Source organism: Dioscorea cayenensis, chromosome 20, assembly GCF_009730915.1.
Source record: "Dioscorea cayenensis subsp. rotundata cultivar TDr96_F1 chromosome 20, TDr96_F1_v2_PseudoChromosome.rev07_lg8_w22 25.fasta, whole genome shotgun sequence".
NCBI classification, from domain to species: Eukaryota; Viridiplantae; Streptophyta; class Magnoliopsida; order Dioscoreales; family Dioscoreaceae; genus Dioscorea; species Dioscorea cayenensis.
In genome coordinates, this window is record NC_052490.1 from 28,613,402 (window position 1) to 28,685,490 (window position 72,089).

Genomic DNA, 72,089 nt, shown 5'->3' on the forward strand with positions numbered 1-72,089 from the left:
AAGTTCACAATCATTGCAATGGAAAGACTCTATATTGGACCCTTGGAACAATGAAGGAAACATTAACTTAAGAACACTAAAGGAAGGATGACCTAAACGACGATGATAAAGCCAAATTTTATTGTTGTTTGACATGACCGACTCTGAGAGAAATGTAGTAGATAGGGAATCTTTGACTTTAGCTCTTACACTTTGATTTTCCAGATAGTAAAGAACATCCCTCTCACTTGCATGTCCAATCTTCCTCTTCGTGCCCTGTTCCTGAAAGACACAATGTGATGGAAAGAACGTTACACTTCAATTGGAGTCGTTGGTGAGTTTTTTTAATAGAAACCGAATTTACAGACAATCTCAGAACATGAAGAACATTTTTAAGGGTGAGGAAATTATTGATATAAATGTCTCCTTGTCTTGCTATGGTGGTAACTGATCCATCAGCAATAGTTATCTTTCGGTGGCTAGAGCATGGTATATAGGATGTGAAAAATTTAGAGATGTAAGTCATGTGGTCAGTGGCTCCAGAGTAGATCACCCAAGTAATTTTTTCTGAGACACTAAAAGAACAAGAAGAGGAAGAAATACATGAAAACTCCAATGAACAAGTACCTGCCGTGGAAGGTTTCTCAAGTGCCTCCAACAGACTTCTCAATTTGTCAATTCCTTCCTTGTGAAATCCTTGTGTTGGATCATGTGAACCTGAACCTCCTTCATCATGTGGTTGAATGCTCGCAACATGTGTTTATCCTCTGTCATTGTTGGTCCAGTTGGGTCTCCCGTGAAGCTTCCAGCAACGATCTTTGGTATGGCAATGTTTTTTGCAGTATGTGCAAAACAGTAAATCCCTATTGAAAGACTTGGGTTGATGGGCTGGAACAAAAGGTGAAATAGGGTTGGTTTCTTTTCCTTCAGTAGCTTTCACAACTTTGGACACCATGGCAGATCCGTCTCCTCCATTAGTTTTCATCATAACATTTCTTCTACCTTCCTCAGCACGGATGATCAAAATTGTTTCATTTAATGAGGGCAAGTCTAGTTTCCCAAAAATCTATACTCTGCATTGAGACCAGCAAGGAAATCATAGATACATTCCTTCTCAATAAATCGCTTTAAAATCGTTGCATCTTCACTACAGCGCATCCGAATTCATTGATAGTGGTCTATCTCCTGCCACAGGCCTTGCAAAAAACTCAAATATTCTGTGACGGTTCTTGCTCCTTGTTTGGCAGCTTGAATCTTTGTCTTAACTTCTTAGATTTGGGCAGCATCATTAACCTTGGAATATGTTTGTCGGATAGCATCCCAAATTTCTTAAGTGGATCCGAGAAACATGCATGTATCGCTGATCTCTGGTAGTATTGAATTCCATAACCAAGAGATTACCATTGAATATTGTTCATCCCATGCAGAAAACTTCGGATCATTCTTTGAAGGACTTGTGCCTATTAAATGGCTTAATTTCCCTCGACCCTTCAAGAAAGTCCGAACAAGCTGAGACCATTTCAAATAATTCTTTCCGTTCAATCGATAAGCTGCCTGAATACTTTGCAAGTCTCTGGACTGGACAGCGAATACACTCTCTGTTATAGGAGCATCAGATGTTATTGTGGTTTCCATGGATTCAGACATGATTAAGAGAAAATCAAAAAGATTGACCAGAAAGAAGAGAGAATGGACAAGTGGAACGGAAGAAAGGAATTCGGCCAGACAAGAAAAGAATGAACTTGAGAAAAAAACTCTCAAGAAGAAACCTAAATCTTTGATACCATGAGGAAAAAGAATGAGAGAAAGGCTCAATTTGATTCATGCAAAATTAGATTACAATAGGTTAAAATAGGAGGTTTATATACACATATGACAGCCTAAGAATCGGCAACAAAATCTCCTACAAATCTGGAAATAGACTGTTTGAATTCACAGCTAATCAAATAGTCAAAATAGGAAAATATTCTACAATAAAGCTTTCCCAAAATAGTCCACATAATTTGACAAAATTTATATAGAAAAAGCCTTTGATACTATTGAATGGAATGCTATTCTTGCTACCATGCATAAAATGATGTCTCCTCAGCGTTGGATTGGTAGGATCAAGGCCTGCATTTCTTTTGCTTCTTTCTCCTTCCTTGTTAATGGCTAGCAAACTTGTTGGATTATTAGTTTTAGAAGGGTTAGACAAAATGATCCCCTCTCCCCTTTGCTATTTCTTCTTGTCTCTTCTAAGATTTAAAATAAAACTAGAATTAACTTCAATTGGAGAAAAAAAACTTACAAAGTTATGGCTGATTCAGTATAGATGCGTCCTTAAATTCAAGGGCAGCTTCTATAATGAGAATTGAGACACAAAACCTAGATTGCTAACCTATCATGCATATTGAATTTCAAAATTTGCAATGCATCAAAAAGATAGATTTTGAACTTAGCTTTCAAATAGAACAAGAATCAACTAAATTGGAAAAAAGAATTAGAATGCCACGGTGTTTTGGTATAGTCGTGGCCGTAAACCCAATGACAGCTTCCACAGTGGGACTTGAGGCACCAAACCTAGATTGCTTTCAGTGATTTTTAACAAGGCCTAAGCTCTGAATTTAATCCCTGGTTTCAATAGTTGTCTCCCTAGAAACTTTAATCACCTGACCTTTGCTGATGACTTTATTCTCATTTCCAAAGCTACTAGGAAGACTACTCGAAACTGTCTCTTATGCCTAAACCTTTATAGGGATATTATGGACCAAAACCCCAACCTCGACAAATTTGAAATTTTCTTTCCCTCTTGGATCAACAAAAGAATCTCTGCTTCTATCTCTAAGATTCCGGGCATCAAAATTGGCCAATTCCCCTTTACCCATCTTGGTGTGCATATTTCCCCTAGAAAACTTCTTGTCAGCCAGCTTAATTTCTTAACCAATCTAGTCCAAACTTCCATCAACTCTTGGAATCATTCTTCGATCTCTACTGCTAGCTGGGTAATCCTCCTTAATAGCTCCATCTTTTCCATCCCAAATTACTACCTCTTTGTGATAAACTTGCCTTACACAATTTTAGACAACATCTCTAACATGGCTCAAAATTTTCTTTAGAGTAGGATTGGCAATAGAAGTGTCTTCCATACTATAGGCAGGTCAAATACTACACTCAATAAGCCTGAGGGGGGGTTTAGGAGTGAGGAATCTCAAATTGATTAAGCATTCCTTAATGGCTAAAAACATATTTTCCATCTTAAACTCTGAAAACAAGCTTTGGATCGATATTTTCAATATCAAGTATAGGGGTTTGACTGTTTGGAATATAAATCCTAAAATTCCTTCTCTGCTTCTTATAAAACTATTTACAATTCTGTGGATCGGATTTCCTTTAAACAAACTTTAAAATCAGTTCTTGTAAATTTCTTAATACAAATCTTTGGAATGACCCCTTTATCATGGGCCTTCCTATTTCGAAAAAACCTATTTTTTTAAACATGACTATTGATTTGAGAGCCTAGTTTTCTCTGATCTTATTGATGGTAATAGATTATGTCATATTTCTTTGGAAAATATTTGTGGCAATAATCTAGATTGGGAGTGGATTCAAAAAATCAAGATTGATTTAAATAACAACAATTACTAGATTTGGGGTTCCCATTCTTTCAAAACCTCTATTGCTTCCGTTGTCTATGATCACATTAATCATCCTTACAACAGTGAGGAAATCTGGAATAGTTGGCATATTAAGTCTGGTATTGTTGTAAAATCCAACATTACTGGAGAAATCTTTTCAGCAGGTTGGGTCTTGCTAATAATACGGTTGGTAACCTTAGTGATGGATCCTGACTCAGTACTAAATTCAAGACTTGGATTGAAAAAACTTTGCCAAAGCTTTAATCGCTACAATAGCTTGGCTTATTTGGAAGGAGAGATGCAATATTGTTTTCAATTCGGGGAGGCCTAAACTGGATTCCATTCTCTCAAGGACTTGGTGTTTATGCGAGGACTACTTCAAATCCATTGGAAAACATTACAAGGAGTGCCTTTACAACCTTTAAATAACATCTGCCTTTACACTGATGCCTCTTGGAAGCCTTCTCCTAATGACTCTGGCATAGGATTCCTGCTATCACTAATGCAGGCTTAATTCTTGCTACAGGATCCAAAGGAATTAAAATTGACACTCCAATTTCAGTTGAAGTGGCAGCAATAAACCAAGTAATGGAGATTTGTAGAGACAAAGGATGGAAGCTGGACAAAATTTGCAGTGATTGTCCTGGGGTTCTCCAGATTGTGAAGAAATTACTTGCATAGCTTGGAGATTCAGCCCGGAGATTCAAAAGTTGAAGCTAAACCTGGTAGTCCACCCAAGTGTTTGCTTAGAAACTATCGATCGTAATTCCAATATCATCTCTGATAATCTTGCAGCTCGTGGAAGACAAAACCCGCAGCTCTCTCTATATTTCAAGGGAATAGATCACCCTCATTGGGTTGAGAAAAGCTGTGCGCAGATGACGCTCTCTTTTTAATGCTCTTTATTTCATTCTCTTTTGTTTTTCTTAGCTTTTAATTAACTCCTCTATCTACCTCAAAATAAATAAATAAATAAATATATATATATATATATATATATATATATATATATATATATATATATATATATATCTTTTGAAAACAGTCTTCTCTTTTTTATAATGCCTTTCAAACATGGTTCGAATCACATAGCATAAATATCAAACACTAAAACTAAGCACATAATTCCTTAATCACACAAACACTCTTAAAGAAATGATAGCAAAGACACCCTCTTTCCCTCTCCCTCCTTCATCTCATCCTCCCCCAAATACTCTTCCGTATAAACCACCCTCAATCTCCCTCTCATCATCTCATCTTTCACCATCCACCTTCTCACTTTCCCTGAAGTAGTCTTTGCAACACTCCCACTCCTCACCAAAGCCACAACCCCAACTTCCACTCCTTCTTCTTCCCATATATCTCCCTTTATCCTTCTACATATGTTTCTCAACTCATCACCATTTCCATTCTTTTGAGCCAACTCAGCCACCACCATGATCACCACACCACTCTTCCTTGGAATCTCCACACCAAAAGCAACAATACATCCACCTCTCAACCACTTTGCATTGCTCTTATAAGCTATAGTTTCCAGATAATGTGGGTGTATCCATCTTTGATCAACCTTAATAACATCAGTCACTCTACCCATTATATAAACATACCTATTTTCACCTTTTATAACTCCCCTATCACCTGTTCTCAGGTAACATTTGCTTATCCTTCCTTCAATCCTTGCATGGAACACCTCCCTAGTCATGCATGGATGCCCATGATAACCTACTGCATTGCTTGCTGATGAAACCCATATCTCTCCTTCAACCCCATCCTCCACAAGCTCTCTTGTTTCCTCATCGACGACGATGATATCAATATCAGCTGTTTCATTTGATGAGAATGATCCTAGTTTCGCTGAAGGTAGTAATTTCTTGTATGATTGCATGTTAGGGAAGTGATTATCTTGATCTGCATGGGAATCCCACGACGTGGAGACAAAGGTGCAGTTCTCTGCAAGGCCATAAGATGGAGAGATTGAAGATGGCTTCAAACCAACTTTGGAGAACTCATTGATGAAGTCTTCAACTAGAGATTTATATATAGGTTCATTGATGAGAATCAAGTTACGTAAACTAGAGAGTTTGAGTTCAAGCTTGAACTTTCCATGGTTTATATTCCCTCTCTTTGCAACAAGAGGCAGTGCAAAGGAAGGGACTGGAGTGCATGTTGCCTTAAACTCAGTTATGAGTTCAAGCCAAAGCCGGGGCCGGTTCAAGAAGTTGGCCGGAGAGGTGAGCACACATGTAGCTCCAGTGATGACGGTGAGCAAGAGGAACATGAGACCACAGTCATGGTATTGTGGCAACCATGAAACGATGACACTGCTTGGTTGAAGATCATAAGCTCTTCTTGCTGTTCGGACGTTATGTGCGGCTGCTCCGGCTGTCACTAAGACCGGTTTTGGTACTCCGGTGGCACCCGAAGTGTACTGGATTAAGTACACATCTTCTTCTCCACATCCATCATGGTCTGAAAAACTTATATTGTTCTCTAATTCATCAGAAGAGAACCATTGGAGGTTCTCAAATTGAGGGTATGATGACAAGGAGGAGATGAAACTAGGGTTGGCTATGGCAGCAACTGGTTTGGTTTGAGAGAGTGCATGGAAAAGATGGAAATGGGAAGGCCCCGGCTTTGCCGACATGTTTGGAGGTATGATCGGCACGGCGATGAGACCGGCACGTTGGCATGCAAAGAGGATAGTGATTAATTGGATGCTAGGTTTGCAGAGGATGAGGATGGTGTCACCTTTGTGAAGAGTTTGAAGGAGATGAGATGAAATGGCTTGGACTGAAGAGTTGAGCTCAGAGTAAGAGATTGATGAGCTTGTTAAGGACTCATTGGTGTCCTCAACCCAAACGAAGGCTGATTTAGACTTGAAAGATGGTTGGTTTGCCCATATTGGAAGGTAGAGGTGCACTACTGGTTGGTCTGGAAAACAAGGGTCATAGTTCTCACAAGCCATCTTCTTAGTTTTCTATGTTTACATGTGTGTATAAATCTATATCTACATCTATCTATATATATAGAGAGAGAGACATGTAGGATAATAGGGACGGCTAAGTATTAGCATTGAAGAAGAGAGGAATAATACTGAAGTAAAGAAAAGAATATGCTCTAGTTTCTAGATATATAGTAATTTGTGACAAGGTGCATGAAGATGGCTCAATCAGTCCTAAGTCATGGAATGCATGGTAGTGTTTGGATTAATGTTAGTTTTACGGTTGTTTTTGGAGGAACTACTGGAACTATATATATGAGACATGCAAGTAGAGAACTAGCCACGTAAACAACGAGAGGTTGCATGTTTCTTTTTGTTTGGTGTTATATCTTTTATGCGAATTAAAGGAAAGAATATACATAGAACATTCCTTAGTAACATGAGGTTTATAACGTTGGAATTATCAATTTTTTCGTCGCATATATATTTCCTTCAAACCAAAATGCATGATATTTATTTATTATTATGATGGATATATAGATAACCATGCCCTCCATCAAACAAATTAAGGTCAACATACACTAAATGTCAATGATGAATCAAACGCCAAATCATTTATGAATTAAATAATACCAAATATTAATGTTGCCAAACACTAAAAAAATACACAATGATTTCTCCCGGATGATTAGCAATTTAATTAGTTCCTAATTGGTTGTGTACCATTGGATTGATTATCTAGTGCTTAATGATCTAACCCCCCATTATCCAAAACTCGATCATTCAACTATAATTAACAACACAATCATTACATCCAAAAAGGTTTTTTTTTTTTTTTTTCTAAATTTTATAACTTGAAATATACTGAATTACTTTAACTTCTTTAAAATCAATGTCAAGAAGCAACAACTTTTTAGTTTATCAAAATTTCACAGAGGTCTAGTGCAATATTGGAATGTTTGCGTTGTGGATAAGTCTTTATTAATGAGAATCACCAAATGGTGGAATTTATGAATATTAAGGAAAACATTAGCATTATATATCTACAATAAAATTATGAAATATAAAAATTGAAAAATCTATATTATATATGTAAGACATGAAAAAAGATACAATAAATAATATTGTTAAACTAAAAATTTGGGGTTCTAATTTGAATGCTCGCATTTTAATATTTATTTATATATCTCATAGATTTTAAAAACTTTGATTCATTGGTTTTTATCAACAAAATATAAAAATTAAAAAGACAATCATATATTTTAAATCAAAATAAAAATTTTAAATTTAACTTAATATGCTATTTTAAAAACATAGGCAATTATGTTTCATTTTTAAGACATTTTGAGCTGTTCTTATAATTTTAATTTTTCAATAATTGTAGTCATTTATTTGAATAAGGAATAATAAAAGCTTTTATTTTATGTTTTCGAAATATACATGCCAAATAATTAATTAGTGATAATTTTGATTACATATGGAAACAAAAATATAAATATAAATATAAAACAATCTTTGATGAATAAATAAACTACTACATTAATAGAAGAACTTAATTTTGGTAATTTTTTTTTAATGATACTTATAAACCTACCGATGCTAACATGAGAATTAAACATCAACATTTTTTATATTTTTCTCAATTTCACTTAAGCCAAATACTTCATATTGTTCTTGAGCATTTATCTAGTAATAGAGCAATTAAGGAACAATTTAATTTCATTTAATTACCTCATTGCTATTAATTTAGACGTGTCTTATTCTTTGGTTTACATTACCTGGTTTGGGTTATACCCACCACCAATTGGGCCTAATGTATGCGGGCCAGCATTATATTTATCTCAATCATAATAATAATAATAATAATAATAATAATAATAATAATAATAATAATAATAATAATAATAATACAACACAAAGGAAGACGAAAAATAAAAATTTATAACAACAAGAGAGATTTCAAAGAAAAAGTTTTTTATGATTAATGAAAATTCTTGTATTTAAAAAAAAATTTAAATTCGAGATTGATTACATTTTATTGGAGAAATTTAATAATAAATTGAAATGTTGCTTTTATTCTCGAGTTCTTTTATATTTTATTTTCAATAACCAAGAAATTATTTTTTATTTCTAGTTTCCCAAATAAATCTTAGTATTCATTTTTATATATCTTTACTTAAAAAAAATTATGTTTATTTTTTAAAATTTTTATTGATTGATTCCTTAATTAATTCTTCTGGTTATCCAATCCCATCACTCAAAATATATGTCTATGAGACTGTGACCCAACCTTATATAACAACTCTCCATCATAGATCCTTGCATGCTTCAAGGTATGGCTACCCTTTTAAATACCCTAACTACATGCTAAACCTATCTATACATAAATAAAATAAATAAATAAATAATTATATATGTGCTACCACCTTTCCATTATTAGCAACCTACATTGCTATATATATATATATATATATATATATATATATATATGTATTACATTATAAATGTCTAACTACCTAGGCTCTCTATGCACTAAGTACTCCATAGTTTATAAATTCATCTAATCAACATCTCTTGCTTCCCTTTTAATGGTCCTTATAAGAGTTTGCCAAGTCATCTTCATAATCACTTCAATAACTGTACTTGGTTCCAAAAAGTCATAACTAGCTTTCTTTTTTTTTCTTTCTTTCTTTGCTTCTAGTGTTGAAGAAGAAAGGATCATTAATTATTATTGGAATTAATTAAGAATGAGATAGGGATAATTAAGTAGGGTGTTACTTAACTTTAAGAAGAAATATATGGCCTTGAGTTTAAGATAAAGTAGAACTTTTTTCAATGATTTAACTCCCATGCATGCTTGGTCACCAACTTGCCAAACAGATGGCCGACATTCAAAGTTTTCCACTTCACTGTGTGTGCTTTGGCTCCATGGACCATTCTTGCAGCTTTTTTAGACTAATCTTTTTCTTTTTCTTAATTATTTTTTTATTTTTTTATTTTTAAGGGTTAAAGCCACTTTTGGACTCTTAAATTTTGGTTATGGTTCATTTGGTGCTTTAACTATTTATAATTTTGTTCATTTAATTCCTTTGTATTTATAAACTCACGTAACTGTGTTGTTATTATTATTTTTTTAAGAAGAAGAGAAGTGTTTGCATAGTTCAAAGAAAGATGCGTAGAGCTATTGTCTCATGTGCAATGTTTTTAAAACTGGGCCGGTTAATCGGACCGGATAGCGAACTGGTCTTATATTTTAGTCACGGGTCAGTCGGTCTGACCGGATGACCCATTCTGGTCAGAACAGATGATGTCATAAATAATATATATATATATATATATAATAATAATAATAAATTTTATCATATTTTTAATCATAATTATCTTAAATATTTATTTTAATATCATTATGATTTTATTAAAATTGTTGAAGATTCAAATAATTAATCTAAATAAAGCTCAACAAATACAACACCCTAAACTTTTTATTTCTTAATCTATTAATCATAAATGAATGATGATCACTACATAAGTTAAACCACTAATTAAATTACGAATTATGTGAGGATGAGACAAGGCATGAACAAAAAAAATTCAAAACAAAGCTAGAACTTAGTATGCTTAATTTAATTCTCATTTTTTATCATCAACACCATTAAAATAAAAATATGAAATAAAATAAGTCTTAAATGATCTATACCTCTTAAACAATTTACAAGTTTCTTCTTTTGTTTATTTTTTCATACCTCCAAACTCCAAAGTTCTAAGAATCCAAACAATATTTTCGACAAATCAAGACTCAAAGAGCATTATGAAATCAAGAAAAAAAAAAATACAATTCATGCCCTAAGTCCTTTCTTACAAAAAAAAACAAACAAACAAACAAACAAACAAACAAAAAAACAAAAACAAAATAAAAAAAATTGAAAACCGGGTTCCATCCAGTTTTGGTCCGACCGGCTGGTTCGCCGGATTTGGCCGGGTTTGACCGGTTCAAAATTTGGTCAACAATTATTCTAAAACCGGACTGGGCTATGGGCTGGTTCCCAGTTTTTCATGTCCAACTGGTCGATCTGGTTCGGTTTTAAAAACATTGCTCATGTGGGCTCACTTTTGACTTAATGGGATGAGTTCAAACTATGAGATTTATTATTTATTTATTTATTTATTTATTTATTTATTATTTTTTATTTTTATTTTTTTTACTTTGAATTCGTCATCTTTCTTCTTTCCCAAGATATCCTAAAATGATGCCACTAACTATGTAAACTGGATGACTTTGATCACATCGCTTGACACTTGTGTTATAGATTTGATCACAAGTATGGTGTAGGTGTTGGATAATATGGGGAAAAAAAAAGAGTTACATGGTTTAAATATTAAAAATCAAATAATTTAAACAAGTTTAGATTTTAAAAATAATATTTTTATAAATCAACAACCAAAATGAATAATTGACAAAAACTGTAAATACTGGATTCAACTCTAGTTTAAAAAGTATCAATATTGGTTAACATATTAAGTAAAAATATTTTTTGTATTTTTTTGTTTGTCTGTTTGAAATTTTTAATTTGATTTCTTATTGATTTATAAAATGGGGTTTAAGAAAGAATGGATGATATGTGTGTCAGTGTTGGCAAGGTAACCTAGCAAATATCTCAATGAAAAGTATTATGAGTAAAGTATATATAACAAATATATAAACATTAAAAACATCAAATTTAATACTTTTTAAAAAATATTGACCCTTTTTTTCTTAAAAAATAGGTTAAAAAGTAAAACAAATTAAAAAAAAAAAAGTTATATGATGGCTTCAAAATTATTTTGATAAAAAAATAATTAAGGTGTTATATATATATATATATAATGTGGTTAGTGTATGTCAAAAATGTGCACAAACGTGAACTAAATTCAACAAACACCTATGTCTTCATAAACATTTGTACCTTCATTTTGTATGAGTTTTGGGATTCAATTTTGAATCTTTTTAAAATAAACATTTTATATGAAAAATTCAGTACCAATATGCTAAAAGACAATTAGCTCAAAGCATTGTATTTAAAAATAAATTTTAAAAATATACTCAAACCCACCAAATTCAAAATATGATGATATAAACTCAACCTTGATAAATTACATGCATTGACGGATACTCTTTTATCATTAGAAATGTCAATTTTAGATCCAGCCTCCCAAACTGATTTAATATTATAAAAAATAACAATTTAAATTATAACTAGTCAAAATTAATATTAACAATAGACATTAAACTTTATTCATTATTAATATGTGATTTTAAAATTTAAAACTTATCACTTATGTCATAAAGTATCTTAGACCAAAATGATTATAAATATTCAAGGACCACCTCTATCCTGATAGCTTGATCATTATCTGCATTTTTCATAGTTTTCATCACCTCTTAATCCACAAAATAAAATAAATAAATTATAATTATTACATTATATATTAATTAATGTAATAATAATAATAATAATAATAATAATATAAAAGTGAGAAAAAGAAGAGACAATTAGTGACGTCTCATTGCACGAACTTTGAGGAAGTGATATGTCTGAACGGTCAGGGATGAGCCACGTGTCCACGATTAGCACTGTCTCCTCGGTGCTCTCTCTCTACTGCATTGTACGGTCCCAAAAAAAAACACACTGTTCCTGTTCCTTTACTTTATTTTAAATTAATTAATTAATTAATACTAATCATAATAATTAAATTTAATTTAACACTCCATGCACGTCTTTATTAGTTTAATCACTCAATTTTAAAAGACGTAGATGACTTCTCATCCAATTAGATTAGATTACATTTCTTGGAAATTGGAGCAATTGGTAACCACACATGATGACCAAGCTTTTATTTTTTAATATCATCATTTATTTCCCCAAATGGAAATCAACCATGGAGTATATCATATATATAATAAATAAATAGTGAGTTATTTGTTTGGTTTAATTTGGGTTCTTCAATGCAAGTGCAACTGATTTGTATTATATATGGAGTATCAATTTGCTAATATATATATATATACCCCTTTAAAATGTTTTTAATTGTTTAATATAATTAGTTTATTATTGATTTAACATGGTAACCACTTCGCTAATCACATCAAAGACAATCAAATTCTTTTTTATATTTTTAAGGAAATTAAAAAAATGTGATTTTAATTTTTCTCAATGAGGTCATTGCTTGTCTTGGTTGTCTTTTGTCCTTTCACTTTCCACCAAACCACCATTTCTATGCAACTTCATTCCTTTCAAAGATAGTGAATCTGATTCCTTATTTTATATATATTTATATATATAAACATATTTATAATTTCAATTCCTTGTTCCTTGTGATTAAACACAGCGTGTTGTGCATGGTATCTTATTAAGACATGCTATCAACTCAAGACCAAACATAATCCATCAAAAGATCTTATCCGTACAAACTTGCCTCATCATCTTAATAATCTTAATTAAGGTATAATTATAAGTAATAATTAATGAAATACATGAAACTTTTTCACTATTTAAGTACTTTTACAGTGGTAGATGATGGATGTCATGGGGATAAATATGTGACCATAAATAATTAAAATAACGAGTGATTATATGTAGAAGACTGATTTAGAAACATTTCAAAGATGCTAGATTATTATGTTATATATTTTTTACTATATTAAATTAAAAAACATAAATAATTTTTAAATTATATATAAAATATTAAAAATATATTTTTGATGTCTATCATTATCATAGGTATATTAATATCGAATATCTTACATATAGTATTTATATTTTATTAAAGAAGGTGCAGAATAAGAACATAAAAATTATTGAGTCTAATTGTGATTGTGCTATAAATAAATCAATATTTTGATTTCAACACATACAAGATAGAGAGACCTTCTGATTTTCAAACGGCATGTTTCAAATTAATTTTGTTAATTAATATTAAATTAATAATTATTAGTCTGACATATGATTATAGTCTACATAGCGTAGCCTGCCATAGCTTGACATGTTAGCTTCCATATCATTATATATATATATATATATATATGAAAATATCTAGATGCAATATTACATGCCATGTTAGAAATATATAAAATTAATGTTTAACTGTCTTAATTATGACCGGCCTGGCCTGTGTTTGACCGCGCGCTTGAATTGCCACATCATGCCAAAATAAACTACATATCATCTAAGAAAATATTAATTTAATATTAATTAATAAAAAATATATTATCATGTAATTAGTGATGAAATTAAATAGAGGGAACAATTTGCAGTTTAAGAATTCAAGTTCATTTTTTTTTCAAATCCAAACACTAAAATATACTTTCAATAGTTGATGGTCGATTTGTGTACTGTCACCCCTTTTTTATTTTTTAGTTTTTAAAATCATAAATAAATCACAAGTAAAATTCAAATTTTCATTTTTGACTTAAAAAAAGCAATGAAATACAAATTATTTTTACAGGATTGATATTTTCACCCTTTCATATGGTCATATTCTCGCTTTTATAATTTTTTTTCATAATCCATACATATATATATATATGTGTACTATACTTCTAGTTTCAGAAACTATATATATATATATATATATATGTGGCTTACCAACCAACCAATAAAAGGGTTTTGTGAATATTTTATTTCGAAGAGAGGTTATTTTTCTTTAGAAAAATAATTATGTTACAAAACCCTAATAGCAACAAGTTGGGGGTGTAAGTGGTGTCCCAAATGTTATTTATTAGCCCACACAGTACTGTAGCATGAGATGTTTGAACAGGAAGGTCAAAGAAGAGAGGAGCATCACAAGCCAAACAAAGAAAAAGGAGCAAAGAATATATAAGTACATATATATATATATATACTGAAAACAAGGTCAAGTAGAACAGTGGCATCACAAGCCAAGAAGGTTGACAACCAACACTCCACCATGCTTGCATGCATGCTTGTGTCCTCCAATCTTTTAGTAAAAGTTTTCCAAAGGGTTGTGAGTGTGTTAAGTGTTAGGTACAAGTGAAATGAAGAGCATGGTTTGGTTGGGTGGTAAGGAAGGAAAGAGGAGAGCATGCAGCAGAAATGGTGTGGGGTCATGCATGGCTTTCATCTTGGCTGGTTAGTGATGGAGTCTGACACACCATCAACACAACATTGGGTGTGGTGGTGGTGTGGAGGTGGGGCCCCCAACATTTCATTTCAAGTCACAGTGAGCTTGCACCAGCCTTAATGGTGCTAAGTCCTAAAGCCACACTGAAATGAAAAGAGAAGCTTCAGAGAATGGGTGTTCAGTATTAATTAGCTGTGGTTAATTAGAGGTTATATATATATATATATGTACTTGGAAGGAGGAGACTTTGATAATTGGAAAAGTTGATGTTTACTTTGCTAATGAAAGAGAGAGGGAAAAAGGTGGCAATAACTTTGGTAATTACTTAGTGCAAGACTGCATGGTTATTTAATAAAAGAGGGAGAGAAAGGTGGAAAAAGTTGGTACTAATTAACTTTCGTTAATGAGAGGTTATGTCTCATGAAGAGAGAGATGGAAGACCTTCAATTGTATGAATTGTTGTGGCTAATTCTTACTCAATAAAATTACTTTAAAAATCATCATACTCTTCTCACTCTTAGGGGTAATTAATTGCACATGTTGTAACCATGACGATACAAACAATTGATCAATTTCTTTTTTTAAGTGGCAAGAATCAATATCTAAAAAGATTTTAAATAGCCTTTAATTTACTAGGTAAATTTATACCCTCTATATAATTGAGTGGACCAATAAAATCATGTTTTTTTGCTTGTTTAAAGATAATCATATCTTTACTTTAATCATGCAATTAACTAGAAAACAACAAGCGGCTTGTTTCCAACGGAATCTTAGCTTCTCAGGAACAGTAGCCTTCTATGTGACAATAATAAAATGTTTAGGGTATAAACTTGATCTTGAGTTGCTTTTTTTAAAGATTTGTTTTTTTTTTTATTGCAAACTTATACATATAAATTAACTTATCCTAATAATTCTTTTATTTTTTTAGATTATAAACTTTTTTACTATCCTAATTAACAAAAATTGATCCACACTAATATAATAAGATGCTTGCGTAATCTTATGGCTGTCAAAACTAAATTAATGGACAAGAATGTCATTGATTTTTTGAATTATGATACCAAATTTTTTATTGATATTATGAGAATTAAATACAGGGCTTACAAAATTTGGAGTAATTTCATCCCATCTAATCATTCATGGTTATATAGATCCTTTTGTATTCTTGCCAAAATTATCAGCCCTAATATTTGGATCAAATCCTTTAATGCTAACAATGTCAGATTTCTTTTTTGATCCATGGTGTTATGAGATCCCCTTGCAATATGAACTCATTGTTGGGACTCTATTAATATGGAAATAGTTCTTAGTAGTTTTATGAATTTTCCCTTTTTGATCAGGGGCTATATATAGATCTTATATGCCTCCTGATTATGGGCTATCACATCCTAACATGTGTCATTAACTTCTTTTTTTTTAATAACACATGTCAGGCTGTGATAGGCCAGAACCAGAAAATACCCTGGTTCTAGAACTAGGCAATATGAGCAATATTTAGTTTGGATGGCATTATTTGTAAAATCATAATGTTGTACCTAGGCAAAATTCTTCTTGTGGTTACTCATGGAAACATTAAAACTTATGATTATTTGCATACCTTAATTTTTGAGTCTGTTTGTATGTATATATGCATTTTGTGGTAGGGGTACTGTCTTGAAACAGTTACTATATGTTTAATTTGTGTCTGAAAACTACTAGTGTTTAGTATTCTATATGTAACAATATGATATTTGTTTTAGGTTTGAGCATGCTATCTATATTGGTACCAGTAGGTGCTTAAATTGGCTAGCTAACTAAGAGATATAGAAAATTTAAAGGACCTAAATGAATAGGAGAAGTTACGTATCCACGCAATTCTGACTTTCAAGAGAATGGAACACTTTGGTTGATTTCTTGAGAACTCTTGGTAGAAGAGCTACTGCTCTTTCATTATTCCATAAATAATTAGAACTCCCACAACAGTGATGGAACCAAGACTCGATGGTAGAGAGGCTGAAGCCTAAAAACAAAACATAAACCTGTAATTTTTAAATTATAAATAAAATATGAAAAAAAAAAACATGCAGCAACGAGGATTTGAACTTGGGTGGGTTAAAAAGTCACATACTTTATGACTAGACCAACTAACCACACAAGCACAACTATACTATACTATACACTTTCATGTATCAAAATAGTTTATTTTACATTAATTTAAGTAAAATATCTTTGGTGCCTAGAGGGTTTCAGCCCCTACTAGCCCCCTTGGTTCCGCCTCTGCCCACAATGGCTTATCAAGGTGATGAAAGGAACGAGATTTAGCCTTTAATATTCAGTCTTTATTTGTCACTATTTTTTGATGTACTGTTACTAATCTTGCAAACAACTTTATGTTCTAGCTACTAAGTTTGTAGCTCATTAAAATATATATATATATATATATATATATATAAGGAGGAAGGTAAGGAGCACGTCATAATTATAGTATCTTTCCTCTTGTCAACCATGATCCCAATATTTTTCAAATCAAGACTCAAAAAATAAAATGATATGAGAAGGAAGGAAAGGAACACATAATAATTATAGTATCTTTCCTCTTATCAACCATGATCCCAATATTTTTCAAATCAAGAACTTTTATAGGTATATTAAGATAATTTTTACTAAATAGATCTTGTATTACACAGAAGATGTAAAATTGTTGTCTCTGATTTAACATATTAGTCAAGAATGGGAGCATTTACTTATTTTATATTAAAGTAATATATTTTTTTTAAGCTATACATGCATTCATAAGTGATTTCAATAAAATGACTGGTATAAATCATTAACTCGGAAATGAACATAATATGAGAAAAAAAAATTAAAAATAACTATCATAATGACCTTAGTGATGAAACTTATGCTAACAAACTGGTGTACATCAGTGATGATGGAAGAAAAGAAAAGATTATAATTATTTAAAATAGCACCAAATTAATATTGAAAAAATTATTAAAAAATATTGAAAAAAAAAAAAGATTTCATTAGGTTTAACCAAACAAATGATAGGAGTGGGGAAAAAAATACTTGTGGTAGAAAAATGTTGTAAGTGATGAAAAATTAAAAAATAATAAACCAAAATTTTTTTTTAATGAAAATATATTTATATGAAGAATAGTTGCGGAAATAATTTGGTAATTTAAAAAAATTAAAATATTAATTATCTTTATAATAAAAGAATGATAGTCCATTTTTCTCTTAACTTAAAGGTCAAAAACAAATGGCTGAGGATTGATAAAAATAAAATATAAAACAAGTAATATATATAGTCACTTGGTTGTTAGATTGTTATGGACCACATGTGAACATTTATTATGGTTGCAGTAGCCAGCCTTCTATTGCTTGTCCAAGCACTCTAAATTTAAGTTGTGGAAAAAACAAGAAGGGAAGAAAATATGAATCTTAAAGTGAATTTTTAATTAAATATGTAAATTATAGGCCTCTCACAGAACCATGAAGTAGAACCAAATGCTTTCTTAAATATATAATAACAAAATTTAAGGAAATTAGAAAAATATCGTGTTCACAAAAAAATCCATGCCAAATAAGGTGAATTTATTTGAAAACAACCTGTGTGAAAAGGAGTATACATATGGAGGCTGTAAGTACGTATTGTTATGCTATACATTAAATAATGTGTACCAGTGACTATTTAATATAATGGTTTAGTTAGCTAAAAATCCTCCATACATGCATGCATGATTGTTAAAATTTCAAAACAAAATGTAAAATGAAAAATGAAATTTTTTTCTTGAATTGCTATTTCAAAAAAATGTACAATTATTTTAAAAGAATCTGTAATGTTTTTATTTAAAAAAAAACTTTTAAAGCATTGTTTTAAAATATTTATTTTATTTCCGCAGTTTACATATGATTTTTATTTATATACATAGCTGTAAGAATTTATGATCTTTATAATCAAATATCTAATAAACAAAATTTATTTTATAAACTATTAAAATAAAAACTGTATTTATTATTAGTGTTTGCATTATTTTCTTATAATTTATAATGATTTGAGTTTCAAAATAAAAGACCTCTATATATTAATTATTTTATTCCCAACATGATGTCAAATAATTAGAAGTTGCCAAAAAAAAATAAAAGGAATACAATATTGAAATCAGAATGCTGTATTGTAATTCATTTGGTCTCTTTATCTACATAACAACCCAATTAGCTTTATCTAAAATTAATTTGGTGTTTTTTATTTTTATTGTATAAGTTTATATTGTCAAACAAACTATTAATGAGCAATTTATCATTCTTATCAAAGTCATGATTAGGATATGAGTTTGATAACGTCAAGGATTATGATGATTTTTTGCAACTTAAATAATTGATCACAATATTAATGTTCCATATAAATATTCCAAGTATCTTTATTTTATTTTTATGTATTTAAAGTAAAAAAAATGCAATAAATTAAGATTAGTTTGGATGACTTAAATACATCATTTATGTGTGGAATGATAAGATTACACTAGTATGGCCCACAGACTTGTTTTACATAATATTATAATTATCATCTTGTTGTGTGGTGTGGTATCATTTTTCTTCCTTTGATTCATGTGGAAATTAATATTGTTTGATTGATTTAATTGTTTTTCTAAATGTGACGATATGGTGCTTTGAAACATACAAAATTAATGATAAGGTTTGACAAGCTTTTGCGGCATGAATTATCATTTTTTTTATTTTATAAAAAAATTAGCCATATTTTAATAGCTCATCCTATTATCAAGTTTTATTGACTTTGATTAAAATTTGTGATCCAAATTCTGTTTAAATCGGTTTAAAAAGTATATAGTATGACTTATGTGATTCTTTACATATAATTTTTTTTTAAAAAATATATGATGGTAATAAAAAAAATTTGTAATATGGACTAATTTAGAGAATTCGAGTGATTAGACTACACCTAAAGAGCAGAATTAAGCCATGACCCAAAGTCCAGACTGAATCTTCATTAATCTAATTTGCAATCATATTTTAAAGTTTTATTATGTTTAAATAATTTTAGTAAACTAAGTAACACCATTATATTCAAATTTCAAAACAATGAAATATCTCTTTTTTTGCTCGTAGTATTTCCCGATTTTGAGTTTTCCATGTAAATCAATGTTATCGTTTATTTTCTTTAATGTTATCATTTGTTATGTCTTTTCATCTTCCTGAACTAATAAAAACATTGACGAATTATAATTTAAAAGGGATTAATCCAAAGGCACAACTTGGAGTAGCTTCAATTACCTTTTGTCCATATTAATTGGAATGTCATATATATATATATATATATATATATATATATATATATATATATACATGGACAATTAGACAAGGTTCTGTATCATTTTTTTTGTTATGCTAGGCATTAGTACGCTACTTTATTTGCCTATGTGCTATATATATTAGCTCATTAACTTATCTACCTATTTTTTAATGTAGGTGGATGTTTTTTCTTATTAAGAACTCTTTATACTACATTGTTGGCAAGTATTATTATTAAGTTTTATTATTTTCTACCATTATTGTTTATGCACTAATTATATAAAGAATTTTAAAGGTTTCTCCTAATTAAGGAATCTATAAATTAGTGGAATTACTCATTCATAATTTGTAGGTATTTAATTTCTTTTAACGTACTAATTTTGATTATTAAACACTTACATAAATATATGTCCTTTCACAATTCTTTTTAATTAATTTAAACATTTATATGGCATTATATATATATATATATATATAATAGGGCCTTTCAAAATAATAACAACTTAAGGTTGAAGTTATTTAATCACCCCTTAGTTGAGGATATTTTTCATTGATAATACTTTTCAACTGTTATATTTGGAGAAATATTAGGGGGGAAAATGAGGCTACCTGATTGACATATTTTGAATAATTTTGTTTTTATTTTTCTTTTATTTTTCATGATCAAAACATGTGTTAAAAGTGCAAACCAAAAAGTGCATATCTTTTATTCTCACTTGTGGTGGGAAGAATGTTTTTCTGCTAAAGAAGATAGTTATATATATAAAAAAAATGTGTATGCGAAAATAAAAAATTAAAAATAAAACAAACAAGTATTGGTAAATTCCCACACCATCATTTAATATGATAAAAGACTACATAAGATTTAAATTTTACACAATTTTGTCTAACATACAAAAAATGCATATTGAATTTTGTCAATCACTTTTACTCTTTAACATTAACTACAATGCATTCAAATTTAAAATAATAATAAATCATTTTTCATTATTAAAAAAAGTAAATCACCTAAAATTTATATACAATGATAAATATAAAATAAATAAATAAAAATCAAAATAAGAAAACAAGCTGACCACAAAAAGTATTTAGGTGATCTTAAATAAAAAAAAATATATATATATAAAGAGTTAGTGTTTCTAGAAAATGAGAGTAGACGGAGATTATCCTTCTTCGTGGTTGCATTGTTAAATTTTGTCTTTATAAATTATCATCCCTGCCTTTTTTAGGAGTTATATATTAATCATATTTGTAACTACAATAGTTGAGAGAAAATCCCTACTAACAAATAATTCAAAAATTTTTAAAAAATAATATTTTGAAAATTAATAAAATTCTTATTCTAGTTCGTATTTCACAAAAAAAAAATTGAATTGAATTGAATTAACAAAAAAATCATAAAATTTGTGACAGATAATAAATAATAAAAATCCATAAACATTAGAGTCTCAAACACATCAATCAGACACCCATCAATATCTCACAAATAATTCAAGGAATCACATTAAAAAATAAATTAATTAAATAATTAAATTTAAACAAAAAAAAAAAAAGAAAAAAGAAGGGGAAATATAACAAGTGTTCTGTTTTAAACATTGACAACCATCCTCCTGTTCATTGACTTCAATAGACATTCCAAAACGGAGTACTATCTTGTCAAGGAAATAAAAGAATAAACAAACATGTTTGTTTGCATTTGAGTCTACCTTCTCTTTTGAGATGTATTCAAATACTTCTTAATCATGAACATTTAAATAGAACAATTTTTTTTACTAAATTAAAATAAAAATAAAAGACTTCCCATTTAACAAATGGCGAATTAGATTTTTTTTTAAGAAACAAACTAAATTTATATTTTTTAAAAGCGTTTTCTTTTTCATAAATGCTATTATATTTATATCAAGTATTTTTTTAAGCAGTAAAAGTTTTGTTTTTAAAAGCGTCAATTTACTTTTTCCAAAAACAAGCATAAAAAATTGTTTCTTTTGGTTTTAATTTGTTTTTTTTTTCATAAATGAATTTAAAGATAAATGTTTTAAGTCAAGAATTGCTTAACTTAATTTGAAAAAAAAAATATTTGTGAGCTTAAAATAAGTGAATTCAGACAAACTCTCTAATTATGTTTGTTCAAGGAATAATTTAACCAAACATTTTATGTCATTTTATATATAATTAATACTATTGTATCATTAAAAAAGTATATATATTTTAAATAATCATTTTTTAAAAATTATTACTATTGTATTATTAAAAAAGTAAAATTTTAAATTTTTTGTTTTAAAATATTTAATTATTAATCAAAACAGAATTTTGATAAGCCCAATTAAATTTTTTTTTCTCAAACTCAAATATTTAAAATATTCTTTTATTTTTTATTATTTTTTGAATATAAATAATCCAGAGACAAACACTCTTCCGTCTTTGAGTTAAAACCAAAATAAAATTTAAATTTTTTTTATCACAAAGATGACCATTTTGTTATTATTTGATAATGTGGACAAATCACCTTTCAACAACCTTTCAATTATATATAAAAGAGGAGTCAAATTTTTTTAATTTTTCAGACTGTGGCTACAAATCAATCTCTCTTATGTCCACATTTATATTTGTAACATTTCAAAATTTCTAAATAACTTGCTCTCTCTCTCTCTCTCTCTCTCTCTCTATATATATATATATATATATATAGAAAACCACCCAACAACAAAAGAATGGTAACATATTTCATTCTCAAATAAGAGTTATAAGATTCAACTTTCCACTAATCATGTTTGAGAGTTTTGGTTTGTGCATATTTATCTAAATACATATATTTATAGAATATATATATATATATATATATATCGAAAGAAAAAAAAAAAGAAAAAGAAAAAGGGAGGAAAGCGGTGAGATGCTGGATAAGTGGTTGAAATACAAAAGGGATTTGGTTGAGATAACAATACAGATACAAAAGAAAGGTAGAGAGAGATATATTGAGTATAAGACACAAATAAAAATGAGTGGAGGAAGGAAGGGGAGCAATAATTATTAGCGATGGGACCAGTTGCAGGGCGTGGGAGAGGTGAACCATGACCCTGTCGGTTGTTCCTCCTTGCTTATGCCCTTAATCACCTCTCACCCTCACCCCTTCTCCTCTTCCTCTTCCTCTTCCTCTTCCTTTAGATTGCTGTTAGGAAACCAAATTAATCCTCTTTCTTTTCCCTTCCCATGTTAAGATCGAAGTCTCTCTCTCTCACCTTCCTTCACTTATTATTCTTTGTTGTTCGATACACCTCCTAACCAGTAATACTCCTCTTCTTCATCATTTTATTCTTGATCTTGCCAAACCCTAATATATATATATAAATAATCAAAAGTTTATATATCAAGATCTATGGAGTTTAGAAATCCTGATGATCATATTACCACAGCCACCACCACCACCACTGCTACCACTACCATGACTTTCAATCAGACATCTCAAATCCGCACCTCAGCTTTTTCCAAACCAACTCTTTCTCCTTCCTCATCTTTGATTTTATCTCCTCGAACTAATTTTCTCTCTTCTTCCTCCACCAGAAACAACAACAACAACAACAACAACGGTAACTGTTTTGAACTTCCTCACACATCTTCTCCTCCTCCACCACCTCCTCCTCCTCCTCTACAAGTTCCAATCTTAGCTTCCACATCTCCGGTGAAGTACCGAGAGTGTCTCCGCAACCATGCGGCGAGCATCGGCGGACATGTCGTTGATGGTTGCGGTGAGTTCATGCCCAGCGAAACTGATGCTATGAAGTGTGCTGCTTGTGGCTGTCACCGTAGTTTCCACCGGAAAGATGACTACCGGCTGAGCAACGGCGGGTCACGCCGGCGTGGAAGAAGCTCAAGTCATGTTCCTCTTTTATTACCACCACCTTTAGCTCCCAATCCCCATCTTGGCTCCTCAGCCACCGAGTCATCTAGTGAAGAGCTCAACGCTCCGGCTCAGACTCATTCAGCTGCGGTTCAACAACCAAAGAAGAGGTTCAGAACTAAGTTCACTGCGGAACAAAAGGAGAAGATGCTTGCGTTTTCAGAGAGAGTTGGGTGGAGGATTCAAAGACAAGATGAAGCCATTGTTGAGCAGTTCTGTGCTGAAGCTGGTGTCAAGAGACAAGTTCTCAAAGTTTGGATGCATAACAACAAGAACACTGTCAAGAAACAACTGCAGCAACCCCAACAACAACAGTGATGATGGTATAAATAGAATTATATATATATATATATATATGAAAATATATATGTTTTTATTAGTATGAGTTTATTGATTATCATGCACATTGCCATGAAAACAAACTTGTTGATCAGATAGTCATGGATGAATGATATGATAATCATGTGGTGGTGGGAGAAGGGGGATCGAGTTGGGGAGATGAATGGCTGCTCTGCAGTTGCACTTGTTTTGGAACTATTTTGATTTGCACATTTGTTGGGTTTTGAGCTGGTGATGGATGGGTGCAGTAAGCAGAGATGTGGTATTATTTAGTGGAGGTAGCAAAGCAAAGCATGGTTTGGTGCTTTTAATGCTGTCTTAGCTTTTCTAAGCATGTTGCTAAAACTTGGAAACTCTTGGGTTTGGTGTCTTAAAAGCTGCTTATCCTCATCTGTTGTTGTCTTCTGTACTTAGCTTTGGAGGAAGTGGGGGTGGGGGTCACCTAAACTTGAGGACATTGTTAAGGGTACCTAATGAGTTAGAGATTATGATTTATGATGATTCAATTAATCTTTCATCTTCTTCCTCTCTCTTTCTCTTTCTCTTTCTCTTTCTCTCTCTCTTATTTAATGGTGTTTTGGAAGTACTCCATTCAATTCTATTCTTTGGATTCCATATTATCTTTCATCCTAACAAGAAAGGTCTCAAACTTGACATTGTAAGGGGTTTGAAGTACATTTTCAGGCATTAGCATAGAAGGAGCTTGTGCTAGGCATGTGAAATGTGGTTATTAGTGATAACAGTACCTTTAGTTTAAAATGTTTGTATATATTTGAGGTAATTTTTCCTACTTTTTTTTTTTTCTTTAACCTTTGCAGTGAATATATCTAACATTGTACACATTCATATCACATGTAATATTAAATCTATATATATATATATATTACTTTTTTATACTTGAATCTAAATTAATTTCTTCTTTGTTTTTTTTTTTTTGGTATACCTTAGGAGATATTTATTATTGTTGAATATGAATTGGTTGAATTTGATAACCAAAGTGTGTGAAATTCTAAGGAATTGTCAAATGTTTGAACTTGAATTTAGAATTATTAAATATTTAGAAAAACTATGATATGCCGTACTCGTGCTCAACAACTTCTTTCAATTACAACACATTGTTTTTATGTCTTATTTAAAGTTACTTGAATTAAAAATAAAATTATTGCGAGTGAAGTGTGAGAGTGAGGAAAAAAATGACTTCGGATAAGCGAAAAACAAAACCAATTTTGTTTGGGAAAAATTTAAATCAAGTTAATTAAACTGTCTCATCTCTCCATTTTGTCATGAATTAATTTGAATGAAATAGGAAGACTTTGAAATTTTTTCATTAATCTAAAGAGCTTCAATCATTTACCGTTAACATTTTATTATAAATTTTTGTGGAGATTAATATTCAAATTTAAAGGGAAAAAGAAAATCGTTTTTCCGAAACGTAAAAGACTAGTGCAAGATTAGGGATGGCAACGGGTAGGGTATGCCAAAACCCGTACCCGTAACCCCTATCCCATACCCGTACCTTTCAGGGTAAAAAAAATCATACCCTTACCCTTACCCGCAGGGTACGGGTATACCAGCAGGGTACCCGTTTACCCGTTGTTCAAATTATCGAATTAAATTTAAATAATAATAAAAATAAATTAATTATACATTATATTACAATCTTTAAACACATCCATAAATTCAAAATTACAAGTTGATATATATTTGTTTATCTTAAATTATATAATCACATAAAAATGACGTCTATTTAGAACTCAATGGTAACTCTACCTTTTGTTTTGTTCATATTTAACCATCTTGGTTTTTGTTTAAATTTTTTTCATATATCTACTATTTATATTTTATATAGCTTCAAATTTTATAAATATCTAGTAATATTTTGAATATAAAAAATATTATAAGTAATTCTCATAAGTTATATTCAATTGATTTTTTATTAGTATCTTATTTTTCATGATGTTGTTATAATTTTTATATTTATTTAATTTTTAATTTAATTATGATTCTTAATATATATCTAAAATTTAATTTTGATAATATTATCAAATTTAAATATAGAAATTAAATAAAATTTAAAATAATATATTAAGAGAAAATTTGAAGTATTATTATCAAATTAATCACTATGAAAATAAATATTGAGTAAATTGTGAGTAAATGTTTAGTTTTATAAAAAATTATATATATATATATATATATATATATATATATATATATATATGAGAGGGTAAAGAATGCAGTGCAGGGTTTTCACCCTGCACTCTTCAATGGGTAGGGTAAAGGCACGGGTAGGGGTAGGGGCATACCCTGCACCCCGTGCACTCCACTCAAAAACTAATCAGGGTACTCAGATGCGTACGCACTGCAGTCAAAGAGGGTAATACCCTCTTTGACCGGGTACGGGTACGGGTATACCTGTCGGATAGAATATAAATTGCCATCTCTATGCAAGATCTCTGGATTGCATTTTATTCCATGCATATATAATTAAGTTTTCAATTCAAATATTCTCAACCATTTGAACTAAAGAGACCCTAAACAACTAGGTTTTGAACAAGTTGCTCTTTGTTTGTTTGTCTTCTTCTTCTTACTTTTTTTTTTAATAAAACATTTTATTTTATTTTTATAAAAAAAAAACTAGAGACCCAACCAAAATTTTCACAAAGGGCATAAAAAAGATTGAGAATAATTCTATTTCATTGGAATATTTCAAATAGCTACATAGGGGCATTTATTGACTTCAACTTTTCACATCCTTCAAATATGGATTTTCAATTCAATTATTTATTTTTTAAAAATATTGAATAAATATTAGATTCTTATTCCTTGTTTAACATTCCTAATTTTTTTTTAAATTTTCTCATTTATTCCTTTATTTATTTTTCTCGTTTGACTAATCTTCTTTCTTTTAGTTAGTGAGTTCGAGTTCTAAAAATGAAAATAAAATAGTACAAACAAATAAGCCAAATTTTTCATAGGGAATGGTTTAGGAAGGGCTTTTATATATTCCTAGAAGGAATCTTAATCTTTCGAGATGAGAATAGTTGATATTGCTATTTGTAGTGAGGGTGGGGGGCGCAAAAGAAGGTTCTGTTCAAACATGTAAGCATTACATAGCATGCATATATATATATATTTTTTGGAAATATTTTTAATAAAAAAATTAGTGTATTTCTTTGATAAAACTTCCTATCAATTACGTAACAGATGCCTTTCAAAGTATTCTCCAAAGACCATTTGAGAAACGTAAAAAATATCAAAGAAATTGGTAAATCATAATTTGTTTGAACTGAAATATTATATAGTCAACAAAAGAATAATAGTTATTATGATTTTACAAGTGAATGGCAAAAATTATATTATTATTTTTTAATAATTAAACCTAATTTTTGAAGTTATGTTGTACTATATTAAACCACTATACTTCTATGATCAAAAGAATTATTAATAATTTTTAAATAAAATAAATTTATATATATAAAAAATATAGGTGCTTTTCAAATCTTTGAAGTGCAAAATATTTAGATTATTTGTCTTAGACCACTTTATTTATTCTGCTGGCTTATTATGTCTCTAAAGAATTTACGATTTAAAGCTTAAATTTTAAAATAAGAGTAAATTCATGCATTTCTCTCTCATTTTTATTTTTGTATAATAAGAAATATCGACAAGTATTGGGCCGGGCTTCATGTTAAGGATTACTAAATCTAAACACAAGCCCGGCCCACCTTTCTCACATAGTAATAATATTTCAATCTAAGTGATCAAATAGTTTCTTTGATATCAATATTAATTTCTTCCATTTTATTAAATTTTGCAACAAGTTTCATAAAGTATATGGGAATCAATTCTAATCAACTCCATAATAACAGTGACTGATTTGATTACAAATAGCACCAACTTTGCCATATTCTCTTAGTGCATTCAAGATTTCTTTGTTGAAAGCAAGTCTTTGAGAAATCCCATTGAAATGATCATTATGATGTACGTGTTCCCTCTTTGATCAAAGAGTAATTTATCACATTAGATTGTGTTCTAAATGAATCATTGAAGATCACAAAACCTTAATATACATTTGAAGGGTTTGTGCAATCTTGAACAAAACAAAAGAGATGTGATCTTATATCACAAGGAGAGGATTTATATGCCCCATCATATATGCCTACGACTTCCTTTGGTTTCTATTCTTGATTCCCATTTTTTATTAAAAAGTTTTATAATTTTATGTGAAGATTGATTCATTGTTAGATTTTTAATTGTTTAAATATGAACACTAATAATTTTGCAGATTTTTTTATCTTGAAAAAATTTCACTATATGGTTAAATATACATCATATTGATAAGTATTAAATAAAAATCCATTTTGATAAAATTGCATATATATATATATATATATGGATTTTATAATTATTTAAATAATCATTTTATATTTTGTTATAATAAATTTGATCACCAAATTAGATGCTTGGGAAAATTTTGATGAAACTTAGAGATAGTGAAGTGCAATTTAATTAACATCAAGAGCAGTAGATAATTTTAAAAGATATACATACACAAATTTATTAAAACAAAGTGCACAATTTTACTTATTTGAAAATATTTAGAATTATACACCCACAGTAAAAAAAGAAGCCAAGCCCTTCGTTAAAATAATAATAATAATAATAATAATAATAACAATAATAATAATAATAATGGTCAAGCCAAAGCAATCTAAGACTCTTCTAAAATTATATATAGGACTCTAAACTTGTCCATATAGTTTGGAAGTATACACACACACACACAAACAATCATAAATATATATATGTGTGTGTGTAAATCAGTAAATCTAAACTTGCATCTTATGATCCAAAAGCAGTAAAGCACCACTATCTCAAATTGTTCATGCAAAATGGGTCCCCTAAAACACCCACAAGCATTGGTTTTCCACTCCTTTATTGACTCTTGATTGAGACCTCAGGTTAGCATTGTCCTTGTAACTGTTTTTGAGAAGAAAGTGTCATTGAGACTTGTTAGATGGGCTTTAATTCCGACTTCAAATTTAACTTTAACTTTTTAGTAGCTTAATTGATCATATAGCACTTCAGGTAGCCATTTTTCTCATTGATAAAATGAACATATTCATAATGTGGGTTTATTAGACGTACTATTATATATATTGGGCAATATACAAAAAGTCGACGTGAAAGACAAGCATGTAAAATTATATTAAAATAAGCGTATATGGTATACTAGTAAGTTGAAATTACAAAGAAAAGAAAAGAGTCTTTCATGAAGCTATTCAATACGGGTTGGTAGAGGACTAGCAAGTAACATCAAGAGAAAGATATGAAAGGCTACTTAAAAGGATCAAATGAAAGCATTGTTGTTTATCCTTCATCATCAAGCAATAAAACATGCCTCAATTACTAGCACTGTCACTGGAGCTTTATGTACCTAAGCCTGTTATAAAAACAAGTAAAGAGCAACGTATAGAAAGCATTAGTTTAATTAACCAAACAACATGAATATATGCTTTGAAAGAGGCTTGAAAAGAGTACTAACTTTATATATATATAATATAATATAAGAAATTTAAAAATGTTATACCTAGTAACGTGCCTTGTTGAGCTAAAAAAAAATAGCTTAGTATCAAAAGTACATGAAGCCATGGAAATTGTGTTTAATTAGATGATAAATTAGGATAAGAAAAACTTAATTTTAGATAAGAATAATATCCGCACCCTTAGAAAAAGTGTATCCATGCAACCTTTTAAATGAGTCATCAAATATCTTAGTAAGCCCCTTAATTAAAAGCATAAAACAAATTCTATTCTTTTAAAACATTACCGTAGTTTTGTATTCTCTATTTTTTTTTTAATAAAAACACATGAAAGTTATGTTTCGAGCATATAAGGTTATTTTTTAGGGTATTCAATATATGAGTTTTATATATAATGTCAAAACAAACTACCATGCAATCTAGTAAAAATTATAAATACAAGAGTTGGTATATCAATCTCTTCTCTAATTAGAGATGTTGAGACTCCTTAGCATTGTTTCACATTGGAAAAGATCTTCCTCGTTGGCTTATGAGAAGTTTCACCACTGCCGGAAGTTTTTTTGTATTTTTAGTCAGTCTAGCTCTTGTTCTAATTTTTCTTTTTTTAGTTGTATCTTATTCTCAGTTGTGCTTTTTTCTTTTTGAATAAATTAGCCTCCCGGTTAAAAATAGATATTGAGACTTTTATAAATGGTTAATTTGTTTACATTCCTCAACAAATATATATAGCAATGGGCATATTTCAGATTTGCTATTCTATCTATTACAATGACATTAATAAACACTAACCTGATCTCTTGCATCAGGATTTGACAGTTCCAGCTTTACCCCCTGAAGCGCGGTAATTAGGGTAAGGCACGTTGCCGGAGTCGATATTGTTGACATCTTCAACAAGACGCTTATAATGAAGTTCAACATCCTCCGGTGACTTCCCGCTGCCGACGGCCCGGGCAACGTTCTGCCACCGGTCCGGTGTATCCTTATCATAGTGAGCCAGTGCATTCTCAAATATCTTGTTCTGCTTTGCAGTCCATGAAGAAGTAGAAGGGCTTCTTGATGCCATGCACAAGAGAAAGAGAGCTGTGTTTTACTCTTTTGAGAAGTATTTTGAGAAGTAGTTGCAAGGATGTACTGCTCCTTATAAACAAGAGAAGTGGGGCTCTCAAGGAGAATATTTCATGGCTTAGTACTCATGAGAACCACAAGATGGAGAATGAGAAGCAAAGGTGTCATTTTCATATCTCTTTAAAGGGTTCATTTATTCTTTGCATGTCATTGTTCTTTCCTTTGTTTCATATGTATTTCTCATTTGTGTTTCTTAAAGAATGTCTCATGAGACTTTTATTTCTTCTTTCTTTGTTTATTGGTTATTTTTATGGATGGGTAGTTGATGAGGTTATTATCATGGCTAATTAGGAAGAGAAAAAGAAAGAGATAAAAAGGATGGGGAGAAAGATAAACTATATATATTACTCAATAATCAATATCATTGATGGAAATTATACATTCAGATAAATTAAACTATAAACAAGTTTAAAAAAGGGTACTTGTCATATTTAGTACGTGAAAATAAGATTATTAGTTGATTTTAATGCTTACAGTCATTAATACAATAAAAGTCCTATCAATTTTAGGAATGGAGAGGGCATGATTAAAACCATATTTAATTTTACCTATGCACCAACCCAAAATTAATTCAGCATGCCATACACACACCAGCTTTGTAGTCAAGTAGTTCCCACTTTCTAAAACATCTGAAAAGCAAAATTGGGTTAATGATATTGTGTCAAAATAATAACAATTATTTTTATATATTATCAAGCAAAATGCAAACTATAGAGTATAGACAAAATATTTAACTCATTTTACTTTATAAAACGATGGAATTTATCCCTTTACACACTACACCATCAAAACATGAAAAATCTATGAAACAGAGACCACCATAGATTTGGTCTAGAGAAAGGCAAGTATATATAATATATCAAACTTTCATAAGCCAACTTTATTCAAGAAATAGATGAGTGTTGGAATCTCTCCTTTGTAAAATGCCTACTAATACAACACTATACTATAAATTTGGATAAAATCAGTGAAAATATTAACCAATAGGCATATAGATATAAAAACACAAAACAAGAACACAAATATTTTTTTTTCTCGGAAAATGGATAAACCATATGCATTAAGAAAAAAAAAGATAAAATGGTACAAAGATTCCACTAGGAGTGGAACAACAATGAAGGGGAAAGAAGAAAACAGAATAAAATAGAATTAAAAAGCAGAATAACAAGGTCACTCAGGCCCAAAGAGGGCAGCTAGAGAACACAAAGGCAAGATGACTACTCTGTTTGATTGTCTCCTACACATGTTTGGCAGCTGAGAAACTCCAAACTATACCTAGCTGCTGAATCTGACCATTTCAATTTAAATCTTTTGGCTTTCAGAACTACATTTATCCAAGACAAGAACATATGAATAACTTTCGAAAGCACATAAAAGATACGAGCATTTCTTTCAAGCCACAAAATCCACAGTAAAGATCTAGTAAGTAAGTTAACTACATCCTTGAAAGGTTTAGAAATAAGCGAGCACCAACTTCCCCACAACGAAAAAAAAGAAAAAAAACCTATGTATACTAAAAATAGATATAAAATAGATGTTTTTAGGGTGGTTACTGGTTACCCCAGAAAGAAACACTAAACACCAAACACCACAAATACAGATATTCATATATATATATATATATATATGAGTAAAATAATAAATAACTAGATTTTATTTGACATAATTAGCACCACAGATATCAAAAAATTTTATAATTAAATTTATGCTGCATATGTCACGTTACGGTCTTTTAAACTAAGTTAAACATGATTTAGGTCATCAGACTCTAATATCATAAAATAAATTTGCTTTGATTTTTCACATTCTGCAATCTAATAAAATGCGATTCACTAATTTATATGTGCAAGTGATTATCTACTTATTTATATCTCGAATGGTACTCAAACTAGGAAAGCTTCTCGATCTCCAAAAATATCATCTTGAATATGAGGCATAGTTGCCACAAAAGTCTTTCAACTTGAAGTGATATTTGGAGCCTTTATAAAGTGTGGAAAAATATCCATGACTATACCAAGATGCCAACTTCATTGATACTGTATTAAAAAAAAAAACTCTTAGCAACATGTATATATGACTCAATAAGAACCGCATTCCCCACCACATTTTTGGCGGTTGACCTCTTCATCTTAATGGTCCTATCAACTGTGTCGAGTTTAAAATGGTAATGTCACCGGCCACCTTGATAAGTTTTTTTTTTTTTTATAAAATAAAGTGGATGAATCATATACACCAACTTGATTGTCATTTCAACACATTATATTAGATAATGTTGATATATGTTTGATATTTAGTATCATGGAAATCTATATTAATATAAAATTAAGAGATTCATTTGGCATTATTGATAGTTCGAAATAATAGTTGTGGTTTCTAATATTATTATTGATTTCTAATATATTTATATAAACACAAATCTAGTATTGTATTGAATGTTTGAGGTTTATTATAATATTCTGACTTACTTGTAAATTATCTCGTCTTCTTTATCAATGACTCTCTGTCTACTTTATCTACTCTCTATCTACCCTAAACCTTAAAACCTTAGAGGAAACAGAATATATTGCAAAAGCATCACCAGACACCGGACTTAAAAAACTGCTCAAGTCCTCAAAAGGTTGATGATCAAGATAACTAAATAGAAAACATGAATATATGAGCTTAAATTAACTCTAGTTTGAATTGAAAAGAGTAAATAAGAAAAAGATGCTTCTAGCATCATCTCGGCCGAATAATTGTTTTTCTAATATCAAATCAAACGATTTCAATAAAATCTAATCTAAGATGCTTTAATCTTTTAGGATTCTCTCCAAGAATCATGGAGACAAAAGCAAAGCTAATAACAACTAGTGAAGTGATGATCTTTCTGAGCTTGAGACTTGAGAGGTATTGTGGAAGGTTTGCATCCATAAAAGGAACATGCACACAAGAAGTTCCATCAAACAAGTTGCAGTAAAGAGTTAAATAATGGTCCTTGAGATATAAAGGTGGCAGCTAATATTAAGAATCCTTATCACTTCATATCAGTAGTGCAATGACTTTGGATTCCCTCCTATTCTATATATATTATCTTCAAAGATTATATTTCATGCAAGTTGGAGGAATCTTAGAAAATGGTCCACATTTTATCTTATTTATCAATATCATAAATTCAATCTGCATGGAGTGGTGGTGCATGCATGTCATGGGATTCATTTCATTGAACACACATTGGATCAAGTCAACATTATATCCAAAGGAGAGATGCATATTTGATAATAATTGAGGACCAAATATTGTGGAATCCTTCAAAGTTATTTCCTTATCAAAGAAATTTGTTTGCTATCACCAAACGATGAGAATCATGCAAAACTTCCAGAAAAAAAGGGATATTTTTTAAATCAAGAAAACTTAAAGATGGTGTATGGTTGTAACCTAAAGATGTTTTTGTATTTTATGAAGTTGTGCCTATTCATTTATGTTTGAGAGCATGAGCTTCATTGACCAATAAGCAAATTAATTGACCATGTAGGTTATAAATTTTATAATTGCACGTATGTGTGTATATATATATATATATATATATATATATATATATCTGTTTTTGATATTGGGAGTAAACTTAATTAATTTGGTGATTTTAAAATCAAGTTATTGGCCAAATGATTTAGGTCAATATAGTTTAATTCTCCAAGTCTCATCCATGAAATTAAGTTTCAGTGCTTCTTTATTTGAATTTTTAATTCCCACGCTCTTGATCTGCATTCTATAATTTGCAAAATTGTTAATATGCTTCTTTCTTGGGTGTCTGCAGCTAAAGACCCGTGTAAAGACCTGTCTCAGTGCTTCTCAAGCGACTCCGTTCAAAAGCTAAGGAACTCCCTTGATTTTCTAAGCGTACGCCCAGATGTTCAGTCCACTGTTATGGATACCCCTTCTGCTCATGAGTGATTCACCTCCTCGCTCGCCTTAAGGAGATATCAGATATCAGAGGGTGGCCCTCTTCTTGTCAGCTCATTTTCGCTTTTTTTTTTCTTGTTTTTTGTTTTTGGTTTTTGTGTGGTTTCTTCTGCTGAGAAAAGCCTAACCTTTGGTGATTTTGTTTTTTTTGTGTTTTTCCTTGTTACTTATTTCTATTTTCCTTGTACTCCCTTACTTTTTGTGGGTTTTTGTTTTGTTTGCTCTTATTTCCTAGTTTTTAATAAATTTATGATTTATCTATTTTTATATAAAAAAAATTATTAAGTTTCGAAAAACATCTCGTATATGTATGGAATGTGTGGAATATCTTATATAAAGATTGAGAAATATAATGTATCCTAGGTTTTATTTCTATAGTTTCAACATTCACAAATTTGAATTTCATATATAAATAAAAAAATATACTCTTATTTTTAAGATAATATATAATTTGTTTTGCTCCTTCATGCATTCTTCTTTTACTATATAATTTAGAATATGAGGTTGGTTTAATAAATGATAAATAAACCCATATACAAATAGTGAAGTATATATGCCAAAGAATTTATAACTCATCAGTAGTGATCTCATAGTAAAAGGTGAGTGTGAAACTTTTAAATATCCTGAGTTCAAGTGTCACTAGATGCAATGATTATGATGGATCCCCTTAGCTACTAGTACTTGTCATATTTGTCGAAAAAAAAAATTGAAATATACATTCAATTTCTTGTCTTCAAAGGGATAAAAATAAATAAAAAAATAACAATTATTTTCCACTCTAGCGATCATGTTTCTAACTATATAATTTAAATCTTTTCTTACTAATCAAAGCCTTTTAAAAATATATATTGGATCTTATTCGGATCCGGATCCTATACCCGATCCGACTTAACGGATCTTTCGGGGTCGGATCTTGAGATCTATACCCGACCCGCATTTGCGTGTGAAACTCCACTGTCATCGCTTCGAGAGCAGAGAACAATGGCGACGGAGTCGGAAGGGGAGGAGGACGCCGCCACGGCCGCCGGGAAGCTCACTGGAATCCCGCAGCTCTCCGTGGAGGACGACCTCCGCGAGATGGCCAACAAGGCCGCTTGGAGCGTCAGCTCTTGCAAGCCCGGTAATGGCGTCCTTTCTCTCCGTGATGACAACCTCGACACATACTGGCAGTTCCTCACCTTCCCCTTTCCTTTCTATATTGTTTCAATTTTAACCCCAATTTTTCGCTATTAATCGCAAAAGAAGAACGAAATAGGGTTTGATTTGTCGGGATTTGCTGAAATTTCAAACAAATGTTTGATTTTTATCTACTTATTAGGGAAAATTATTCATTTGTTTCAGATCGGATGGAGCGCAGCCGCATTTGGTGAACATTCAGTTTCAGAAGAAAGTAAAGTTGCAGGTTTGTTTGATTTCTAGTTTCGTTTGGTATATATTTGATCTTCTTTTTAATGGTGAAATTATATGTAAATTTGGTTGGCTTAGCTATTGGTGCTGTACGTGGATTTCAAGCTTGATGAGAGCTATACGCCGAGCAAGATTTCTATCCGTGCTGGAGATGGCTTCCACAACCTCAAGGTTTCTTTTTCTTCTTCAGTCTTGGGAGTTATACTTAGTATTATTGTCAAAGAAATTGATACTTTTACTATTTTGAATTTAGTTGTTTCATTTGGTGCATGCCTTTTTGATGAAATTACCTTTATTTGTGTGCTTAATTTCACCTATAAATCTCACAAAAACAACTCTTCTCCAGGCACTCATGGCTTTGTTATTATAAACCTTCTTTCCTGGTACACTTTATATAACTAATTATGTTTGAACTCTTAAGTCTTTAATGATTTAGAGTGCACTTAATATTTGTTGGGGTATTCGAGCAGGTCCATTCGAATGTGACTGAATGGCTGTACATTTGGAAGCATAAGGGCGAGTATGTTATTAGAGTTTCATTATTTTTTCTATTAATAGGAATTCATGAAAGAAAAATTTACTGCATGTATTTAGAATTTCAGCATTTCTTGTATAGAGAATTCATGAAAGGCAAAATGAATTGAATGGTATTTGCAAAAGAATCTTAGATTTTTGTAGTTTTTGAGTAAATCTCAGTGTGTTAAATTCTTTATTTGAATAACCCTTTTCTGTTGATATCTTGCTGTCCTAATATACATTGTGTTTTTGGATCTCTTTGATTTGTGATCTCAACATCTTTTGAGTAATTGAATGTTGTCTTTATGATGCTCACAGGAAATTAAAACTGTAGAGCTTGTGAAGCCGGTTGGTTGGGTCCATATTTCTCTATCTGGGACAGATCCCCGGTATGTTCTTAAGTTGTTATTTCTCAAATTTTCATGACTACGTAAATTTGGTAAATTTGGGTGACTTTGATGTGGTGGGAAGCACTAGAAAAGAAGGAAGATTGTATTTATCTCCTGTAAATCTAGAATGAATTAATATGATATGCATTGCAAGAATAAGTATTGCCATGCTTTTCACCAATGCCTTTATTGAATCTTGGCTATGAGCAGATTGATTCAGTGGTATTCTAGTTTTAAAACAATACCTGTTCCTGCAGTCATCTTTGCTTACCATCTTGATTTAATTGAATATAATAAGAGGCCAAAATTCAATACCAGACCTTCATTACGGACCATAAGCTTTCTGTTTTGAGAAGTCCAAAAACATGTATTAATTTAACTTGTATCAGCAATCCTAAGCTAATATTTGATTTTGATAAGTTTTTTATCCTTGACTGTTTTCACTGTTATCTCATGTGCTCCGCTTCTCAAGCATCTTTGATTCTTAAATTATTCATGCAAACATGACATCTGCCCTCTCGGTTTTAACTTGGAATATAAGGTATCACCTTTTTGTGGTGACATTTTACTCATTGAACAAGAATGACATGGATGGATTGAAATTGAACATCAATGAAATGGAATAACAATGGGACTCTATTTCACATCACTTGTTGCACTTGAAACTTAGTATATCTTGGTATTATGTCACAATATGTTCATGAACTCCTATATAGAATTGGAAGCAATGCTAAAAGGAAGGTGGATGTGATGTTGTTGTATATGGCGGATTGTAAGTTGTTAGCAATGACATAATATTAGAAAGTATTGAGGAGAAACAATTGATTATCTTATTTCCTTTAAAGTAAGAATCCTGCTGAAGTATAATTTAGGTAACTGGAATTCTTCTTCGGGTTTTCTATGTTCTGAGCTATTCTGATGGGAACATTTTGAAAGCCAAAGGACTGATGCTATGCTGGCAAACAAAGAAATTGATATTGTTGCTCAGAGATGACAAACATTTAGAAGGTCTTGATTGTTGCAAATTTTGAGAGAAGTAATGGTATAGAGCCCAAGCCTGAACAAGTATAAATAGTGAAAGGCCTTGCATAAATGCGAATTTCTTTTTTTTTTTTTTCTTGACATGATTATTTTATAGTAGAACCTACAGATATGCATCTAAACATACTCTAGAAGAATTTATGATTTTATTGGCAGAAAGGGTTCTTGATGTTTAGTGCATGCAGTCACATAGTTCTCTTCTTTGATGACTGACTATTTGGATCTTTTTTTTTTTTTTCTTGTCTAACATTGCCTAAATATCTGAACTTGCATATTTGATATTGTAAGTATTGAAGACTAATATTTTGTGAACATTTATGATGAGATATTTGCTTGCAGCTTCAATACCTTATTCATTTTCATAGAGCATTTGATAAATATTTTTTTACATCTTTAATAACCTTCAAATTTTCTCTTACATCCTGCAGTGAGACATTCATACATACCTTCATGCTGCAACTCGCGGTACTATCCAATCATCTGAACGGGAGAGACACCCATATTCGACAGATCAAAGTCTATGGCCCCCGGCCGTATGTGGAAATACTCATTTTTTTTCTTTGATTTCAATTTAGAAAATTTGTCCATAACCCTTCCTAATTGTGTTTGTTTTACAGGAACCCTGTTCCTCGTCAACCATTTCATTTTACTTCGCCTGAATTCATTACATACTCTTGTCTCAGGTGAAGAATCATCACCAATGAGGTAGTAATGCCCAGCATTAGCATTGAAGTAGAACAGTTACAAATTATGTTACCCATCATCAAATGCTGTTTATAGTATAGTACGTTAAACTCTCTGAGTTGTGTGTTTTTGGGTTATTTTTTATTTTCATAATTGTTTTTATCTTCATGATTTCAGATGAGTTTGAAAGCCTAAGAATTCTTTACCTTAGTGATAAATTCCTACAATCTGCATGAAAACTATTTGTATACATAAAAAAAAATGAAAATATATATTTGTCGATATATTTAATTTTTTTTTTTAAATAAGTGGATAAACCATAGATTTCGATATATTTATTAACCCGAGGTTCATGTAAACCCGTGGTTCATGTAAAAATAAATTATTAAAAAATTCATCTGAGAAAAGTGCTAGGAAAATCTATTTAAAAGGTATATAAATATCTTTATATATTTAAGATTCTCATAAAAATATCATTTCATTGATATTTTGTCATGTATTTTGTCCACCAACCGTTTGAGTTCACATTATGTGGATTTTTTTTATCTCAAAAAATAAAATAAGCTATTTGGTGTTTTTCAAAAAAATGATGTAAATGTCAATTAATTTGTTTCACTTATAATTTAAAATTATTACTTTTCCCCCCATTAATTATATGATTTCACAAAAAAATTACCTTTTCCTATTTCACCCTACATATATCTACAAAAAATTAAAAAGCTCAGACTCCACCGAAAACTGAGTTTTTGAATTCAGCTTTTATTTGGCTATCAAGCTTGAAATTAATTTGGTATTCAATGGAGTTATAGCTCAAAAATATATAACCATATTATATATTTTTACATATTTATAATATATAATATTTCAAATATTATATAATCTATATGGTAAAATCATCAAAAATAAAATACAAAAATCATAAATTAATTCAAATTAATATTTTAAAAAAATAAAGTTAATTTTAATTCCAAACTAAATAAAATTAAGCTCAACCTTTGGAAATCAAAATCCAAAGTACTCTAATTGGAGCTGGCCCAGCCCAATTAAACTTAATTTGTTTTCAGTTCTATATAAATACCCATCATCTGCCACTTATTCAACTTCATCCCTTTTTAGGGTTAGGGTTTTGTGTTTGCTCCGGCGGCCCTCTCTCTCTCTCTCTCTCTCTCTCTCTCTTTTGTCTGTCTGTCTGTCTCTCAAAGAAAAGGAGGATGCAGTGATGGTATCTCGTTAATCCGATCTGTCTATTGTATGAAGACAGCATAACAATCCATTCTTTCAATTTCTCTGAGCACCTCCTCCTCTCTCTTCCACAAATCCTTTTTGATTTGTGATTATTTTTTTTTTTTTATGTTTTTCTTTTTAATCCAATCCATTTGTGTTTATTCTTCATCTAAGTTTCTATGGATATCGTCGTTTTGTGTTTTCTGTTTTTCCGTAATGTATGATAAATGGTTGCTTAATCATTATATAAATTAAAATTTAATATTTTTATAATCGTTTTGTATTCTGTAATTAATTTCCTATACTAATAAATATCAAATGTGTCTATTTTAGAATTTTTTAACAGCTTAATGTTTTTTATTATATATAAATTTGATAAAATTTTGTGCAAGAGGATTTTTTATTTGTTTTTAATTTTGAGCTCAGGTTATTAAAAATTTTAAGATTATGGATAAATTGTTTTATATTGAATATTGTCGAAGTTAAAGGGGTCATTATTTAATTGACTGAAGTTTTATTTATTTGTTTTAGAGAGAACAATTTGAACAGAATGCTAAATAAAAAAAAATAATAATAAGTATTGCCTAATTTGTGTCGCGTATTTTTATTTGAGAATTATCAAGATCTGCGTAATGACCTAATTGTCACTCATTGTTTAGATGGTATGTTTACAATCTTATAAATATATTAAATTTTAATTTATATAATAATTCTTTTTAATTAAGTTACCGAAGCTAATATAATATACTGTCATAATAATCCAAACATTGAATTTGTTCATAATTATTTATATTGTGTGTGTACACTGTACATACATATGTATGAAAATATATATATATATATATATATGTGATATTCCGAACACCTCTCAATCAACTTTGAAACCGAATAAGACCCAGGATGGATGACCCATGTTGGTGATAATATTTTCTTACTTTCATTGTTTTTCATAAAATTATGATTTATTTATTTTTATTATATATATATATATATATATATATATATATATATAAAAACAAAGAGTGAATATATTATATATTTACATCGTGATTTATAAAATATCCATTCTTCATAAGGCTATTATTTACCTTATTTAAACTAAAATTTTAAACTAGAGTGATATTATATTCATATACTTGATTTTCTGAATTAATTTTTCGAATGATTTGGATGTCAAGGTGATACTCATATAATCATCCATGTTATTTTTTTTTTTTCATAAATTTTAAATTCAAATTGTATAAACTATTGATACTAAAAACTAAAAAGGAAAATTATTTGCATATCCCTACAAAACTATAAAATTATTTAAATACCCCCATAAAAATACTATTTACTTCCATACCCCTACAAAACTAACTTTTCTACTTATATATCACTTACCGATAGCCACCGTTGGGGTTTATGAAATTAATTATAGTTCCCATCTAATCAAATTTAACAAAATTACCCTATTACTCTTAACATCATCCAACCTAAGCCATCTGAGAAACATTCCTAAACTTCTCAACCACTTAGCTGCTATCTTTTGAGATTCCTTTCTCACCAATCCTTTCAAGCCATGCCATCTCACTCGCCGGTTCTTTCAAATCGGAGTCTGAGACGTCTACGCCATCTCCGAAGGTTTCAACCTAACCCTACTGAACCATCTCAACGCCGGCTACTCTGACGCTGTGAAATCTGCATGTGCCGTTACCTTTACCGTCAGAGGTCTCAGCGTGATCAACGCCGTCGCCGTCGCTTACTCGGAGAACCTTCCAATCGTGTTCATCATCGGCGGGCCAAACACCAACGACTATTGTACTAATCGGATCCTCCACCACACGATCGAATTACTCAAAAGTTCATGATTTTTAATAATTTTAAAAATAATTAAAGTGTATATAAAAAAATTACATTGGGTATCTATAATTTAAAAAATATAATAGGGGCATATAAGCAAATATAATTGATGGGTACATTAACAAACCCATAATGGTTATTTGTTGAATGAAATAAGTAATGTCTACAAAATAAGAAAAAAAATTTAGAGGGGTATATAAGCAAACTTATTTTGGTAATTTACCCTTATTCAATCCAATTTAACACCAGAGTCAACTTAACCATAGGGGCATATAAACAAATATAATTAATTTGTAGGGGTATACAAGTAAATATCATTTTTATGAGGGTATTTAAGTAAATTCATAATTTTACAAGGGTATGCAAGTAAAAAACCCAAATTATAAAAGTCTATAAAACTCTAAAATTTTAAATTCAAATACTATAGAACAAAATACCCAAAACTCTTAAATCCTAAATTCAAACCCTAAACTCTAAATAGTAATGACAAATCTGAGGGGTTTTTGATTTATTATTTATAGTTTGGGGTTTAGATAATAAAACAAAAATAATTTTTTAATTAAAAATAATAATTATGAATGCAAAAAATAAAAATAAAAATAAAAATAAAAATAAAAATAAAAATGACTTACATGCTAAAATAAAAAAGAATAATGTGGATGCCAACTTGCCATCCACTTCAATTGGGAAAGCTTATCATATAAAATATCATTACTCTTCAAACTATGGTTTAAAAAAATTAAGTAATCCATATTTTTTATTTAATTTTTTTTTTTGTTTCAATTAATCATATTATCGGAAATGAAAATTTTGGGGTTTCGAATTTTTTTAAAGCTCTCTAGAAGCCTTCCAAGCATGCAGATGCAACCTATCCTAATTATTCAAAAGTTTGTATAAATTTCAAGATAACCAGTAGCGAACAAGATGAAGCAATCTCAACAATCATCTATCTCTCTGCTTCAATTACAAAACAATTAGTGCATTGATTAATGAAGTACTTTAAAGAGACTCTTAACTATCTCCATCTCTGGAAGTCTTCAATGCAACTCAATAATGTGTTAATATATTAAATTATTTATTGTCAACAAATGCAGTGAAAATAAAGCAATCAGAGTGTTGCCAATATAAGCAAGCAAGGAAGCCATTAATTGAAGGAAAATATCATGCTGTTACTATGTTTTTTTAATAGTATTTTTGGTGCCATTTTTGTCTCAAGTACACTTTGCCATCTTATTAAATTCACAAAGATATCATTTTTTAGCTTACTTTTCTTGTTAAGTGGAGAAGATAATTTTCCTTTTGTGTGCTTGTTTTAAAAACATTTAACCTTTTATCTTTTGGAATTATACCTATGTAAATGTGTATATATGTTACAAATCTCTATTAAAAAAAAAATCATATTTGCATATACCCTATATTAACAAAATGATTTGAACCAATACCCAAATGATTTATAATTAGATGAAAATTAATTATTTCCTTTTAAGTCTTTGACCCACTAAATTTTTAGGAACCACAAACTCTAAATCAATTTGATCGAAGTACCGAACATCTAATAAAAAAATAGACTGTCTCAAAGAGTTTTTGTTTTTAATGTATGTGTATATAAAGATTTGAAGTCAAAATTATTCATTTAAAAAAATCTAAGCATCAACTCTAATTTATAATTAGCTGAAATTTTTAAAAAATATCAAATGTCAAACATATGAAGCTTTCTACCTCCTAATTCTTATCTAAATTTAGATACAAAGCTAATGACTTATCCTAATTATAAAATTAATCTTACATCCAAATCTGTCAATCAAGGTTTAATTAAGCTCACAGCAAGACAACAGCAGACTCCTTGTATGAGACTCTTTAATGTTGCATGCTGCTTAAAGAAATCCTCATGTTGACAACCCTATAAATAAGTAAATCAAATAAACAAATCAATGCAAATCATTGAGATTAATTAAGAAGAGTTTAATTAGGAATCATGAGGTCTGTTTATGCATCTTTGGTGTTTGTATTAGTGTCTGTTCCTTTGATGGGTGGAACAACACTAGGGGTTTCAGTGGATACAAGTTTAGCTGTTCTTATTACTGTGGATCAATCAGGGAAAGGAGATTTTCAAAGAATTCAAGATGCAATTGATGCTGTGCCTTCATTTAATTCAGAGCAAGTTTTTATCTTAATCAAACCAGGAATTTACAGGTTACAACTCTCTCTCTCTCTCTCTCTCTCTCTCTCTCTCTTTTTCTCTCTCTAGTTATTTGTAAATAGGTTATATTTTATATTTTTAGTTTTACATTTTATTTTAAAAAATGTTTAAAAATGCTATAATGGTTACTGCTACAATAGCTGAGCGGTAAGATATTTGACTTCTATGAAGAAGATTGAGGGTTCGACAAAAAATATTATAGTGGCAAACTAGCATAGCACCATAATCAATAAAATATTAATATTAATCAAAATTTTTAAAAAAAAATACAACATGGATAAAATATGAGTTTTCTATTTTTATTATAAATATTTTTTTTATATTTTTTTTTGAAAAAGTAAAAATGAATTTTGCATAATATTGCAGTAATGTTTACCTCTTACTTGCAAAAATAAAAAAAAAATTCACAATGTTGTTTTAAAAAAATCTTTTTAATCTCTAGAACTGTTAATATTTTATTTTATTTTATTTATTTATTTTAAAAAAATATGATTTCAATTTACAATAGTTTAAAAATTTTCTAAGGATTTCAATTTTTCTCATAAAAAAATAAAGAGTTGCACTGTAGTTTGTTTGTATTTTAAAAAAAACAACAATTAAATTTAATTAAAAACTTCACTATAATCCATAAGCTAATGCTTACATAAAAACTCAAATGATTTATTTGATTGATTGATTTTGGAAGAGTATTTAATCTCACATATTTTGACTTCTTTCTGAACATTTTTTTTAAGAAAAAACTTATGTCCTAATTTTTAAAGAATTTCTGAAAAATACGAAAACATATTTTTTGTGCAGCCGAAATTATTATCCGGATTATTTTTAGTAAATCTCTGTGAAGTCTCTGCTTATTTGTAAAGAAGCTTTCATCATTAACTCTTCTTTTTTAACTTGCATGTAATTAATTAATATATTGGGTTTTATTTCTTAAAAATTAATATTTTAAATATCGAATATTTTTATTTTTGAAAAAAATGAACAGGGAGAGAGTGGTAGTGCCAGAGGACAAACCATGGATAACATTGAGTGGCACAAACGCAACATCAACAATCATAACATGGAGTGGTGCTTGGGATACACTTGAATCTACAACTGTTTCAATTTTAGCCCCTGATTTTGTTGGAAGGCATCTCACTATTCAGGTAATTTTTTAACTTAATTTATAGATATAATATAATAAATTTGTTAAAACCTATTATGTGTATAAGAGATTAGGAGATTTTTAAATATTCAAATGTCAAATATATAATAGTTCAAACTTAAATTTTAGAAAACTTTCACATATTAATGTCTTGTGTCCTATGTTAATAAGATGGTCTTTATCTAAACATATTTGTTTAGGAGATTATAATCTCATCAACAACGTAATAAGAGAAGTTGTTGTTGTTTTTATTATTATTATTATTATTTTTACAATAGATAAACTATCACACACAGCTTACTTATTTATACCTCAACTACACACATTAAAAGAGAGCCCAATTTTTTACCTCCAACATAAGAGTTAAATGTTTTGCCGCACAATCAATTATAAAGGTGGTTTAATTAGATGAATAATTTTTTTAAAAATATCCATTAATTTTTTTTTATAAAAAATAATCATAATTTAAAAGAGAATCTTCACTTTAATATTTTATTTTTGCAGAATGCATATGGTGCAGGGGCTCAAGCAGTAGCACTAAGTGTATTTGGCGATAGAGTGGCTTTTTATGCATGTAGAATGATTTCTTATCAAGACACTCTCTTCGACATTAGTGAAAGACACTACTACTCAAATTGTTATATAGAAGGAGCCACAGATTTTATTTTTGGAAATGCTCTTTCTTTTTTTGAAGTAAGTAGTTATTAGTAACAGAGTTATGATTTTATTTTTTATTTTTTATTTTTTAAAGGGATAAAGAAATCATTCAAAATTATAATGGAACTAGGAAAAAACTAAAAGAGCAAAATAATATAATTATTACCAAATATTTTATAAACTATATATACTAATTTATAAAAACCCATCTAAATTTTGTAAAAACTATATATATATATATATATATATATATATAAATTCATAAAATCTAAAGAAGAATTTGTGGGGGGACATGCCCATGCCCCCTACACGGACCCCTAGGTCCATTGGTAGTTATAGAATTTGGGGCAGCGTACAGTAATATATTTCTTCGTTTGTTTACAACATGACATTTAGGGGTCGTTTGGTTCGCGGTAATGTAGAAAGATTATCATGTGTTACGTGATAATATGAAAATAATACCACATTTGACATTGTATTAGTGGTAATCTGTATGGTAATATCACATTACCAACTTATAAATATTACCAAGAAAGTGGTAATCCTATTACCACCAAATTTGGTGTCTATCTTGGATTACCGTGGTAATCTTATAACTTTTTATATTTTAACAAATTGATTACCATGAAAACCAAAGTAATAAAAGTTCCCAACCAAACATGGTTATATTAAATTACCGCAATATTCCCACCCATATAATATTCACACTCATATTACCATGGTAATCTCGTTACGTGGTAATATGTCATTAACGCGAACCAAACGGCCCTTAAGAGTTTTGGACTCATCTTATAGCTTAAGATTTTGGGTCGAATTGGACCTAATTACTATTTTTCTATAATTTAAATCATTTTCTTCTTTTTCTTGAATAGAAATGTCATATACATTCAACATCAAAGAGCGGTGGAGCAATTACAGCTCAAAAACGATCATCCGTAGATGAAAACACTGGTTTTAGCTTTGTTTCATGTAAGCTTACAGGTGTAAAATCAAAAAGTGTGTTTCTTGGAAGACCGTGGGGACCTTACTCTAGGGTAGTTTATGCCGACACTTATATGTCTAATGCGATATTACCACAAGGTTGGTCTGATTGGAACAATGCAATCACACAAAGGTAAATAAAATGAAAAACTCAAATTTATATATTTATGTTAAGATATATTAGTTGCATACCATGTAAATGTGAAAAATTACATATATATATATATATATACCACTATAAATTATTTTTATTTCCTTATATACTTTATGATTGAAAATTAACGGCAACCAACATATTTTATGAAAATATGGATTTTTTTCCTTTCTCATGAGCTTGATTTTATAAATTTTTCAATCCATGTTGGTTAGATAGATATATATGTAAATAAAAAATTTTACAATGATCTATAAGTAACTATAATTTTTATTAGGGTATATTAGTGATTTGTTATTTGTACAAGGGCATGCAAGAATAAACCAAAAACCTTATATTAAGAAAAATTCTTATCTCATTAATTAATGTGACATGCCATTGTAGGACTTCATTCTATGGAGAATACAAGTGCTATGGTTCTGGTGCAAGGAACACAACAAGGGTCAAATGGAGTCACCAACTACTTACACTTGATGAAGCCACACCATTTATAACACAAACGTGGATCAATGGCCAAGATTGGATTAGGTCCAACCCAACCCATTTTAAGAAGCCTTCTTTTCCTTTGAAGAATGAAGGAGATGGATTGGAATCATTGGATGGGTTTGTTAAGAGGACAAATTTATCATCCTCAATGATAGTTAATTCTCATGCTTCTATTGTACAAGTTTCTTATTTGAATTGGTTTTACCTTGGACCTTTGACGGTTTATATATTGGCATTTTTTAATTAGTATTTACTTGTATTTGCTAATTCAATGTGCAATTGTAGATATTGAAGATGGAAAGAACGAATAAATTCGGGTAATTCATTTTATTATATATATCTTCAATTGTGAAATAATAATTGAATTTAGGGAATGCAATGTAGATAATTGATTTGGAAGAAAATAATTTTACTTTTTTTATGTAAATATAATTATGGCAATTAGACAGAATGCAATATTTTTGTAATTTACAAAAAAAATAATTGAAGATATCTCAAATCATTCAAATTCCATATATAATCCATCAGATTTTATATCCTTTTTTGCTTTTTAAATAATTTATTTTTAAATTTAAATGTATATAAAATTATTGAATTAGTGATTTATCCATTTTTTTCAATATATATATATATATATATAATTATTTAATTAGCCACAATCTTAATAATCTCATGAGGGTTTGTATGTAAAATTACTAACTTACCCATAGTCTTGTTCATTGTACCGGCAATAGACTCGGGTCAGTAGGCCAAAGGTGCGAGTTCACTCTCAAAATTTAATAAAAATTTACATGTATATCCATAAAAAATGCATATTTATAGATGGCTATGTATAAATCTTCGGAGTAGATTGGAAAAAGGATTGTTTCCTCCGATCCCATTCTTCAAATCCCACGCTGTATATACAAACTGATGTTTTTTTATTTTTACTATATAGTATCGTGGAAACTGGTGCAGTGAAGAAAAAAAACAAACAGGAACTTGGTCATATTGGTACGTCTAAAGGAGCAGTAAATATCGGTTGGTAAAACAAATACTAACACGTCAAAGAGGTAGATCTTACAAACAAATTATACATGTGTAAAGGAATGTAAAAGGCACCATCATGTAGAGTGCAAAGAAGTTAGCAGTATTTAAACCATTGATCAACATATATTATAAATTAATAGTAAGTGGAATCCGTTGTAATGGTATAATAAATGAATCATAGTATCCCAAGCTGTATAATATGAACATACACCAAAGAAAAGGCAAAGGATTAATAATAAGGAAATTAAATAAGATAACCCAATTAATATAGATTATATTTAATATTCGAGGATTGTTGTACATCAACGATATAACCAGAGAATCTATTAACAAAATGACCAACAACTCGAATGACAAAATTAATTGAAATACACCGAAACTCTTCAATAACCATTGTACATGACTTTGAAATAAATTAAGAAAATTTGAACTCAACGGTTGCAGTGAAGTCCAAATAATAAAAAATAGCCAACATTTGTGCAACCCCATGCCTTCTGCAAATTATAATTGAATTGAACCTCAATTTTTATGCAGTCCCAATTGTGTTAGAAAGGCTATCTGATATGCTCCGCCAAAATGGAAGTACAGAGGATTTGTCAATTCCCAATAAAACACAACAGCATTAGCTTGTGGTACGGTGATAATCTCCTCAGTGCTTAAATCCATCGATGCTACACTATCAAAAGACCGAACCAGAAAAATGAGAATCAAAGGGTAATACTATTTGAGTTACATCCAGGGGTTCCAGCTGATATGTAGAAGGGCGAGCCGATGAATTCAAATTAAGCATTGCGTACGGTCCACTCACGTAAAGATATATTATCTTCTATGTGTAGGAATTCTTTATAACTGGATTCATGTCTGGGATTACAGATAACAATTAATGGAATACCACCTTTAATTTAAACTGGTTTGCCATATCTACAATTTGACTGTCAATCCCGCTGAGCGCCAAGTAATTTTTTTTAGTGTTTCAATTTGAGATAGTGAGGGGCGACATTATCGATGATGTTGTACAAAACATCATTGCGAAAGGTGACTGGATTAAAGTCCAAATGGCCACAAATATATATAATTATGTTTGCCTAGAGACCTTGCCATGCAGTTTTACCGGTATGACTAGGACCTTGAAGGACTAGACTGATCGACCGATGAATATGAGAGTGAATAAATATTTTATCATACTTACAAACTATGTTAAAAAAAAAAAAAATTATAATCCCACCGAAACTCAGCTTACTGTCATAAGACGCAATAAATCACAGTAAAATTATATATAAAAAAATAAACTATAGACTTTTTCTAAATAAAGATAAACATACATACTCGGCTAATATCCAAGTTTATATTAAAAGTTAATGATTTCAGCCTGAGTTGAACTTGAACACTGATCTTAATTAGAAGAGTCTTGTACCCAATTCTCAAGTTTAAGTCCATAATAAGATAACTTAAAAAAAAAAAAAGAGTTCACAAACCCATAATCAGGAACCACATATTACAATTAAGTACAAGTTAATGAAGTGTTTTCCTTTTGTATGATAAATTAACTGGTCAAGAATCATGTGGAATATTTATGTCTTTGGTTTCTGTTAGCTAGTATAGGATTTCATGAACATATTGTGACATAATATCTAGATCTACTAAGTTCCAAAGGCAACAAGTGGTAGTGAAATAGAAACCCTTAATTCTTCCATTTCATGGAAGTTCAATTTCAATCCATCCATGTTATTCTTCTTCAACAAGTTAAATTTCACTACAATAAAACGATACTTTATATTTGAGTTAAGTTAAATCTATTTGAATCAAGGCTCTTAGTTTTCAACAAAGCCAAGAGGTCTCAAACAACTAATAATGCTTGCGAGATCTATTATGATCTGATGAAGATTAATGAATCCATTTGATGCCATGAAAGGTCTATTTATCACTTGAACAGGCAAATGGGTAAAAAAAAAAAAAAATCCTTAAAATGGTTCATAAAGCCCTAACCCTTAGTAGTGAGGGATACATCGTGCTTTTGCCTGCTCTATAAAATTTACAAGTGGTACTCCTTTTGATGAGTTAATGAAGCACATTGCATTTGTGTTCATAAGTTCATCATAACAAACTTAATGGCTCTACTTTAATAATTAATTAGTGGATTATTATCTTGTGCTAAGTTTATTAATTTGATCGGGCCATTTATTCTTGTTGGATTGGAAGACTCTTTAGCACAACCTTTTTAAATTCAACAAATTTTGGGCTTTGTATTATCTTACATTTACATTTATGAGCATTTGAATCAAATTAAATTTCATTCATAAGAGCATGTTCAAATTTCAAAATAGTAGTCACATCTTAAAAGAGCTGAATCGAGAATCTTTTATCGAAGTTTAAGATTAATGGGTCCAAGTAAATGACAACATTACGAGTAATGAAAATCTATGGAAATAAATCAGAAGTAACAAATGGCTCTCTTTGTATAAGTTTCACTGAAATATTTCTCTATTTTATTTTTATTAGGCTTGATTTATTGTTATCATACATTACAACATTCACGCATAAGTTTGATTGAAACATTTCTCTATTTTATTCTTATAAGTTTTGATGTAGTGTTATCATATATACTACAACATTGTATTTTTAGTGATAACAAAAGTTATCACTAAAAGCAATAATTTCAGTCACAATTAGTAATAGTAGTAAATTTTAAAAGTTGTCACCTCCCATTACAAATACCACCAATGCTAATACAAGAGTGACCATTTTAGACAAATGGTCACAATTATTCCATATTTTTGTGACCAATTTCATGACACTAACAAATTTAATATTTATGACAAAGCGATATGGCTACAATAATCTTATTTATTTATGCCAATGCTTACAATAATTTGTTCAGTTGTGTTGATTTTATTGACACAAGAAAATTGCTAAATTATGACGAAGAAGCCGTCACAATAATCTATTTTATAATTGTGACAATATTGTTGGCTAAAAAAAAATACAATAGCGACAGAACGTTTTTGTCAATAGTAATATTTTTATTGGTAACCAATACTTCGTCATTAATGTTACCTTGAGATATTGTTATGTGTTTATATTATCACAAATAAAATTATTAATTTAAAAATAATGTTGTCACTAAAATAAAAATTATGTTATACTAATTTTGTCACTAATATAATAAATTATTTGTGATAAATATAAAGTTATATTTTAGATACTTTTGTCAAGAAAAATTCTTAGTAGTAAAAATATTGTCACACAAGCAAATAAAATATTTAATATTATATAAAAATAAATAAATAAATAAATATCATCTAAATATACAAAATTCAAATTTTGAATATATAAAATTGGAAATTTTAATATCCAAAATACAATTATAAATTATCCTTTTAAAAAAAAGAAAAAGATTATAAAATTATCCTAAATTTGGAGATGGAGTACTTTTTTCTGCATATGAATATTCTCTTTTACTTTTCGGCCTTAACTTCTGCTTGAATTTGACTCATTTGTTGAAACTTTAATGTTATTCCCTGGAAGGAATAAGAATCTAATGAAATAATTTTAAAAATTAAAATTTTTTAATTTAATTACAACTTTCATATCATTATTTCCTCTCAATTGAGACACGTTCTATGTTGCATTTGGCTTTTATGATTTTCAATAGATAAAAAATCATAAAAAAAAGAAACAAAAAAAAAAGAAAAATCACATAATTAAAATCTAAATAACATATTCTTATGATGAACCTGAACCTAAACCTAAGATTCAAAGTATCGGAAAAAGAAAACACTAATAAATAATCATAATTGAAAAAAATTCAATAAAATTAACTTTGAAAATTAAAAAAGATAAAGCAAAAAAAAAAATAATAATTATCTCTTATCCATTGCATAAACTAAACAACAGAATTTAAGAAAAATAAAAGCAAATCTTGTGGCCATCAATTATATGTACCTTTACATTAAGAACTAATTGAGCCACTTTAATTCTCCGAATCAAATGAAGCCGAACAGCTGCCATCGATCTCCATAGACACATAATTACTCTAGGCATCACTCTTTTTATATGTTAAATTCATTAAAGATATATATATTTTTAAATTATATTATCTAGATTTTGTTTTATGAGATTGGGTAAATCTCTATTTTATTTTAATTTTTGAAATCTTTCTCTAATACTATAAATCCTATGTATAATCTAAATTAAAAACTTATTTTCTATCCCTTAAAATTTCAATTTTGAGAATTGGGTAAACAATAACAACTTACAAAAAAATGAATTTGGAGAATATTTTTTTTACATCGATTTTTATCTCATATTTTTACAAATATTTTTAAAATTTGAATAATTTTCCTTTTAAAATTTTAAATAGTTTTTCTTTTAAAAACGTATATATATATACACACACACACATATCGAATTTGATCCCAAAATATGTTAAACACTGATAATATTTAGTAGATATTAATAGTTGAATTTTTTGTGACAAAAAATATGATCACAAAAAAATAAAATGACCAGTGGGGAAGAACATTTTTGTCACAACAAATGAACATATTATTTACGACACTATAGGTATATTAATAGTGATAACATAACTATAAGAGATCCTAAATCGTCACAATTATAATAGTTTTGGTGACAAAAAAAAATCATCACAATTAACTTAAACAATAGTGTTAATTAATTTTTTTTATCATAAAAAACTTCATATGTGTGATAAAATGATTGATAGTTACATCATAATGTCGTAGTTCTTGTAGTACAAGCATAATTTACTTGGTATATTAAACCTAGATTGGAGAAAGCTAGGCCTATATTTATACTGTTTTTTAATATATTTTTTTGGGTTCTTTTGGTATTTTTTTTTTTGCAAAAAATAGTTGTTTATTTGGTAAATGATTGATGAATGAATATATATATATATATATATATATATATATATATATATATATATATATATATATATTTAATATTCTTCTTCGCTACATCAATGCAATGATGATGATTTAGTATTTGGGCATAGTTACTTTTAAATGTTTTAATAGGTCAATATTTGGCTTAATAGAACAAAATTTTTTAATATCTAATAGAATATTTTGAAGTATTTATAAATAATAATTTTGTTTGATAAAATCATGTTAAATTTTAATTTTAAAAACCTTTTAAATTTTATCTATAATTACTTAAAAAATCTATACATAACCTTTTAGATTGGGTAAAAAAATAGATTTTTTAATATTTCATTAACAATATAATTTTACAACTATATATACTACGTGTTTGATATTTTTTTTTGTATCCAAAACTACTGACACAAAAGGTAAGATGGATAATAGTGATGGATACTAAATTGTCATAATTGAAATTGTAATAGTGGCAAAATAATTAGATGTCACAACTAATCCAAACTATTGTGGCAATTAACTTTTTTAGTATAAAAACCCCAATAACATGGTTGAGAAATTTAATGTTTGTGGCAATATTTAGTGGGCACTAAATGATTGAATTTTTTTGTGGCAAAATTGTTGTAACAAAAAATATATGTTGAGTAATGGAGAACACTTTCATCACAATAAATTAAAAAATTATAGTGACGACAATATTTCTTTTCACAATTACACATCATTCTCATCAAAAAAATTTTGACATAAAATCTTGTATGCTTTTAGTAATAAACATTGGACACAATTTTTTTTCCCACTGTTAATGTATTAATAATGATAATTTAATTATGACATATACTAAATTTTCACAATTATCACTATAATAGTGACAAAAATATAAGTTGCCATAATTAACTTAATTAATAGTGTATGTTACCTTTTTTGACACAAAAAACCTAATATTTGTGGCAAGATTGCCTAGTGACACAAAGAAATTGTCATTAAAAATTTTAACTCTTGTAGTGATATTACAACTTTCATGCATAAGTCTCATTGAAGCATTTCTCTATTTTGTTCTTACAAAGCTTGATATATTGTTATCATATATATTACAACTTCAATTTTAAACATAAGTCGAGTGGATGAAGAATGAATTCCAAAAATAATCTATGGTATATCTGTTGCTAGATAAATCAGGTCATACGTTGTTGAGGAAGCACGACACATAAAGAATGTAATTGATGGAGTTCATGAACTAGCGATAATTTTTGTTTGTTAAAGATGACACTACATTGGTTTTAAAGTGAAGGCTTATGAGGAAGTTAGGATGTCATCTCAAGTAGCTGTACTTCTGATGGATTCCACTGATAATGATATAGTTACTACCGTATCAAGATTCAATGAAGACCCATCAGTCTATGTGGCTTTCATGTTGCTACTTTTGCCATATGTAATTAATTTAACTATATTAGAATTTTTAACCCCAAATGTTCTTTTTTCTCCATTTTTACTTATTAACTTATTCTCAAACAAATGGAATAGTTTTCTTAAATGGGGCATATGGATTATAATAATATTATTAGTGGTGTAAGGGTAGAGAAAGATGTGGATAACTTTCATCCATTAATGTAGCGTTTGATTGCCTAGATATCCCGGGATGAGGATGCGATATCCAAGACTACAGCCCTGTCCGAGTATTTGGTTTCCCGGATGGGGCTGGATGGGGATGGCCCCCATCCCTGAAAAATGGGATGAGTGGTGTCCCTCAAATTCGGTGGGACACCACTCATCCCACCATATCGTCCCTCTCCATCCCCTCTCTCTCTCCTCCTCCCATCCAGCCTCATCCACGAGGCTTGGTGTCGTCATGTCAAAGCTTAAAGACCATCCTTCGATTGAGAACCTCAAAGATCAACGTAGAAACGATCTCTCAATCTTGAAGAATCACGATGAGTTTTCTCTTCGGCAATCGGAAAACTCTTGCAAGTAGTGGCTTTTTCGCTTTTTATATGATCTTCGATGAACGCTATAACCCTAGATTTGTGAGTATTTGTTTGGATTCAGATAAATTGGATGTTTTTTTTTTTAAAAAAATGGGTTTTAGAGTTGTTGCGGAAGAATAAGCGGATGCTAGATCAATCTATAAGGAATATTGAGAGGGAGAGTCAAGGGTTCAGACCCAGGAGAAAAAGCTCATCATTGAGATCTATAGTTCTCTATAATACATCAAAGTATTCATGTCTTTTGTATGTAGAAGGTCTCTAAATTGTATTGAATAATGTTTAGATGATGATGACGAGGAAGGGAAAGTAATTTAAAGATTTACTTGTGATATCATGATTATCATCTGAATTATATACTGATATATCTATTAATTATCGGTTAGTTAAGTCAAATATTTTTCTAAAATATTTAAATTTAAATAAATTAGAGAAATTATCCATAAATTAAATTAAATTAAATTAAAGAATTTGAAGATATTTTTAAAAAATTAATAATTAAATAAAAGGGTAATTTTACTTCCTCATAAATAGGGTTATCATACAACTCTCATATCCATTTACCAAATATTCAAAAGTGGATATCCATATACTTATCCCACTAACCAAACACTTTTCATGGATATCTCCATCCATGGATATCCCGATGCATTGATATCCCCCATCGTTGGGATACAATATCCCACCAGCCGAACACTATCTGAATGTTTTTGGCCTGCTAACAAAGGACACAGTCACTACTCTTTGTCCTATGTGCAACAAGGGCTAGTGTCGAGCTACTTCATCATTTTGGAATTCAAATCAAGGGCAAAAAAAGTAAGCAGGATGGTTGGCGTGTCAACCACACTACTATTATAAGTTAAAAAAGAACTAAGCTAAATTTGTGTGACCATAGATGTTATTATGATATTTGTTATTTTTGCAAAGGCATAGTGAGACAGTAACCGGCACCTATTCTTTCACATAGAACCCAAACCAAGTTGTTTGACAGGCAGATATCGTGATCACAACTGTAGGAGTGCTTGGCCTCATCCATGGTAGCTAGCTGAAGAAAGAAGCAACTGTGATTGATTTTGGAACAATCATTGTTGACACAATTGAGGTAACACTTCATCTCAGTAATTAATTCAAGCATTAATTTGTATTTCATAATAGGCTAATTTGTTAACATAATTGCATCCATCCGTGCATGATCCATACATATTTTCATCATTCTTTGTTGATCACCAACCAACATAATTCATCTTTATCTGTTTGTCTATCTGTCAAGCAAATTTTTGCCCTTGTAGTTGAAGACTAAATAACAAAGATACATATGTGCTAGTTAATTAAGCTTGCAACATGTTTGGACTCATCTACCTCTTTATCTTATTGTCATGAAACTTGTTAGAAAGTTTTAGTGCCTCTTTATTGCATGACATAACTTCAGTTAACATATCAAGATTGTCAGTTAGCGTATCAATTTCCATATATTAGTTTGAAATTTTGTGTGTATATATATGTATATATATAAATATAATTTTAAAGTATTTGAAATTGAAGCTGGCATGATATAAAAAACATCAACTTATCTGTTTTCCTTTGGATGCATTTTTAACTTCAATTTTAAGAGCTAAATGATATGTTGATTTAAACTTTGGTATTCATCATTATGGAAAAGAGCCTACTTACTATCTCACCGGAAATGGGGTAACATTCGCGACGCTTGTATTGAACACATGCACTCATGAAGGCGACTAAACTAGCACACAACTTATTTTAAGTATGAACCAGGTTAAAACATTGAATAAATTCCTATATTTGATTCGGTCAAGCTAAAGAAAATACTTATTGACACAACGGATACCCAGTTTTAATCCAAAAACTCACACTCAAAATTAAGTAGACAAGAAAATTAATCTCAATTCATCGATCTCCTTTTATAAATCTTAAAACAAGTATTTATAGAGGCTTAGACTAAGGACAAAATAGTAAATAAAACTAAAATAATTACAAAATACTAGATAATTAAATAAAACTAAAATAACTAATAAAGCCAAGATAATTATAAAATACTAAGATAATTTAAAATCCTAAAATCATTAGACACCATGTTGCGTCATTCACTCCCACTCGCGAGAAACTCGACCTTGAGTTTTAAACTGGGCAATTAAGCTTGTGATTGGATATTTCATCAAACCATCACTTTTCCAAAATTTAAATTTCTTGATCTTGAAATCTTTCCATTTAGTAGCTTCCTTTCTCTTCCTCTTCAAAATATTCACATCCTTAGCTTGGATTCTTTGAGAGCTCCGAGAAATCCTTCTCATTGGTCTTCTTTCTTTCATCAACCTTTTCCCAATCAACTTTTTTATCTTTTTCCTCAATTTTAGAAGTTTCCCTAATTATATTTTTACAACTTCAATCATCAGTAATTGTACTGACACCTTGTTTGTAAGTAACTGATGGCTTTGAATTTTCCCTTCATATTTGGGAGTCGACATTATCCACCTTATAAGATAAATTGCCTCTTATCTGCTTCATATTCATCTTCCTCATCACCATCTAGCTCATAAATAATTTCTTCATTCTTCTCTATAATGTTCACGGTCTTTTTCAAGGGGCATTCATTTAATTTGTGTCCATGTTGATTATACCTAAAACACTTCCCTACTGTAGATTTGGCGTAGGAATTTTCTGTTTTTCTAACTTCTTTATTGTTTGGCAACCATGAATGGAGTAGAAAGTCTTAGGAGTGGTTCTTTGGTTAACAAAGGAGTTTCACTATAACCAAAATCGGGGGACTGCTGATTTCAATAGAATAAAATTATAGTTTGCCCTCTGATTTGGTTTTTTCTCTCCCTTCATCTCTATCTCAACTTCTTCCATCCTTCAACACATCATCCCAATTGATTTACATTCCAGTAGCCTCCAGCAATCCCCAACAATCCACATCTCCTACCCCACTATTCACTTTTTTCAACCACCTCATCTCTCCTTAACTTCTTGAATCTAATTGAAATTTTGAATCTCTCATAATCTCTCAAGAACTCCGGGATCTATCATTGATTTGTGGAACCATATTGTGATAAGCTCCTTTGGCGAGGTTAGGCCTCACACCAAATTGCTATTGAAAAACTAAGCAGGGAGTAGTAGAGTTGGACGCATTAATTGTTATATCTGCTGCTGCAAAGCATTTGACACTAGTTTCTCTTGCAGTTGGAGGGAAATGTCCTGCCATTATTGTTTCTCTTTTATTAATTTCTATATCTTGCTTTTATTAATTTTTGCTTTTACATGCATGCTTCCCTGTGGTTGCTGTGTTTTTCAACTGTAGTTGTTGTTTTTTTTTTTGCTAAACACTGGGCAGCCATTAATAGAATGGTCAAAGGAAAATTAATGGGGATCTTGTTATGGGTAAGCTTGTATAGGAATCGACTGTCTCCTTGTGGAAGAGAAATTCGCATCAGTTGTGATATTATTACTAATTTGTCAATTTTTTTTCCATTCAAATGTCATTTTCTTCGATGCTTTCTCTGAATTTTCAATGTAACTTTGTTCACTTTGCTTTTTTTCGGCTTGAAAGATCGAGTTATTGAAGGCTACAATCAAAATTAAGTTTGTTCAATGTAACTTTGTTTACTTTGACCATGATAATTAAGTTGAATAAAATTAGTAAATAATTCGAATACCTTCTATCAAATTGGTTAATGACATTAAATTTACAATCTTTCAAAGATGGAGATTCAACTACAACTATTTAATGGAAAGATTTAGTTAAAATAATTTGATAAACAAATATATGTTAAATTATATTATTTAATTAAAATATTTAATTATAATAAATTGAATTTAATAATTATATTAAAAAAATTTAATAATACCTCATGTTAATTATTCATTATTAAACATAAACCACTAGTTTATACAATATCATCCAATATATATAGAAGGGCATGTTTGTAATTTTATTATATTTCTCTCTCTTACTTTTTCTATTCCCAACACCCATTCTTTTCAACCAAACACGTTTTTTATTATTTATTCTTTTCTCTCTATTCTCATTCCCATTTCTCTTCCACAATCCTAATGGCCCGTTTGGATTGCGGAATATGAATGGAAAGGGGTGAATGAAAAAAGGGAGGAATGAGAATGAGAATATGAGGAAATGAGAGGATAATGATAAAGGTGTTTGGTTGGAGGGAATGAGAGTTAAAACTATGAAAACTAAGAGAGAGAAATATAGTAAAATTACACTTATGCCCTTTTATATAAATATGATGAAATTTTACAAAACAATAATTTATTTTTAATAGTAAATAATTAACATGATTATTATTAAATATTTGTAATATATTAAATTATTTATTTTAATTTATTGCTATTAAATATTTCTTCTAATTAGTATAACTTAATAAAATTTTGTTATATTAAATAATAAATAATTAGCATGATTTATTATTATTAAGTATTTGCAATATATTTACTTATTTATTTTAATTAATTTAAATGAATATTACAACTAATTAATTTAACATAACACATGTTTGTTATTTTAATTAATAAATAAATAACGTGTTTTATTTTATTTAATATTTTTAATATGTTATTTATTTCTTCTAATTATAATTCAATATTTCAACTAATTGATATAATTTAATAATTTTTTGTTTATTAAATAAATAAATAACTAACAAGAAAGAAAGGTGGAAATTTTTTCTAAAGGAAGGGTATAATTGTCATTTTAATACTAAGGAGTCCAAATCCCCTCAATTTTGAGAGGAATGGAAATACCCCACATGCCTTCATCCCATTACCATGACAACCCTCAAGCCACTCCTATCCTGGTTGCCATACATGAGTTTAAACTTTATGGGTGCATCTCATTCCCACTCCCAAGGCATGAATCCAGAAGCCAAACGCCTCCTAAGTGTATCCAATGATAGAGTGGCTTTTTATGCATGTATCATCCTTTCCTATCAAGACACTCAAACACATTTGTTGTGGATACTACTCTTCAAATACTTTGTGTTTGTAGAATGCATATGGCCCAGGTGCTCAAGTACTAATTCTAAAGGCTAGTTTGGTACTTTGCATGGTAACACTTTCATTGCATTTACTTTCCCTGCAAAGTAACAATACAGTGTTTGGTATGAACCTTGAAAATTGTAATTGAAATACATGCGAAATGAATTTCTTTGTTTGGTTTGAATTATCTTTCCATGCAAAATTATGTTTATTCTCAATTTTACCCTTCAATAATAATGAAATAAAATAAAACCATACCTTAAATACATGTTTTAATAACAATACTATCACATCATAAATAAACAACATTCACACAAGAAGTAGTTCATTGTATTCTTAAAAACCATAATCCAAAATCAAAAGTAAAACAAATTAGAAACAGTTTAGTTTGTAAAGGAAACTTGCAGACATTACAAAGCAAAAAAGTAAAGGCTAATGGAACTACTATATAACTCCATTGAGTACACTCTTCACATAAATCAACTTGGCATTGTCATTAAGAAATAAAAAGTATGATTCAGTCTAGCCTTTGTCGGCAGAAATTATGGCAATCGTGCAAACCACCTCTTCTTCAGTTAAACTATTGATTTTTATTATTCTCTCATAAGGAAGTGTCCTTTTTCCCATATTTGCATTCAGATGTTGGAAATAGATTTCCACTTTACCTATCTCTTGCTTTGTTCCATCACAAATATCATAAAATCTTTCCATATGCTTGGAGAATGAATCATCAACTTGATCCTTGGTCGATCCCTTTTTCTTCCCTTTCTTTGAAGGCACACTCAATCCACCTTGCATTTGTAATAGCACCTTCCTCCTTTAATAAGAACCATTCAAGGGTTCATTGCATGCATTTTCAGAGATAAAGACACTTTCATTCATATCTTCCAACTCAACATCTACACCAAAATAGTTATTTTGGACCGTTTTGTTCATTGATTCATTAGCTTCAGAAGCTGCTTTGGTTGCAGCGAATGTTAAATTCTCTCTTTCTATAGCTTCAACTGATTCACCTACAAATTCTGCTCCATCTCCAGTCGCTTGGTCTTTTCCAAATATTATTGCTAACTCATCAAAATAAGAGAATGCCTTGTTTCTAAGACCAGAGGCATCTTTGTGACTCTGCATATATAAGTTGTTATTAGTAACATTGTATATAAAAACATAATTTTATAAAATAATTAGCATAGGCCTATTTCATATTACCTTGAGCCATGAAAACCACACATCATCATCACAAGTAACACATTGATTAGCTTCATCATATCCAAACCCAGACTGACCCCGCATCTCTTAAGTGATATACATTGTGCTTTAAGTGTCCTCATCCTTGATTTAATATAAGGATCACCCATAATTTTGTAGTTAGGTATCTTTTTAGCCATCCATTTTTGTAGTTGAGTCAAATACCCTGTCTTGAAGCCATTATCTACTCTCCAACCTTGATTCACAAGCTTTAAGCAACATTCAACCAAAACTATATCCTCAGCTGGAGTCCATTGATGGTTGTTCCTCTTGTTGGTCCTTACACATGTTGGACTTGTTAAATTCTCCATATGACATCAAAGGTTAAAGTAAATATTATTATTGCCAAGGCTAGGACGTAGAGGATCTCATATGATAAACAATTTAATAGATACATATCTAAAATGAGAGTATATTAGCATAAAAAAGGAGAGTTTAATTGTCATTAGAGAGTTTTTTTTCCATTATAAAAAATAACATAAATTGCCCAAAAAGACATTAAACATGGACTAATAATTGCCATTGAAAAGTGAAAACCAAAATAATAATAATAACAATAATAATCTTCCTAGAAGCTTGCCATTCATTCCACATTTCCTGATCCAAGTTGTCTCTAAAAATTTTCCATGCATTGGAGGTCTTAATGTACTAGATACTTTGTGCATCAAACATAGGGTCGGAATTCACATATGACTCATCCAATTCTGCCTCCAGTGGATCAAGAGCCATCTACCTCCTAATATGATTGTGTAGTAATTCACATGCACTTATGATATGGCAATGTGTTTTAACGGGATACCAAGGCCTGCCCCTAAATATTCTCCATCTCATTTTTAAAAGTCCAAAACATCTTTCTATGACATTGCGCGCACTTGAGTGTTTGTAGTTAAATAATTTTTTTTTTGTGATCGAGAGAGATTGTTTTGTCTCCACTCATTTAAATGGTGACGTTGACCTCTATATGGAACTAAAAATCTCTCTCCATTTGTATAACCAGCATCATAGACACAGTAAAAACCTGAAAATAGAAAGTCCTTTTAAGTTTTTTAATTAGATTGATAAATATTATACTAAGGTTTTACTAGTTTAAGAACATTTGATATTATTACCTTGAGGAACTTTTAATCCATTTGGTCTAGAAATTGCATTTCTCAATACCCTAGAATTTGTTGCAGAGCCTTCCCAGCCAGTCAATATGTATAGAAATTGCAAATCTTGTAAACACACACTAAGAACATTAGTGCCAATTTCTCCTTTCCTTGTCCTATATCTAGGCTTTTCCACTTCTGGGATATTGACTTTAATGTATATCCCATCTAAGGCACCTAAACAATTCTAAAGTTTAACATAAAACACATTAATTAGTATATCAACTAGTTCAAATGAATAAATGTTAAATTAGAGACATTTATATAAATTTCTTTTACCTTAAACCATTTCCATCGAAAGTCTATGGAATTCAAAGATACAGGATATGGCTTCTTAAATAGTTCTTCATGTAACCTCAATACAAAGAGTAAGACAAGACCAAACTGCCTACTTATTGTCTCCCACTCCTTACAAATTATCTTTTCACAATTCTATTCTTAGCATGATAAGAAATAATATAGAGAAACAAGGAAATCATTTCTTCAATGTTCATATTTTTCGTTGGGACAAGCCTACCAATGCTTTCAACCATATCACATAATTTGTAAAAGGCTACTCTATTCATCCTAATGTTCTCCATACATGTCAAATTTGAATCAAACACCATTCTTCTAAAATTAACTAGCCTAATGAGATGCCTCTCATAAGTATAACTTATTCTTCTCTTTTGCTTTCTATTTTTCAATCTTGAGCAGTAGAATTCTAACATTGAACCAATAACAAAAAATAGGTTATTGAGATGGAGAGCAACAGTATAAGCAATCAAGAGTATTGCATGTTCTTCTTCTAAAAATTCATCCATTTCAGCAACTATAATAACAAAATATACCTATAAAAATGTATGACATAATCAAAGGCTTTAAAAAGATTGATGAAATCAAAGTGTATAATATAATCTCAAATAAACAAAAAAAAATATAAAAGCATATAAAATATCATGTTGGTCATTGTTAAGTTGATGAAACCAAATATTGTCATGTTGATATATAGAGGGTTCAAGAAATAGACTGTGCTTACTTGAAGCACACTATTTAATCATGTAATTATGTGGCGATAAAATATATTTACATCTTTATTAATACTTGTTTTCTCATATCTATTATGCATATAGTCATTTAGATACTACTTCATACCGCACCCTTTAATTTACTAACTTTTAACATTAATTGAATTTTTCCATGTATTTGTTTGAGAATCTACATTTATTTGTATTTTAATTAAGTTTTTCAAATGGTATAGATATGTAGGCTTTGTGTTTCTAGTTCTATTTTGGTTTGAGAATCATGAGTTTTGTGAATATATATATATATATATATATATAAATATATATATATATATATATATTGGTGTGGAGTGAATTGCAGTAAAATCTATTACCATAGGATTACATGTTGTATTTATTTTACACTTCAATTTTCTTTTGACTTTCTTCAGTTAGGCAATCTAAATATTATATTTTTAGTTAATTCTATGGTAAGATTATACATAACTTCTATTTACAATAATTTAACAGCATAAAAAATATGAGAAACACAAGAAACCTAATGAACATCAATGAACATCAATTATTTTAATTTTCACATCCACAAAAATAACATGATAATAGTATAAAAAAAATCAAGAAACGGTGGACCTAATGAACCTAATGAACATCAATAAATATCAATTATTTTAATTTTAACTATGTTTTAATTTTCACATTAATCAATGGCTTATGTATAAATAAATTAAGAAATTTTCTTATATACCCGGCAAAAGTAGGTATTTAACTCATGCTTTTCTGTTATGAAAAATATGATTACCCAGACTTGATCCAAGAGGCACACTTCCTATGAATTCTGGCAGTCTCTTTGTGGATAGATCTCACATAAAGAAAATGTATTGCGCATGTATCTTTCAATGAGTTTTAAATAAAAAACCATTATCAAATCAAACAACATCAAAGGCAATACGAAAAAATTCGTAAAAAAATTACAAATAATTATGGGACTAACTAAGACAGGCTTGCGCTAGGGTTTTGAAAATGAAGACGCTGGAGAAGTTCTTCGATAAAATTATGGTTTTTAAAAAGAAGACATGACAAAAGAAAAGAATTTTAGTGTTAGAAAAGGGTGAAATTGGAATTTCACATGTCTCATATTTTCCCACCCATGATGTAATCTTTTTTCACACCCCTTCCCCTGTGAATCCTTTTCCTTGGTCAAAAGGAAAGTAATTGCAAATTGACCATTACTTTATATGGTTTTTTTTTCAACAAAACATATGAAAGTGTTTCACAACCTTAACTTTCCAGGGAAAGTTCTTACTTTGCTATTGGGATTTTATCACTCTAACAAGGGAATTATCATGCGAAAAATACATGCCAAAACGCAGCGGATAACAAAATTTTTAACGGTAAGTAAACATGATAAAACCCTAACGCATGCCAGAACTAGGATTAAATCCTAAAAAATAGATAATTAAAACTTATACCTTTCATTTGATGATGATTCTGAACACACCCTTGATTCCCCGAAATCGAAAGGGACTGCAAATTGCGACTCCCCTCTACTATCATGTACACATGAACGCCTATGGAAATCAAGTAGGTATGTTAGTACCTCAAGAAACAACACTTGTTTCTTGGTTCGAATAGCAAGCACCCGAGATTCAAGAGAAAAGTGGATGCAGGCACGGTGGTGGTGGGTTCCGGTAGCAGGATCTAACGGCGGCGGCCAAGGGAGAAGAGTGGGTGGCGGCTAGGGTTTCTTAAGAGACAATCTCTCAATCACTCTATCTTTTTTTTTTTTCTCTCTCTCTTCTTTCTTAGTTCTCATATTAGGGTTAGACCATCTATTTATATTGGAAACCCAAAACCCTAATTTATGAAAAAAAAACCCTTCACTCCTAATCAAATTAGGAATCTCTTCTTTACTTGATTAATTGAACCATTTTAATTAACCAAATCGATTAGATTGGATCAACACTTAATAAGACCCAATCTGAATAAGCTATTCGCTCCACCTAATTTAGGTTTTTCACCAAAACCCTAAATAGGTGGTACAATAAGTAACAAATAAGGAACCTTGATCCCGACATTATTAGTGTACGATCCTGTAGATGCATTTAACATTAGCAATGAGCTTAAACAATTTTAACACTCATAAATCATAATTATTCTCTAGCAAAATAATACGATTACCCAATATTAAATGAAGGTCAATTTCGAGAATTAACAGAACCTATTGCAACCTCATACAATCCTTTGCCACTGAATATCTTAATTAACATAAGACATGGAGCGAGTCACTCTTATTTTAATGGTAATTAATTTCTTAATCCCTTAATGAACTGACTAGGTCAAGTAAATGATAACTCTTATCATTTCCATTGGGCGTGGCCACGCACTACTCAGTCTCACTAATCAAGTGGCCGGTAATATTCACTCTCTCTACAGAGAGGGACAATCCCTTCACTTTACTCATATCTCTCAGCATGACCGTAACATGCCCAAACATACCCGTACTTGCCACTCAGTTACGAATGACGTTAGGCGTAAGTTAAAGCATGTAAGGCTTCATCCGAGATCCATAGTGATTTCAAGTTGAAGGATTCGAGTATAAGAATTGCTTGAGAAAAACACTTATAACTTTACAACCATGTAGTGTTCTCAAGAGCGGATCGATCTAGGTACACTGTTCCCTAACATGTATCTATGTCCTTTGATTGATATCCCATATCTTATGATCCGTAAAACAAGGCCATCTCACGAAAGATATACTAGCCTTAATTTATTTTCATTCCCATGAAAATAATCGACTAGGGACATTTAGAATATTGTTCTAGTTTATGCTTCAAGGTTTTACTATCCAAATCACGCATTTGATAACTTGAGCAGAACCAATATTCAAGGATATTTTATCTTATTAACTCTGCATAGAAATAATAATAGATAAAATGATGGCTCATAATAATTATCCAAATAATAAGAGTTCATACAATGTATTGGGGCTAGGGCTTACACTAACATTTCCCCCATACCAAACGACCTCTAAAAGTGTATTTGGTGATAGAGTAGCTTTTTATGCATGTAGAATACTTTCCTATGAAAACACTACTACTCAAATTGTTATATAGAAGAAGCCACAAATTTCATCTTCAGAAATGCTTTTTTTTTTTTTTTGAAGTATGTCCCTTTCAAAGATAATTATGTAACTAATAGTTCCACATCAATTAATTTAGAAATTATAGATTTAAATATAAGTTTGGGCCACTTAAATTGTGGCAAATAGTTTAGTGTGTATCTAATATAGTATTAAAGTTTGGTTTGTTTATAAGGAACCCCTTGTCTATTGAATTGGACCTAGTTACTATTTTTTTTAGTTTAATTTTTTTCCATAAATAGAAATGCCAAATAATAGCTCAATAAAAACACTGGTTATAGCTTTGTTTTATGCAAGTTTACACTGTGATTCTTGGAAGATCGTGGGGATCTTACTCTCGAGTAATTTATGGCAACACTTACATGTCTAATACAATATCACCATAATAAAATATCACCATATGATTGGTCTAATTGAAACAATCCAACCACACAAAGGTAAATAAAATGAAAGACTCAAATTTATATATTTATATTGAAAAATATTAGTGGGAAATATATATACAACAACCAACTATTGTTATTTGCTTTTATATTTTATGACTGAAAATTAATTGCAACAAATGCATTTTATGAAAATATAGATTTATTTATTTTTTTTCTCAGGATGAGTGAGGAGTTTAGTTTTTTATAAACTTTTCAATAGATTTTGGTTAGATAGCTATATAAATAAATACATTTACAGTGATATATAATTAACTATTATTTTTACAAGGGAATATTTCTTCTTTTACAAGGGCATGCAAGCAAAAGTGAAAAACCTTGTATTAAGAAAAATTTCAATCTCATCAATCAATGTGACACCATTGTAGGACTTCATTCTATGGAGAGTACAAGTGCTATGGTTATGGTGCAAGGAAGAAAGCAAGGGTCAAATTGAGTCACCTACTTACCCTTGATGAAGCCACATCATTTTAACACAAAGTGGATTAATGGACGAGATTGGATTAGGTCCATCCCAACCCATTTCAAGTGCGTTCGTTTCCCTTGAAGAATGATAGGAGATAGATTGGATGGGCTTGTTTAGAGGACAAACATATCATTATCATCCTCAATGACTGTTAATTCTCATGAATTGGTTTTATCTTGAACCTTTGACGGTTCATATATTGACATTTTTTAATTAGTATATACTAGTATTTGATGGAACTTGATGAATTTTAGAATGAGAATAATCCCTATGAAAAGTCAGGATCTTCTTCTTGATTGAAAATTATTTGGGAACAACATAAATTTAGCAGAAGCGTACCTGCACTTGAATCCATTGATGATGATGATGATTGAGCCTTATGGTTCTTCTAATTGATCACACACAAAGAGGGGAGATGGGAATCCTAATTCAGAAAATCCTAATTTTGAATCTCAAATCGTTGCGTGCTCAGTCAAGAACTACACCCTATTTATAAGAAACCTTTATAGGGCTAATTACAATTCTACCCATCATAGACTTGACAGATTTGTCCCCGGGAATTATACACATCATAATATTATTATTATTTAAATCCACACATCTAGTTTAGATAATTAGGACCCTATTTAATTAAACTTTAATTAGATCACCACAATTGGGCCTATTCAAAATTAAATATAATAAGATATACACAATTATAAATATTGGTCGTGTATATTTACACTACTTGTGCACATATATCCTTATACCCTACATGATATGTGGTCCAAAACCCAACAATCTCCCACTTGGACCATACAATCATGCGCTTTCGGGAATTCAAAAATTGTGTATAAATTACTATCAACAACTAAAATGTGGTCACAACTGAGAAATTGCCTAAATCAATCTTGTCCATCAGCCTCATCTATACATGGAACAAAGGGGCAGTCGTCGCCAGTATAATGCAACTAAACCCACAATGATCACATATACCGATTTAACTAACGACATAGATCAAGTGTAGATGTGTAATATGGAAATTACAAGCTAATGTGATCTACGCTTGTCTATTTCCACCTGGTCCAACTTTAAAAATTTTATGAAATCATAGTTCATAGTAAAATAAAGAATAAATTAGAAATTTTATAAAATATGTTAAAAATGTCATGATATTAATACAAATATTAAGCTAACTAAATATAAACTCCCACTAATTAAAGCATCTTTACTAATGCCAACCACATAAGCAACATGTTTGTTGAAAACTATAGGTGCTAATGCAAGTGGATCCACAATAATGGAGTTTATCCCTATAATTTCAATATTCACAAAACCACTCTAAACTCTTTCTCTTCTTTGGCAGCTCAATTTTCAAACCTTTTAATTTCCTAGCTAGATGACACATATCAGGACTACTCCCTTATATTCTCACCCTTATACCTCATAGAGACTAGTTTTCTTAGGGTAACACTAGTCTCCGCCTTATCACTTCTTGCGAACCACTCTTCCAAGGTGTCGAGGAATTGTTAGATATCTTTTTCCTCAGACATAGTGTCCTGAAAACCTCTGGGATTGTATTCTTCATGATCAGTAGACCGATATGGTTAGGCAGCTTTCATCTCTCAAAGACTCTCTTATCATGAATGGAACTTTGATCTATCAGAGGTGCATGACATTGTTCCCTTAACGTATAGTCTATATCCATACATCTCCAAAACGAGTGTTACTTTATTTTTTTTCAAACCTTAAAATTGGTGTCATTAAGCATGGGAATGCCATTGAGCATAGCAAACTCATTATTAACACTCATGATGGCAACTATACAGAGAGCAATAATCAATAATTAGCTCACAGTTAATTAACTAAAGGTCTTATAATCAAAACATACAAATAACAACAACCCATCTTTAAGTTAATTGAGTGACATCAAATCTAGTTTTTGGACAGAGATTCAATTCACTAGCAATTAACTTGTTGCAGTAATTAAGTTTTTATAGTAAAATTTAATCAAGTATAAAGTCTTCCTTTGGTCCGACTAAATACTCACAATAGACACTTTATAACTATAAACAACTTATTACCACATGTGCAAACAAATCTCTGTCAGACAACAGTCTTCCTTTGGGGTGACGTGTTGTCTGCATGAGAATAATCATACACTAACACCATGGTTATTCACAAACAAAAAGTTTCCACAACAAAGATCACTTTCGTGACAATGTTGCTTTTACCAATTGCAGTAAATACCCAATAAGGCTTATAAAAGCAACTCTAAGTTGTTATTTTTTTTTAATGATTATTAAAACAACTTTATAATCATGAACAAAAATTAATTTCATGATAATAAACCTCAATAATTAAAGTAAAATCCAAATGTTATCCTAATTCAAAATCAAAGTAAAATTTAAATTAATGTAAATTATTAATCGTTCTCTTCAACTTTGATTTTGATAATCATAAAGATTAACTTGATTAAACTAAATTTAAACATCTATTGAAATCCGTGAGTATGCATGATGTATAAAAGAATCCATTCTTATCACAAAAACAATATCATGAATATATATATATATATATAATTGTTCTGTAGATAATATATACATAAGGCCAATCAACAATTCTCGTAATACGTGAAATACAAAGTTAAAGTGAATAATGTTAATTAGATGGGCATCAAATGCTCTTGTGATCAAGAGCTTCCACACGTCTCAGCCTCCAACGAGGACAAGAGGGCCCACATCCACTAAACTTATATTATATATATATATATAGAGAATCCATCATCTAGGGACGTCCCTAGATTTCAAATCTAGGGATGTCCATAGTAGTCATCGGATGAAAATCTGACGGCTCTTATCATTATGAACAGTAGAAACCACGTTCTACAGTGTTGTACAGTGATCATGAACAGTAAAAAAAAGGTGTACAGTGTTTATATAATCAATCAACCATCGGATGATGATCCAACGGCTTAGATTTAAAAACATCCCTAGATTTGAAATCTAGGGACGTCCCTAGATGATGTTTTCCCTATATATATATATATATATAAATCAACTAATAATTCTCAAAATCTCTGAAGGATTCTCATGAGATTAAAACAAACAAATTAAATTAAATATACATACACGGATATCTAATCAACATGTAATTTTTCACACTAATCACATATATATGCTAACGAAGTCAAATAACTTCTACACCGACATCGCTATATATATATATATATTACTCAATATAATTTTGTATTAGCATGAAAATCAACCTAAACATGCAAATCAAATTATACATATATATAAATCAATAAATTCAAGCATTAAGATTTAATCCAAAAGATCTAATCAATCATAAATCCCAAATAATTCCAAAGCAAGATCGCTCTGGTACCACTTGATGGAACTTGATGGATTTTAGCATGGGAATAATCCCTATGAAAAATCAGGACCTTCTTCATGATTGAAAATTATTTGGGAACAACATAAATTTAGCGGAAGCGTACCTACACTTGAATCAATTGATGATGATGATGATGATGATGATTGGGCCTTATGGTTCTTCTAACTCATCACACGCAGAGAGGGGAGATAGGAACCCTAATTTAGAAAACCTTAATTCTGAATCTCATATCGTTGCGTGCTCAGTCAGGGACCACTCCCTATTTATAAGAAATTTTTATGGGGCTAATTGTAAGTCTGCCCATCATAGACTTGACGCACTCCACCAAATTAGTGCTTTCGCGGCACTTTTATGGCGGTGTTTTACATAAACACCGGTAGTATATTACATTGTATGGCATTTTTTGACCAAAGCACCGGGCAAGTTGCTTTGCGGGCTAGGTAAAACTTGGGGGCGAGAAATTATTTTTTGTCATGGCGTTTTTATATTAAAAACGCAGGACATATGTGTTATTTAAACGGTGTTTTTGGAATAAACACCAGGGAAGTTCGTTTCTCTTAGTAATTATAAAAGACTAAATTTTAATCTGCGGCGTTTAGATGTATAAACACCAGGAGATTTGTTTTCTAAATACTTACAAAATCGGCCGGTCTCTCTGCATGGTGTTTATCTCTCTCGCTCTCTCTTTCTCTATGTGTGTGTGGCAGCCATGAGAATAGTAGACGTCTAGATCCGTGAGGATTTGCACCTCGATAATTCTCTTCCTTGTAGGCCTTGCACCTTGATCATGCCTTTTTTTAGGTATTTTTCGTTTCGTTGGGGTTCGTATGTTGTAATCTTTTTATC

At 30.0% G+C, this 72,089-nt stretch overlaps 5 protein-coding genes across 5 annotated transcripts; 3 read left to right on the plus strand and 2 right to left on the minus strand.

Annotated features, from left to right (window-relative positions):
* Positions 1-4,657: 4,657 nt before the first annotated feature.
* On the minus strand, positions 4,658-6,566 carry LOC120251885 (long-chain-fatty-acid--AMP ligase FadD26-like). Its single transcript, XM_039260534.1, has one exon. It carries the CDS (start codon positions 6,556-6,558, stop codon positions 4,741-4,743), a length of 1,818 nt encoding a protein of 605 aa, XP_039116468.1. The 5' UTR covers positions 6,559-6,566; the 3' UTR covers positions 4,658-4,740.
* Positions 6,567-22,963: 16,397 nt separating this feature from the next.
* On the plus strand, positions 22,964-24,695 carry LOC120251933 (zinc-finger homeodomain protein 6-like). The gene is made up of 2 exons (XM_039260585.1): positions 22,964-24,162; positions 24,274-24,695. Exon 1 carries the CDS (start codon positions 23,318-23,320, stop codon positions 24,155-24,157), a length of 840 nt encoding a protein of 279 aa, XP_039116519.1. The 5' UTR covers positions 22,964-23,317; the 3' UTR covers positions 24,158-24,162; positions 24,274-24,695.
* A 4,670-nt stretch (positions 24,696-29,365) lies between these two features.
* Positions 29,366-30,846, minus strand: LOC120251773 (protein RADIALIS-like 4). Its single transcript, XM_039260416.1, has 2 exons — positions 30,514-30,846; positions 29,366-29,624 (listed from the first exon to the last, which is right to left on the minus strand). The coding sequence occupies exon 1, from the start codon at positions 30,785-30,787 to the stop codon at positions 30,527-30,529; it is 261 nt and encodes an 86-aa protein (XP_039116350.1). The 5' UTR covers positions 30,788-30,846; the 3' UTR covers positions 29,366-29,624; positions 30,514-30,526.
* A 4,868-nt stretch (positions 30,847-35,714) lies between these two features.
* LOC120251144 (anaphase-promoting complex subunit 10) lies at positions 35,715-39,023 on the plus strand. The gene is made up of 6 exons (XM_039259683.1): positions 35,715-35,957; positions 36,130-36,190; positions 36,274-36,366; positions 37,030-37,100; positions 38,570-38,674; positions 38,759-39,023. Exons 1-6 carry the CDS (start codon positions 35,770-35,772, stop codon positions 38,826-38,828), a joined length of 588 nt encoding a protein of 195 aa, XP_039115617.1. The 5' UTR covers positions 35,715-35,769; the 3' UTR covers positions 38,829-39,023.
* Positions 39,024-43,866: 4,843 nt separating this feature from the next.
* LOC120251396 (putative pectinesterase 11) lies at positions 43,867-47,802 on the plus strand. The gene is made up of 6 exons (XM_039259924.1): positions 43,867-44,084; positions 45,074-45,233; positions 45,737-45,925; positions 46,762-47,003; positions 47,409-47,627; positions 47,796-47,802. Exons 1-6 carry the CDS (start codon positions 43,867-43,869, stop codon positions 47,800-47,802), a joined length of 1,035 nt encoding a protein of 344 aa, XP_039115858.1.
* The last annotated feature ends 24,287 nt before the right edge of the window (positions 47,803-72,089 follow it).

What these genes read in the sequence shown, in the direction of transcription:
- LOC120251933 (XM_039260585.1), top strand. Translation starts at nt 23,318, where the DNA reads ATGGAGTTTAGAAATCCTGATGATCATATTACCACAGCCACCACCACC.
- LOC120251144 (XM_039259683.1), top strand. Translation starts at nt 35,770, where the DNA reads ATGGCGACGGAGTCGGAAGGGGAGGAGGACGCCGCCACGGCCGCCGGG. An exon ending in ATGGCTTCCACAACCTCAAG is followed by an intron (nt 36,367 to 37,029) that starts GTTTCTTTTTCT and finishes TGATGCTCACAG; the next exon opens with GAAATTAAAACTGTAGAGCT. An exon ending in AAAGTCTATGGCCCCCGGCC is followed by an intron (nt 38,675 to 38,758) that starts GTATGTGGAAAT and finishes TTTGTTTTACAG; the next exon opens with GAACCCTGTTCCTCGTCAAC.
- LOC120251396 (XM_039259924.1), top strand. Translation starts at nt 43,867, where the DNA reads ATGAGGTCTGTTTATGCATCTTTGGTGTTTGTATTAGTGTCTGTTCCT. An exon ending in GAAGGCATCTCACTATTCAG is followed by an intron (nt 45,234 to 45,736) that starts GTAATTTTTTAA and finishes TTATTTTTGCAG; the next exon opens with AATGCATATGGTGCAGGGGC. An exon ending in ATGCTCTTTCTTTTTTTGAA is followed by an intron (nt 45,926 to 46,761) that starts GTAAGTAGTTAT and finishes TTTCTTGAATAG; the next exon opens with AAATGTCATATACATTCAAC.
- LOC120251885 (XM_039260534.1), bottom strand. Translation starts at nt 6,558, where the DNA reads ATGGCTTGTGAGAACTATGACCCTTGTTTTCCAGACCAACCAGTAGTG.
- LOC120251773 (XM_039260416.1), bottom strand. Translation starts at nt 30,787, where the DNA reads ATGGCATCAAGAAGCCCTTCTACTTCTTCATGGACTGCAAAGCAGAAC.